This window comes from Pieris rapae, chromosome W (assembly GCF_905147795.1).
Source record: "Pieris rapae chromosome W, ilPieRapa1.1, whole genome shotgun sequence".
In the NCBI taxonomy this organism is placed as follows: Eukaryota; Metazoa; Arthropoda; class Insecta; order Lepidoptera; family Pieridae; genus Pieris; species Pieris rapae.
In genome coordinates this window covers 1,866,596-1,934,189 of record NC_059533.1, presented here as the reverse complement: position 1 = coordinate 1,934,189, position 67,594 = coordinate 1,866,596, and the positions used below count along the sequence as shown (strand labels likewise).

Genomic DNA, 67,594 nt, shown 5'->3' with positions numbered 1-67,594 from the left:
ATACAATATACTAAAATAACATCCAGCGTGTGACCGTCGCAGACCAGTCGCCACTCATGCAGTGCTCGCGTTGCCTCGGCTACGGCCACGGCCGTAAACATTGCATTGAGACTGGTGACACATGCTCCCACTGTGGTGAACTCCATCACAAAGCAGATTGCCCCAAATTTACCATTGGAGAGCCCCCGTCTTGCATAAATTGCCGTAGATCGAACGGGGAAGGCAAGCCGCACAACGCGTTTGACGAAGATTGCCCGGTGCGCAGGCGATGGGACGCGCTCGCTCGAATCCCGGTGGCATACTGCTAAGGGCGCCCCAGGCCAGAATAGCGCCATCACATGCATCCAGGCGAACTTACAGAGAGCGGCACTTGCCACCGACGAGCTGATTATTGTAGCGCGGGCAAGGAGAGTCTCTGTACTGATAGTACAGGAGCCGTATATTGGAGCAATCGGACGGATGAAGGAGTACCGAGGTACGAGGGTTTACCAATGTACGCGCGCCGTAGAGGGCCCCGTCAAGTCTGCTATTGTAGTATTGGATGATGCCATCGATGTGCTGCAATACCCGGACCTGACGACGCCGAACATCGTCATGATCGGCCTGCATACGACCACTGGTACAGTACATCTGGTATCTGTCTACTTCGAACCCGACCCGAAACCCATCAGGCCGTATCTCAATCACCTGGTGCACATCGGCGAGACCCTCCGAAACAGAATCATCATAGGGGGAGATGTAAACGCAAGGAGTCCCTGGTGGGGGGGGGTTCGAAGCGACAAGAGAGGAGAAGAGGTGGAGGCGACCTTGGACTGCATGACCGCAGAGGTGGTAAATCAGGGCGAGGTAGCCACGTTTGACACTATCAGAGGAAACACAAGGTACACTAGCTGTGTCGACATTACGGCCGTCACGCGCGATCTGCTCGGCCTTATTGAAGACTGGAGGGTAGATCACGACGTGACCGGCTCGGATCATAACGCAATCACCTTTTCTGTACATCCACAGAAAAGCAGAACTAAGAAAATCGTCGGCACAACTAGGGTATACAACACTCGTAAAGTGAACTGGACCAATTTTCGTTTGAAAATCAGCCAGTTACTTACCGAGCGTAACATAACTATCGAACACATAAACAATATACACTCCACATCAGATTTGGAAGATACAGTCACACACTACACGCAAATCATTACAGATACATGCACAACACTCATACCTAAAATCAAAAAACAAAACACTGTGGCTGCTCCGCCCTGGTGGACCGACGCGCTCAGCAACCTGAAGAAAGAGCTTGCTCGCAGAAAAAGGAGGATCCGTTGTGCGGCACCGATAAGAAGAGCCAAAGTAGTCGATGCATATCTCTCCGCAAAGCTTGAATACCAACAGGAAGTGGAGAAAGCAAAGTTGGAGAGTTGGAAGGAGTTTTGCGAAAAACAAGATAGAGAGAGTCTCTGGGACGGCATATACAGAGTGATAAGAAAAACCACCCAGAGACAAACCGACATACCGCTCTCCAAAAATAGCAAATCTCTCAGTCCCCAAGAATCAGCACAATATCTAGCGGAGACCCTCTTCCCAGAGGACACGGTAGCGGGAGAAAGTAGGGAACAGCTGGAGGTAAGAAGCAGAGCTGAAAAGGAAAACGGCACATTTCATGATGACAAAAATAAACAAACATTTACCCACACAGAACTCGCAGAAAGCGTCTCCAGCTTCAACCCCAAAAAGGCACCCGGAGAAGACGGGCTCACCGCGGACATATGCGAACAGGCGATCTCGGCGAACCCCTCTGTCTATCTGGCACTAGCAAACAAATGTCTAGCTCTCGGGCACTTCCCGACTCAATGGAAAAAAGCCACGGTCATCATATTGCGGAAGCCAGACAGAGAAAGATATGACAAACCGAAGGTATATCGGCCTATAGGGCTGCTGTCTGTTCTCGGAAAGATAACAGAAAAAATGATAGTCAAAAGGCTAAATTGGCACTTGATACCGACGATGTCGGGAAGACAGTACGGCTTCGTCCCGCAAAACGGCACGGAGGACGCACTATACACCCTGGTGAGCCACATAAGGGAAGGTCTGAAGGAGAAAAAAGTCGTCACATTGGTCTCCCTTGACATCGAAGGTGCGTTTGATAACACCTGGTGGCCGGCAATTAAAACAAGACTGGCCGAAGAAGGCTGCCCCCCAGGTGTTAGGAGGGTTATGAACAGCTATCTGAAAGATCGTAAAATCCGAGTGCTATACGGAGGAGCCGCCCACGAAAAAACCACGACCAAAGGATGCGTGCAGGGCTCCATAAGCGGACCGACACTCTGGAATCTACTAGTGGACCCCCTCCTAAAAGAGTTAGAGACCCAAAACGTCTACGTTCAGGCCTTCGCCGATGACATTGTGTTGGTCTTCACGAATGACAGCGCACTGGAAACAGAAAGAAGCGCCAAACAAGCACTAACACAAGTCCAGAGGTGGGGGCAGCGCAACAAACTCAAATTCGCGCCAAACAAAACCAAGGCAATGGTAATAACAAATCGGAAAAAGTACGACATTCCGAGACTTACCATGGCCGGCGTAGACATCGAGACTTCAAAAAGCATAAAAATTTTGGGACTCACCATGGACAACAAGCTGACCTTCAACCAGCATACAGCAGCGGTGGCAAAGAAAGCAATAAACCTGTATAAGCAGATCGCAAAAGCCGCGAGGGTCAGCTGGGGTCTAAACCCGAATATCATACGCACGATATACACAGCGGTAGTAGAACCTACAATTCTCTACGCAGCCAGCGCCTGGTCCTCCTCTACAAGTAAACTGTATATAAGAAAAAGGCTGGATACCATCCAGCGAGGCTTTGCAGTGAAAATTTGTAAAGCACATAAAACCGCGTCGCTGAACTCAGTGAGAGTGCTCTCCGGGCTGCTGCCTCTCGACCTGAGAGCGGAAGAGGAGGCAGTACTTTTTAAGATCAAAAGAGGGCATTATAATCTGGAAGCGCTGAAAGACGCGGAGATAGAGGGCAAAACACCCTACCAAAACACCCCTCACCCTTCAAAAGTCCCAAAAATTTGCTACCGAATCTTAGCAGAAGAAGAAGACGTAACAAACGGAAACGAAATCAAAATTTACACGGACGGTAGCAAAACCAACGAAGGTGTGGGTGCAGCGGTGACATTCTGGAGGAACAACCGCGAAATTTTAAAATGTAAACTAACCCTGGCCGGCTTCTGCAGTGTTTACCAAGCTGAATTGCTAGCCTTAAATAAAGCAGTGCACTTGGCGGTGCGGCGAAGGGAGGTTGGCTTCAACATATATAGCGACTCGAGATCAGCGCTTGACGCCGTATCAAGCAGTCGCTCTCTCAATCCCCTCGTCACTGAAATCCGCGAAGTGCTCGGAGACCACCCCGGAAAGGAAATCAAACTTTTCTGGGTTAAAGCCCACGCGGGCAGGGAGGGAAATGAGAGAGCCGACGAGCTGGCGAAGGAAGCGACAAAAAGCCACAAAAACAAGCCGACCTACGATCGCTGCCCGCTGTCGCACGTAAAACGCCTCATAAGGGCGGAAACACTGCAAAAGTGGGCAACAAGATATAAAAATGAACCCACGGGTAAAATAACAAAGATGTTCCTCCCGGATGCCATCGCTGCATACAAGATCATCCGAAACTTACAATTCAGCAGCCCGATGACACAAGTGCTCACGGGACACGGAGGATTTTCCGCTTACTTGCACAGATTCAAGCTGAAGGAGAGCGCAGAGTGTGTTTGTGGACATGCGGTGGAAGACGTCCCGCATATCCTTTTCGACTGCCCTGTCCACCTGTATAAATAAAATAAAATAAATAAAAATAAAAAAGCCTTTTTATTTCCTACAAATATACGCTTACTTATCTAATTAAAATTAATACCATCTACTATATATATTATATTTACTACTAGATTATATTTACTATTACATTATTTTTTTGTATTATTTGCTAGCTTGGTTAGATTTTAGTATACTTAAATAATATAATTTGTAGGAACCCCATTATTGGGTGAAGGCCTCCTCCAAAGATGCCCATTTGTCTCTGTCTTACTTTGTTTTTGTTTGGCTATTTTTAATGTTGATCTAATTAATCGGTGGTCTGACGGATAGTTTAAATTCAGGGCTTCAAAGTTATTGAGGATCATTTGGGGATCGCCACGTCCATCTCCGGCTACGGTTTTTCTTGAAGCATGTATTGATGATAGTTAAATTGTGTTCAAGTGCGTAGTCGACAAGTCTCTGTCCTCTATCGTTTCTTTCACCGTCCCCATGTTGATGCAGTATTAAGTATTCACCTTCTTTAGGAGCCCCTACCTTCGCATTAAAGTCGCCCATTAGTATAATGTCCTTATGTGTTATTTTCATAGCTTTGTCGATAGTTTTATAAAATTCCTCTATTTCTTCTTCTTTTGCGGATTCTGTGGGTACATATACCTGTATAATGGATATCTTAAATTCGTGAAGTATTAAATTTAGCGTTGCCACTCGTTCTGTTAGGCCGATGAAGCTTTCGATGTTGTTTTTAAGAGACTTCTTAATAATGAAGCCCACTCCAAATTTACCTGGTGTACTACCAATGTAGCAGAATATTAAGTTGTCATATTCCTCTATTTTATTACCAAGTCGTCTGATGTCTGAGATACCGATTACGTCATAATTGATTTTTTTTGTTGCTTCATTTAACTCCAAACAGCGTTCATGTGAAGATAGGGTCCTGACGTTGTAAGCTGCGTTTTTTAATTTGGTTGTGTTTTTGTATTGTCTGATGTATTCGTTTGGCGTTGAGTTGTTTCTGCTTGAGTGAGGATTAGTTTGGGCTTTTGTATAAAATAGTTCTTCATGCTTCCTTTGTTTTTCTTAGGTTGTTGCTTTTTAGTTTGTTGAACATCTTGGCTGCCGGGGTGAAGTGTCTCCGGGGATTCAGAGAGATTTCTTTTGTTTGACTGTTTATACAACGGTTGTTTGTTGTTCAATATAATAATTTTGTCGTACTTTATAAAGGCAGTATTGCCTGCCTTTTTTTTTTTTTGAACTTGGACTTGAAGTTCTCTACGCTTATTTAAAATTTCGATTGGGTAGTCTTCTTTTAGGTAATACTAGCTGACCTGGCAAACGTCGTCTTGCCAAACTACTACCTTTAACTCAGCGCCATCTGTTAGAATTGTATCAAATAATAAACAAATGTTAATGTTATCGTAATTTTAGTAAGGATGCCTATTTTTTTGAAAATGAAATATAGCCTATGTCACTCAGGAATGATGTAGCTTTCCAACAGTGAAAGAATTTTTCAAATCTGCCAAGTAGTTTCGGAGCCTATTCAATTCATACAAACAAACAAACAAAAAATCAAACCTTTCCTCTTTATAATATTAGTATAGATGAAGTATTTTGGAGGTAATGTTTATTTTTTTGGATTTTTAATTTGAATCCCAATGTGTTGAATGTTATTACTATAGGTCTAACTTTTTTGCCTTTTTTCCCCAGTCTTCTAACAGCTTCTATATTGTGAGTTTCGCATGGAATTTTGATGTATGTATTTATTATGTTTATGACCATTTCTTCGAGTCCATCGTATGACTTTTCGCTCTCTTCTACGCCAAACAAGATTAGATTTTTGCGTCTAAACTGTCTTTCTAGGTTGTTTATTTTTTTTGTTTGTTCTTCTAGGTTTTTCTCCAAAAGCTCGTTTTTTAGTTCTAAGTGATTAAACTTCTCGTTGAGGCTGTTGATTATTGTACATTTAATATCTTCTTTCATATCTAGCATGTCTTGTTTTTGTTGCTTTATATCTTGCTGCATGATAACTAACATATTTTTTATTTCCTCCATCGCCTGTTATGATGCACTTAGTGCCCTCTATGAAAGATGTATATATATTTTTTTATAATCTATTTGTGATATTCTTATATTAAAATTAAGTGTTCAATATTTATTGAAAAATAAATTTTTGAAAGTTATGGTACTCTTGAGTGATTTGAACTCGATTTGAACGCCACCGGCACCGCAAGCGCCGGTGGCGTTCTTTGGGTTCGAGTAAAAAGTTCAAATTGCAAGGAATTAACTATTGTAAGCCTTTACAGCCCAGGTAATTGCAGCCCTCCTTTTTCACCACATAAACTGAATAATTTAATTAAAAGCCTCCCTCAACCAATTTTCTTGGCGGGGGATTGTCACATTTATATTATTATGTCAATTTTGAATCTATGTCAATATTGAGGGGGAACTGTCATAATATAGTTTGGGGCAGCCAAACCTCTGATTGCAAGGGGCAAAGACATTTTAGATGTCATTCATAAAAACAATTTAGTCTTACTTAATGATGGTCATGTTACTACAAAGGTTACTGAAAGGTCTAAGAACAGAAAGTGGTATGTCTGGCAATCCGGATGACGCCCGGCGCCATCTTCCCGGGAGAGGTGGTGTGAAATATGCTACCGGCCATGCGGCAGTGGATCGTCAGGCGCCGCATGGAAATTCAGCTACTGATGAAACTAACATCTACAAATCGATTCGTCATCCCCATCTCATCGGAATGTGGAATGTGCGCGGTCTTAATCAATCAGGTAAACTGAGAATTGTGGAAAACGAAATGCACAGAAAGAATATTCACCTGCTAGGGCTAAGCGAAACACACTGGAAAGGACAGGGTCATTTTACAACAGACCTAGGAAGTACAGTATATTTCTCGGGCCCGGAACTCGAACATAGCAGAGGAGTGGCCTTTGTTGTGCCGCGATCGCTGAACAGGTGTGTTATAGGATATAGACCAGTTTGTGATCGTATAATTACAGTTAAAATCAACACCATACCTTGTAAGCTTAATATCGTACAGGTATACGCGCCCACATCGCAATCTACTGTAGAAGAAGTGGAGAACTTTTACGAAACGCTGAGTAAGACACTGAAAGAACTTCCAAAAAGAGAAGTTACCATCATCTTGGGGGACTTCAATGCCAAAGTTGGGATAACAACAGACGATGACCATCTTCGTCGTATTGCGGGCAGATTTGGGATCGGAGAACGTAATGATCGAGGCGAGCGTTTGCTACAGTTTTGCTGTGAAGAAAACTTTACCATCACCAATACATGCTTCAAGAAACACATCCGAAGACTGTACACCTGGGTATCCCCTGGCGACAGATGTCGAAATCAAATAGACTATATATTAATAGGGGCCCGATGGAGAAGCTCAGTGACGAACGCTACTACTTACCCGGGTGGTGACTGTGGATCCGATCATCAGCTCCTTGTGGCAACTGTGCAAGTGCGTTTTAAGAGAATATATAAACCTAAGCAGGGTCCAAATATGCAACGTCTAAACGCCGATGGATTCAGACAAGGTATTGCTCAGAAAATGATTGTGTTTCATAATGAAGAGAGAGATAGTAACAGCAAATGGGAGAGTCTCAAAAGGGTGATCGAAGAAACAGTTAGAGAAAACATGCTAGTGAAACCCGTAATGAAAGATTTCATAACACCAAAGACGGCCAAAGTCATCCTAGAGAGACGGGAACTAAAGGAAAATGGTATTCGCTCGCTAGAAGATCAGCAACGGTATGCTGATTTAAGCCGTCTGGTTCAACTTTACTGTCGGAAAGACTATGAACATCACATCAACGAAATCTGTCTCGAAATCGAACAGCACTCTTTGAAAAACGAATCCAGATATCTTTTTCAAAAAGTAAAAGAACTGACTGGTACTCGTAAGCCAAGAACGTGTACTATCGAAGGTACAGATGGGCGTCTAATTACAGATGTGGCTCAAGTGTTGGACCGCTGGAAGAACTACTGCGCGGAACTATATGACGCTGAAGGGATTAGCAAGAGCAGCTCATGGGCAACAGAAGAGCCTGATATTCTACCATCTGAAATTGAGCATGCCATCAAAGCTCTCAAGTGCAACAAATCGCCAGGTAAAGATGGTGTGACAGCCGAAATATTAAAAAACCTAGGTCACCGAGGTACAAAGGCTATAATCGAGATCTGCAACACCATCTGGCGGTCTGGAAGGTGGCCAAATGACTGGACAGAATCGGTGTTTATACCTCTGCACAAGAAAGGCTCTTCTAAAGTCTGTGGGAATTACAGAACTATAGCATTGATATCTAATGCGAGTAAGATCCTTCTCCATGTAATTAACCGACGTCTTAATTACTACCTTAGCCGACAAATACCTGAGGAGCAGGCAGGCTTCGTTAGAGGCAAAGGAACGCGGGAACAAATCCTTAACATTCGCCAAATCATTGAAAAGAGTAGGGAATTCAACACTCCCGTGATCTTATGCTTTGTTGACTATACAAAAGCCTTTGACTATGTGCAATGGGATAAACTATGGAGGGTTCTACTTGAGATGGGAGTTCCTGAACACCTCGTAGCTTTAATACAGAATTTGTACATAGAAAACCGTTCCTTCATCAGGATGGGCACTGAATACTCCAATATGTTCCAAACAAAAAAAGGTGTGAGACAGGGCTGCATTCTGTCACCCGCACTATTTAACATATATGGAGAGTACATTATTCGGAAGACAATGGAAAATTGGGAGAAGGGTTTTGCAGTAGGCGGAAAGAGAATAGCAAACCTACGATATGCTGACGACACGGTTCTTCTGGCAACATCCATGGAAGATATGGAAGAACTGTTCCAAAGACTCGAGTTAGAAAGCACAAACATAGGCCTCGCAGTGAACAGAACAAAAACTAAACTGATGTTAGTGGATCGAGCCAGTAAGCTTCCACGTGTCACTTGTAACATTCCTGGAATTAATATCGTAGACCGCTTTATATATCTTGGATCCCAGATCTCCAACGACGGCAGCTCTGTCCCCGAAATAAAAAGGCGAATCGGCATGGCTAAGGATGCCATGACACGTTTAGGCAACATCTGGAAGAAAAGAGGAATTGGCATCAAAACTAAAATAAGACTGATACGGGCTCTGGTTTTCCCTATCTTCCTGTATGGAGTAGAAACGTGGACCATCCTGGCTCGAGAACGACAAAGAATCGATGCCTTTGAGATGTGGTGCTGGCGGCGAATGCTCAGAATACCGTGGACTGCGAAGCGCACCAACACATCAATCCTGACCCAACTTCGCATACGAACTCGCTTGTCTACCGTATGCCTACAGCGAATCGTATCGTATTTCGGCCACACAATGCGCAAAGGCGATGAGAACTTGGAGAAGCTGATCGTGGTTGGTAACACAGAAGGCAAAAGATCACGTGGCCGTTCACCAACCAGATGGACCGATCAAGTGAAAGACTCATCGTCTTCAAAGCTATACAATGTGATAAGAGAAGCGCTGGACAGAAACCGGTGGAAGCAGATAGTCCGCGCTAAATGTTTCGTTGCTGACCACGACGCTCAGAAATGAGCTGCCGACTAAAGAGAGATGTTACTACAGTCGGCTCTCACATATGGAGTACTAATGTCTTGGATTTAACCATAGTCTCTCCTTCCATCAAAAATTCTACTCAGTTTTAATAATTCTTATTCTATAGATATACCTGATAGTAATCCTCTCCCTTCTTCTTGTAATTTAAAATTAGTTGATTGGGATCTAAATTCCACTAAAGTTGATTTGTTATTTCATAATTTATCCTTAAATACTCAAGATCCTACTTTAACATACAACAATCTTATTAAATGCTTAAACAGGGCTCTATCGGAATCTCTTCCTTTCTCTTCATCTGGTCATAATAATTCTCGTTTAAAACCAAACACAAAGAACAGAAAGAAATCCACTTCCATGGTGGAATTCAAATTGTTCTAAAGCTCTCACAGATAGTAAAAATGCATACTTACAATTCAAAGAAGACCCAAGTGATGAGAATTATATAAACTATAAAAAGCTTCAAGCTAAGAAGAAATACATAATTAGATCTGAAAGAAGATTAGGTTGTTACAAATTATGTGAATCCTTTAACAGAACTACACCTATTTCAATTATTTGGTCACATATGCGTAAATTTAACAAAACTTACTCACCTTCGTCTGTGTTTGATAACCATTATGATTGGATTATTCATTTCATCAAAAAATACACTCCAGATACTGTTGAGCTAGCATCCCACATTGACAATCAAGATTGGTCTTGCCCTAATCACAGATACTTTTTGGAACCATTTTCATTTGCCGAATTAATGTCAGCAATATAATATAATATCATCTAGAAGAGACACGACAGCCGGCTTAGATGGTATTCCATATAAAATGCTAAAGCATCTAAGAGTGAATTTAGGCATTTCAAGCGTACAAGTAGGTGCTGTTGCAAGACTTCAGACAACTTTCAAGAATATATTATTTTTAAACAATTACATTACACACAAAAGCCAAAAACGGAATACACATTGAAACAGAAACATAAAGCACAGTTGTAAGATTGATTGATTGATTGATTGGTAGATTAAAATATATATTAAATATGAAGGAACAAACAAAGCCGTTATTAGTAAAAGATACCCGAGTTTTTAAGAATTTTCTGGTCACATTAAATATATCAATTTGCTGGTAATTTATGTTGTAATCTGAATTTCGAATAATTGAATTTACCTTGTATTGTGTAATGAAGGGGTCTTCAAAAGTAAAAGCGATAACAATATTATATAAAATAATTATTGAAAAATATATTGATTTCTAATGTCTTTATAGACTTTTGTGTTTAATATTTTTTTTATAGAAATAGTTTAATATTTTTATAATAAAACAATTAAAGTGACTTCTTTTAATTACGTACAAGCTGTATACTTATATCTAGTATTGTTTCAGATGTTGATATTAAAATGAAATCTTGCATAAGAAAGACAATGTATATAAGTCATTAAACATGCCTGGTTGCGCCAAATTTGCATTTTTTTTTATCTTAATGGTTGCTCAATATATCCCTCCTTAATGTCCTTCCCTATGACGGCACTAGTACCGGAACGGGCTGTAGGTGACGCATAATAATGCGTCGACATTTAAAAAAAAAGGGAAATTGAGCAGCGGGTAGTATTAATTTGGTCGCCTCGCAGTTGTGTGGATTTGTTTCGGTCTCCGCACGCATCGTATAGTTTCATTTAACCTTATTAATTATTTATCTTGTTTATTGTAATAATTGTTTTGTGATATATATCGTTACATACTTTTTCGTGATAAAGCGTGTCTGTGATAAAGTTAGTGAAGAAGCTCAAATCCAGCAGCAAGAAGCCACATCCAGCCATAAGAAAGGAAGCCGAGAAGGTTGAAGGTACTGTGCCGTGTCCTTTCTTTCTTTCTCCAGTACAAGACCCAAATATTGAGCAACCGTATTAAGAAAATTACAGTCCACTTTAAATTGCAATAAATATAAATAATATAATCAACAACCAGCGCCGCCAATGCCAAAACATAAAAAATAATACCTGATGGACTGCCACAGAAGACTTGTTCCAATTCTTCAGGATAGAATATTTTGAGATTTGCCAACGGGAATACTGAGTCAAAACCTTCTTTAAATGCGTCCATCTGTTTTGTTACACCTGGAGGAAAATAAACATTATTTACTTAGTAGGAAATTTCCTGACAATTGACACAACCTCAAAGCTTCAGTTAATATACTCTTATTCAATCAAATAGATCTATAGATAAAAAATCTACCTATATATTTGTATTTTTTTATATACAAAAATAATGCAGTAATGATTAAATTTGGGGCAGCCGTCCGACACTTATTACTGTTACATAAATTATCTACATACCTTCATACAACAGCCAGTGTGTGACGAGGGCGATATAATGATGTAGGTTGTGAGCCGTGACGGGTATGTCCCGCCCGCCGCGCCTTAGCTCTGTGCATCCGTCTCCAGGAAGGATAAAATCTGGACCCAGCTCTTCGATAGGGCATCCATCTAACTCCAATGCGTTAATCTAAATTTTACAAAATACAAATAATACAAAATCCTATACCATTTATATTTCATAGTGAATAAAAAATTTATTGTAATAGCAATGATGCCACACACGTAAGTTTATCTGGCAACTTGTAAAATAAATAGTGTATTGTTAAATAATTTAAATAACAATACCATTTGGTTCCTTTGTTCCGGTGAGTAGTTGTCGTCTGTGGCGATAGCCTGTGCACGATCGGCAACGCGTCGCAGGCGACACAACGACCGCCACAGTTCAGGAGCGACGTGTCGTACGTCGCTAAGATTGAGCCACTGTTGCTCGCTTACGGCCCATCGGTACATAGATACCGATAAGGGAATGTCCACCTGCAGAGTATACGCGCATGTTAGCGTACACAGTTCTACCGTCTACGTATACGTTCACCTCTTTAGGTCTACTTTACGGAAAACAGTTATTCAACACTAAATAAGTTGCATAACTAAGGAAAAACTAGATGATTACAAGAAAAATTACAAACAATAAATGTTCTATATAACGAATAATATCGACTTAACTCTAGAGACTAGAGAGAAATGTCTTAACGACGCATGGCGCATTGAGATTTGCATATTTTGACTCACCATTCTCGAATCCATTACCGCTTTAGCCATAAACTTTCCAAGGAAGCGGAATTTAGCTTTCACTCTTGAGAGATGAGAGGCTCTTGCATTCCTGCCAATAGCTTGTGGGAACAGACCACACGGCCAAGAAACATAAGTGGCGTCAGGTGCGGGGGAAGGTATGGACGTCTCCTTCTCCAAATCAGACGGCTCCGGCTAACGGTCGTCGTCAAGATTCAATGCATCACGCACTGAAGACGCTAAACGGGTGGCGGCATCCGAAGACCTATCCGAGACCACTGTTGGCTGGCTTTTGACTATCTCCCCACCAAACGAAGTGGGCTTCTGTTTGAAGTTCTCTCTGCCGTGCCACAAATCGAGATCAGCCCGCTGCAATTCTTGCGATACGAGCGCGTAGAATTCTAATGTCGGTCCGGGACCGGTGCCGACTTCGTTTTCGTATTGGATTTCTAATAGAGCCTGAAATAGTCGTGACATTAAAGCAAAGTTTTATTGATAATAATAAAAAGTCTTTATTCATTTTAAGTACATTTTCTTTTCTAAGTGTAAGATTTGGAAACCCTTTTAAGTAACAATACCTGTGTCAGAGTGCCCAGTTCTTCCATAAACAACTTAATTACTTAAAATAATGACATATAGTATCATTTACAGAACATATCAGGTTAACTAAATTATTTATGATCTGCGTATAACAATATATTTAAAGATTGATAATATAAGAAATATTTATTATCTTGATAATATGTACAGACAAAATCTATTATAACGACATCTGCTCATATTTCCAATAATTTCCAACAAAAAAATTTCAATTGTTGTGGCTAGCGAGAGATTAAAAAAAACAATTATAAGCGTTTTAGAGTAAATAGAGTTACCTTTGAATGTCCAAACTCGTGCATAACATGCTCGGCCTGCCTCAGCACATTGTCCCTTTGCACGGTGCGCTTGCGCCGATCCAACCTCGGGGCCACTCTCTCTGCTTCACTGGAGCCACCAGCTGGAGCTCCCCTTTCTCCTCCCGCTTCTAGTAAACGCTGCAAGGCCCGGTCACGGTCGAAGGACACCACGTAGAACAGTAGGTGACGGCATTCGAATGGTAGTATGAAGGGGCTGTAAAAAATTTTTATGTTATGATGTTATCCCGATTAAAAAGAACCGTTCATCCACATAAAATGAAAGTAATAATGATAATTGCATATATATTTTTTATAAACCAAATAATTAAGGTTTGGTAGTAGCAAAAATATACACTTTAATTTCAACTAGTGTATTGGTATATGTATAATATGAATATATAACTATATGAATAAATAATTTTTAATACATACCGAATCTTTATATAAAATTAAACTTACCAGGCATATGCAATTTAGGCGGTAAGTTTCCAGTCATAATAACAAGTGGGTCTTGTAATTGTCGATTTGCCTTTGCGGCAAGCTGTGAAACAATTACAAAGAATAAATATTAATAATACTGCAAATGTTATGTGCATTAATGCAGAATTTGCGGTAATGTGAGTTTCTGAAGTAACATATAAAAGATACGCTTGGCCGGATCGGGAAATCCGTCCGTCGTGACCTTTTCATACAAAAGGATATTTTTTATATTCCTACATTAAATATGCGTATTTATTTATTATTCCTGCTAAGAGTTCTACTTCACAAAGTAATATATATATATATATATATATATATATTACTTTTTTAATTAAAAAAAGTATATATATATATATATATATATATATATACTTTTTTTAATTAAATATATATATATATTTTTTTTAATTAAATAGGAAATAAATAAAGCAAAAAGTTGTACCACAGACAAGAAATTAAAGGATTTAAAATGTATACCTTAGTATTAATAAAGTCCGAGTTGGGCACCAACGAGCGATGATCGGGCAAACAGGCAGCTCGGTATAATGTATGCCAGTGCCGAGAGAGGGCATGCAAAGCTCGGAGCAGAGCCAGGGCGGGCAAAGATGCGTCATTCATGTCTGTGCCCCATTTTGAGATCGCACCCGACCGCAGCATTACCGCTAGCGAGCTTAACTGCGCCGGTACTATGCCTTCTGTAAAATTAAACGACGCTGCTAAATATGATAATACAGACGCCACAAATAAAAACATAAAATAAAAACATAAAATGTAAAGCATGACGTATGGTTGGTGGAGTCAGTTTCCGACTCATAATTGGACGTGTGCGAACATGACGTATATGTCTCATGTTAACGTGTACACGTAACGCGTACACGTAACAACTTAGTTTGGCATATTGCACACAACTTACGATAAAGGATATTATTTTTTAATAAATATCAAATTTAATTGGTGTTTTTAATGTGAAATGAGTTAATGCGTCCAAATTTTACAAAGTAATATAAATTCTGTTAATTTTTCTACATACCAGTCCACAATAAGTCTGGTTTCCGTCGTGACGACATTTTAGTTGTTTGTCCTTTTCCTTTACGCGACGTAGAAGAGTCAGCACGTGGCTGTTCGCCTCCTTCCACGGCGCGATAATATATTGTATGTGTTTGTACCCATATACCGGCGTTAGCTGCAAAATATTATATTATGTTCTCAACTTTTTAAGAAAAAATATCCATAGCGCCAAATTAGGTATTACTAAGTGGTTGCGCCAAATTCGCATTTTTTTTATCTTAATGGTTGCTCAATATATCCTTAATGTCCTTCCCTATGACGGCACTAGTACCGGAACGGGCTGTAGGTGACGCACAATAATGCGTCGACATTTAAGAAAAAGGGAAATTGAGCAGCGGGTAGTATTAATTTGGTCGCCTCGCAGTGTGGATTTGTTTCGGTCTCCGCACGCATCGTATCGTTTCATTTAAACTTATTAATTATTTATCTTTTACTGTCTATTGTAATAATTGTTTTGGGATATATATATCGTTACATACTTTTCGGTGTCTGTGATAAAATTAGTGGAAGAAGCCAAATCCAGCAGCAAGAAGCCACATCCAGCCATAAGAAAGGAAGCCGAGAAGGTTGAAGGTACTGTGCCGTGTCCTTTCTTTCTTTCTCCAATATAAGACCCAAATATTGAGCAACCATACTTAGAAAAATACAGTCCACTTAAAATTTCATTAGATATAAATAATATACTTAGTGGCGGCGCTGGTTGTTGATTATATTATTTATATTTATTGCAATTTAAAGTGGACTGTAATTTTCTTAATACGGTTGCTCAATATTTGGGTCTTATATTGGTGAAAGAAAGAAAGGACACGGCACAGTACCTTGAACCTTCTTGGCTTCCTTTCTTATGTCTGGATGTGGCTTCTTGCTGCTGGATTTGAGCTTCTTCACTAACTTTATCACAGACACGCTTTATCACGAAAAAGTATGTAACGATATATATCACAAAACAATTATTACAATAAACAAGATAAATAATTAATAAGGTTAAATGAAACTATACGATGCGTGCGGAGACCGAAACAAAAATCCACCATGCGAGGCGACCAAATTAACACTACCCGCTGCTCAATTTCCCTTTTTTTAAATGTCGACGCATTATTATGCGTCACCTACAGCCCGTTCCGGTACTAGTGCCGTCATAGGGAAGGACATTAAGGAGGGATATATTGAGCAACCATTAAGATAAAAAAAAATGCAAATTAGGCGCAACCACTTAGCAACCAGCGCCGCCAAATTGTATTATTTATAATAAGTTATAAAATGGTTTTAAGTTTTTACTTGTTATGTGTGTTATTATTAAGTTACTGTAATAATAGGAAATAAATAAATATGTAGTAAATGGCACAAGAAAACTTTAGAACTAAACTTCATAAATAAACAAATGAAGCTTACTTATACACTTTCATAATATGGTAAGTAATAATAATCATGGCACTTTAATTCTATCTAATAAACAAAATACATATTAAATGGGTGTTAGTTTTCAAAGTCAAAAATGTCAAATAATTTATTTCAATTCAGCCAATTGAAAGGGAACTTTTGAAAATCAAAAGTTAAAAATATATTTAAAAAAAAAACTCTAATTGCCCCTTCAAAAAGGTTTCATTTGAAGCAGAGATAAGAGAATGGGCAAGACACTCCATACTTACTCTTTTTCATTCTGTTATTATAAGTCTACAGTAGTTGTTGATATATCTGTTATTATATTATATTAGATTATATTGTTTGTGTGCAGGATGGTCCCCTTTTTGGGTTAAGGCCTTACAGTAAAATCTTGTAAATCTTTATATATTGAGAAAAAAATACTCACAGCTAACTCTTGTAGTAGTACATTGATGCCATCAAGTTCTCCTAAAAATTTTCTGTTCTCGGGTGTATTCTGCAGAAGAATTGACAAAATCTCTGTTGCATATAATTTATTGGCATCGACTGGCATTTTCATCTGAAAATATTATCATAGATTATTTAGTATATCACAAACATTCAAAAGAAAGTAAACATATTTTTTCTACCTTCAATCTCTTAAGAATCCACTGAATGAAACCTTGTTTTGCATCTTCAACCCATAATTCAGGACGAAACTCAGTTATATTTTCAACTATCCCTGCAATTAACACAATACATATTAGGTATCTATAGTATATATTTTAAGTGTTTAGGGAACCTTTGCATTAAAAGTATCACAGATTAAAATTATAATATAAACTATTAATGTTTAGAATCAGAAGCCGTTTCCATATACATAATATTATATAATGATGTACATTCAATGCTTGTACATAATACATACCTAAAGTATTATGTACAGCATCTCTCTCATCTGGCACTAGTTCATCAAGACGAGCCAAATTATGTAAGAGTACAGATGAACACTCTGCATCAGCTAAAGCATTGATTAGTTCCTCTGCACCTTCCTCACTCTCATGCAATATATCAACATCCGTTAACTCCTAGAATTGTTATTACCTAATTTTATACAAATATATTCACAACAGCTATTGGGAAAACAAATAGTTGTTACACACTTGTGGCATTAAATGTAATTGAATCTAAATATTGCACAAAAATGCAGGTATACCTGTAACAAATTCACAACTTTTGTTGAAACATCGGTGTTATCATGGGATAGGAGTTCTAAGAGTGAATTTAGGCATTTCAAGCGTACAAGTAGTGGATACTGGTCACGTGCTGTTGCAAGACTTCAGACAACTTTCAAGAATATATTATTTTTAAACAATTACATTGCACACAAAAGCCAAAAACGGAATACACATTGAAACAGAAACATAAAGCACAGTTGTAAGATTGATTGATTGGTAGATTAAAATATATATTAAATATGAAGGAACAAACAAAGCCATTATTAGTAAAAGATACCCGAGTTTTTAAGAATTTTCTGGTCACATTAAATATATCAATTTGCTGGTAATTTATGTTGTAATCTGAATTTCGAATAATTGGATTTACCTTGTATTGTGTAATGAAGGGGTCTTCAAAAGTAAAAGCGATAACAATATTATATAAAATAATTATTGAAAAATATATTGATTTCTAATGTCTTTATAGACTTTTGTGTAGCTTACCTCTGTAACAACATTTTCTACAAATTTTAGAATATCTTCGCGTTCTTTGTCAGTTATAGTAGGTTCTTTGGGTAGATGATGATGGTTGGGATCTTTGCAGATCTTTCCAATTCCGAACCGACTGCTCGTCGACGTACTTTTTTTCGAACGTACACTTTCCTCATCAGAATCTCCAAGTTCATCTTCATTAGGACGCTTAGGTGTTGGGGTAGGCTATAGAAGAAATTAATATAAGTGCGTAACGAACTGATAAGACAACAACTCACAAATAAATAAACTAACCTTAAAAGACAATAGTTCGCCGACGTCCATTTTAATTGTTGTATAAAAATTATTGGCATTTCTTTGCAATGGCGTGTCAAATGTCACAATAAACGTCAGCAGTTAGCACAGATTATTAATAGCTTACGCGGCGCTTTCCTCGGAGTCTCCCTCGACATCTTCTTTTTTCTTACGCCTTTTTCTACCGCGGGACATCGCGGCAACAATCACACTTTATAAGTAAACAAAACTTTCAACAATAACAATTTGTATTATTTTAACTTTAATTTAAAAAAAAGGCGCCCTTGTTGTTCGAACTTTACCGCGCTTTTTTCCCAAATATTATATATAACAGTTGACAAATCTAGCTATTAATAATCTGTGCTAACTGCTGACGTTTATTGTGACATTTGACACGCCATTGCAAAGAAATGCCAATAATTTTTATACAACAATTAAAATGGACGTCGGCGAACTATTGTCTTTTAAGGTTAGTTTATTTATTTGTGTGTTGTTGTCTTATCATTTCGTTACTCACTTATATTAATCTCTTCAATAGCCTACCCCAGCACCTAAGCGTCCTAATGAAGATGAACTTGGAGTTTCTGATGAGGAAAGTGTACGTTCGAAAAAAAGGACGTCGAAGAGCAGTCGGTTCGGAATTGGAAAGATCTGCAAAGATCCCAACCATCATCATCTACCCAAAGAACCTGCTATAACTGACAATTTGTAGAAAATGTTGTTACAGAGGTAAGCTACACAAAAGTCTATAAAGACATTAGAAATCAATATATTTTTCAATAATTATTTTATATAATATTGTTATCGCTTTTACTTTTGAAGACCCCTTCATTACACAATACAAGGTAAATCCAATTATTCGAAATTCAGATTACAACATAAATTACCAGCAAATTGATATATTTAATGTGACCAGAAAATTCTTAAAAAACATATTTAAAAAACTCTGGTATCTTTTACTAATAATGGCTTTGTTTGTTACTTCATATTAAATATATATTTTAATCTACCAATCAATCTTACAACTGTGCTTTATGTTCTGTTTCAATGTGTATTCCGTTTTTGGCTTTTGTGTGTAATGTAATTGTTTAAAAATAATATATTCTTGAAAGTTGTCTGAAGTCTTGCAACAGCACCTGACCAGTATCCACTACTTGTACGCTTGAAATGCCTAAATTCACTCTTAGAACTCCTATCCCATGATAACACTGATGTTTAACATGTAAGACAGACTGATCTAGAAGAATTGTCTTGTAAAAAATCAATAAAATTTAATATTATTCACACATCCATATACCATACTTTCTTCTTTCCACTATGCATATACTCAATCCATGGGAGGCCATGAGGGTCTCTGTGCCAACAACTTGTCGAAAACAGCATTCCCAGGTGTAATGTGGGCGCAGTCATTCCAACCGCGGGACCAAGGAAACTTAACATATTCTGTATGTCCCTACTGATACACTGAAATAATGAATTGATTAATAAGAATTTAAATGCATTTAACATAAGTAGTGGCTATAGAAAATGTAAAGTAAACATTGATCAAGCTAAGGCAAAGCCCCTATAACGTACTATGCCAGTCAGCATTTTTTTTATAGAGCAGGGGTCAAACGCGTCCTGTTGATGTTAAGTAATACCGTCGGCGATGGCCACTATTACTATTCCAGAGGGTTCGCGCTTCGTGCTGGCTTTTGGTACACTCTTTTCTTGAAGAACCCTAAGTGGAATTGCTTAGGAAATACTTCAGTGTCTAGCTCGACCTATCCGTAGAACAGAGTCCCATCTGCAGGATTGATAGTTTTCAGTAGAGGCAAGAGAAGTTGTTGACTTGTGTAATTCTTAAACAGTGAGACTTGAGATTTTGATTTTTTGATATGATATGACAACACCCCAGCCTAGTTAAATGCTATGTAGTGTATATTTCTTATCCTCTTATTTCACGAGATAGTGAGTTTTATATAAACATAGGACGTTTTATGGCGGAAGAGCGGGTGCCCGTAGTGAACATTGTACGTTTTTTTACGGAGATGTATGAATTAAGTGACGTTCTATATTAACATGGGTATTTTTTTGTTGGAATTACCCATCCCTTATGAGTCCTATGTAAATACACATCTTAAAATTTTTAAACATAATGTTCGCCATATGATCCCATGTAACTAAATAAAAATTAAGAATATTATTAAAAATAGTTTATTAGTTATAAAATCTTAAAATAGATATGTAAACTATTAGAAGGCATCACTTTGAACATAGTCTAAAACTACAGATAGGTACATAGAATAGGAAAATTACAGGAGACACGTATGGAGAAATTTAAACTTCGCATTAGTTATATAATCAACAATATTATGTTCAAACAAACATACTTAATAACAATAAAAATTTACAATAAATAAAAATAAATAAATATAGCTAAGACTATTTTTTTGGTGCAAAAGTTAAAACTTAAATGGCATTTCGTATCACAGACACTGTCCCCTTCATTTTGAGTGTGTCCTTTCTGTAAGAAACAGTGTATTATGCATTTATTGAACTTTTGTGCTGCGTAAACGTACATTGAAAATACAAAGCGGTTACGATTTTGGCCAGCACAATTGTCTGACCAATAGCGAAACTCTTTGACCCCACGGTCAACATTAGCCTGAATAAAATCTAAGAGACAACTCCTGACCTCATTTGAGCCACGTTTTGCCACAGATTAATCCCAAATATAGCAAACGCCCTACCTTTTACCCATGCCAAAAACTGAAGTTAAATGAAAAAAACTTTCTCTTATAGTAAAGTTTGTTTATATTGCCATGAGGACGCTGCAATACATTTTAAAAATCAAACACAGCAGCAACCATGTTTCCATTTGACTCTTCAGCGTCTTTTTTATCTTGGCCTTTTAAGTTCCTTTCGATCTTCTTATTAGTCTGGTGCTGTTGAAAAGTTTCTTTTTCTTGGTCTGTTGGATTATTTTTCAATCGAAAAACGTGACATTCGTCGCACTAATCCCTTTTGGGAATATGAAAAAAAGATTGAAGTTTAAGTTTAAGTTCACGATATTGGCGTTTCTTTGTAGCTTTAGAGATGTACTAGCTGTTACCCGCGACTTCGTCTGCGTAGAACTACTACTTCGTGTAAATTTGTTTGGACTGAATAGGCTCTGAAACTATAATGAAACGATTCTAATGAAGCCGGCACATTGAATTATTGAGATTAACATAGGTAGACTTTTCCTGACCCTGATCCCTGACTTAACTTAGTTTAATACGTTTTTGTATACGACAGTTTTTGTTTTTCCTTCTTTGGACAAAACATGTAGGTTTTGTGGACTCGATACTCGTGAGCACGCCACATACAGTTCTCCCATGGGAGAAACAGTTTTTTTCTAAATGAACACCAGCTACTTTGAGTGTCTGTCCTTGAGCTCTGTTTATCGTCATAGCGAATGCTGCTTTCGGGGGAAATTGTACTCTTTTGAATTGGAATGGCATAGGTACTTATACACATGAAATAAAACAAAAAGAATTGCTAAACTAAAACTAAATGTTAAAAAAAATATACTATCCACATGGAATAAAAACAAAATGAATCGATAAAATTATATGCGAAACTACTGGAACTATTTTATTCACAAAACAACATTACTTACCTATTAATACTCAATAAAAACTATGCTGACCTTCTTAGGTACCGTAACTACTTACTAAATGTGAAAAAACTTAAAAAAACCTGCCTACTAATCTACTACAATTTTATACCTATCCTAAAAAATGAATTAAAGTATTTATTTTACCTATTAACTATAATTCTACCTACTACTAACTTATGCTAAACTAATAATAACAACCAAAACAACTAAGTAAATAACACAAAATGCTTATCCAAGAAACCCTAAACACCAATGAAAACGTAAAGAAAGCGAATACGTTGCAGCTCAAAATTGTAGATATCGCATGCGTCCGCCAACGACGTCTGCCCTCACGTGTCTGCCCGTTCGGGTAAGCATACTTTGTGATCTACACTCCTCCCACCGAATCATCCGCGTCCCCCGCACGTCTTTGCCGCCGCGCCGCGCAGCGCGCCCGCGCCCGCCAGTCCCGCCACACCACACCATGCATCGTCACACTCACACATTCATAGTGTATAGGCCGATGGGCCTGATGGACATGTCAGGCAGAAAGTATTCTAAAAGCTGGCTAGGCGTATTTGAATTATGCGATACACAACTGCACTCTGCGTTTCCACCCGTATAATTCCGGGATCGGGATCGGGATCTGGATAAAAAGTACCCTATGTCCTTTCCCAAGGTTCCATCTATCTCTATACCAAAATTCATCAAAATCGGTTCAGCGGTTTAGGCGTGAAAAGGTAACAGACAGACAGACAGACAGAGTTACTTTCGCATTTATAATATTAGTAGGGATTTCTCGGGGTCGAACCATTCAAGATACAATTTGAACATTTTGGCGATACTTGTCTCCTTATAGCTAGAGCTTTTGGCTATTCTTGCGTATTCGATACGATGCGATTCAACTGGGACATTTGTCCCAGTTGCTTAATTAAAAAAGTTGCTGAATCGCTTGCATGTGACCATATTCGGGCAAATGCCTACAATGCAAATGCGACCATGGTCACAAACACTTTGCTTCATTGCGTCATCTATAACAATCTTATGATTATTGTGGCGACTCCGCTTTTCCTCTTCTAAAATAGCACTTCCATCGTACTTCTTCCATGCATTTTTTAAGATATGAGTTTTCAACTCGTATCTCGGCAAGAATACTAATAAGCAATGTTTTGCATACTTCGATTTGTCGCAGTAAGATTCGCTAGAACCTGTGATCAGCGCCAGATAATAGTTAAAAGTATGCTTTCTATTATTAGGAGTGTCTTGACTCAGTCATCTTTTCTTCTTCATTTTATCGGAATATTTCATGATGAAATTCCACTGCTTGATATCCCAGTTGCTAAATTTTTGTTAAACATTCCAAACGCTGTTGTTGAGATATTTTATTAGGACATTTGTAACGGTATACCTACCTGACGGCCACATCGTTTTTTCGTCTACGGCTTTTCCTTTTATCGTGACATATTTCTTACCTAAATTCTTAAGGCATTTGCGTTTAAGGTCTGTCCATTCTTTTGGGCACCTCTTACGTTTATGGTAAAGAAGTTGGCAGTGACAATTCTCGAAACTAGAAGGCACTTGCAAAGAAAATGTGCTAGGTTGATTTCTGTAAGCATCTTTGGTAGACGGATCAGACACATTGATTGGGTATGAAGCTATCACAAGTAATTTCTTCTTCGGTCAGGTAATATCGTCTAGCAGAACTTCTTCCCATATATCAGCTAGTTCTTGACTGATTTTTTTTTTCACCGAAGGGCAAAGGTGAGCTCTGTTGTTTAATGTCGTTGTCATCAGCGTTCAGAGCTGTAGTATAAAAAAATACTGTATAGTATTATTATAGCTATTCATAAAACATTATTAAGAAATTAAGTTAACAAATCTTAAATAAAACATCGTTACAATATTATTATTTAACGATATTTTTAAATGAACAATGTCTTAACTGATGTCATTATCCCAGTAACAACGTCCTATCTTAATATCAAACCAAGAAATCATATTACAGATTACGTAGAAAAACGTCTTAAATTCATATGACACGCTTAAAATACCAAAAATGTTCGTATAAAATCGTCCTTATGTTTCATAAGACTTCTACTTTTTACTATTTATTATTATAGAAAAAATGAATACTCTGTGACTTATCATTATGCCAATTGCTTTTTCGCATGATTTTCGCACTACAAATGCTTTTCTATATATCCGGCAAGAAACGTCCCATATTAAAATCAATCACCCACAATGCTTTACTGAGTCAAAAATGCAATATTAAAGCAATACAGATATGATATTTGTTAATATAAGAATTTATTAGTGTGTATGTATTGCGAAATAATACAGCTGAAATTGTCAATATACCAGTAATTATACTTTTTTTCGAAAATTTGAAAATGGTGCATTGATTCCGGCCTTTCTGCATCAGTTTTTTGTAGCATGTCTAATATTTTCTTTGAACGTGACATCTTTAAAAATATGTTTTTACATGCAAAGCAGTTAATTTATATTGTACATCAAACCAAAAAAAAATCTGAGTGCATAACACAAATACACCCACTGAACAGCGGCCGGAGTGACAAGCGGACAGGGCGTCTGCGCAGCCGTCGCTTGATCACGTCGTGCGTTTTTATACGGAATTAATGTCAGATAGTACGTTATTCGATTCTATATCTCCGAAACTAAACAAGATACGAAAATTTTAAAAATGTACGTCTGTAGAGTTCGTATTCCTGATCTCGTTTAGCTATTAAACTCATTTTTGCCTCATTATCACATCGGACTCTGTTCTACGGATAGGTCGAGCTGGTTCCACATAGTGGTGGTGCGCGGCAAAAACGAACGACAAACGTCGGATGATTAAACTCGGCTATTATCAATAACACAATTTAACTCAATAATATTTTACTTTCCATATAATTTTTAATACTGTCCAATACCTACGGTGTTAGTAAAATATGAAAACAACTCAAAATTGCAGTTATGACTTAGATTTTATATAATTTTCTTTAAATATTAAAATTAGATAAACTTATTAAGAATATTGAGTTTCAAAATGATCTCTCACCTTCAAGTTCCAAGGATGTCTACTATAATGGTCGGTGGAATCATTATTTGGAAACCCATCATCCGCGGCACCCGTGTCTATGGAAGCTGCGTTTACACAGACATGCTTTGTCCTCGACAAGACAAGGTCCCAATATTCTTTTTCTATCGAATTTGTTTTCCGAGTTGTGGAAGACAAAAGTGCATTGGAAGCGACTTCGGCTACTTTTTGAAATGCGTGGAGATTCATTGATCGACCGGGAACAATGCAGTCTTCAGTCTCAGCAAGGGCATTTAATACTAAACCATCTTTTGTCGGGATTTCATCAGACGAATCATTATCTGTTGAATCACCTGGCTCCAGCATTTGCTTTTGTGCGTGCAAAGGACTTCGTGCACGGTTAAACATCCTTGATTGACTTCTTTCGCACAAATGCTCAACTTGTTCTATCAAATTTTCTTTCTCCAACGATGTCATCACTTCATCAAAAATTCAACTCCCAGTAGATATTTTTCATAAATTTGTTTAATTTTTTGACCGGGATTTTTTAAATTCTTACAACACTTTAATTGCTCAGCCACTTTGTTCTACTGTACTATTTTTGTTAACTTCTTTCGGCCACCCATTTGCTGCACTAGCTTCAATAAATGTGGTAAGTCCACTTCCAAGCCGCTTACTAATGGCGGTCGCTTGAATGGCACTTTTTGCGGTGCCAAGAGGGCTTTGAAAGCGCTTAACTTTTTGGTAGCAGCTGGCCCATATCGTTTGAACATCCGTTGGACATACTGGTTTGTAACATTAAAGTTCATGGACCCATCAAGATTACAGAGTGGTGTGAATCCATCAGGTGGTATAACTTTGCATAAGCCATATTTGGACGCTTCTGGTAAAATTTTCTCTATGTATGTGAGTGGTTCCTGGAATCAGATTAAGACACAATAATAATCTATTCAACATATTCTTGAACCACATCATTCCTATTTGGTGATCATTTTAAGCAGTAGCCGAGTGGTCTCCCTTTCCAAGTAAATACTAAACTAGTCTTTATGTTTTAGACTACTACAATAAATGTTTTGTCTGTTTATTTGACATATTAACAAATGCTAAGGTTTAATTACTGAACCCCAATTGCCTGGAGTTCTAAGTTAAATTTGTATATATATAGTTAATTATAATTAAGAAAAAAATATGCAATAGATAATTTCACAAACAATAAAAAAATACTATTGCAATTGGAAATATATATATATATATGGTACACATTAATAGATGGCTTTATAATTTTAAAAAGAAAAATAAAACATGAACTAATTTATAAGCGGGTTATTATCTACTTATTTCAGTGGATGGAATTCAATGTTGCACAAATGTTAACAATACTGTTTGCCATATCAACTAAGCCATTGAGTTCAGTCTATTTTCACAATCCTTTTTCTATTTAATACAGAAATGTACTTCATAAGATAAGGGTGATTAAATAGTTGCTTACTTAAAAAATTAACATGCACAGCTGACAAAAGCACACTTGTTACTTTTAAATCATAGCTAATTATATTATCCATAATGTAAATTTCAATACTGACTTTAAATTCATCAACCATAGGTCGAAACACGGGTGCATCCAAAATGCTCATCTTTTGTTTCTTTCGTATAGGAATTTCATCATCACTAGTTGAATCTCCAGAGTGACTTTGATAACAGGCGCAAGTCACCGCCAAATTGTCAGCAATTGCCGACATGGCTAAACCGTTTGAGAAGGAAGACATGACTGAACCGTACGAGAAGGGAAAGGTACACTGAAAGACACGCGTATCAGGAAATGATACATCGGAAGAAAAGTGAGCGTCTATATTTGTAAAGCAAAAGCCGATACACTGACATGATACAGCTTATGCTAAGTATGGACGTGTTTTTTACAAAATACGCCTTAAAGATACGACATGGACAAAATGAGCGTCCATATTTATGATACAAATAGTAGATACGATACGACTGATCGTGATACGCCAACATGCTACAAATGTGGACCCGGCTTAATATATCTTTTAAAATAGATTTTGATAATATTTATAATTAATGTGAGTAAAGTTGTACTTGTTATTGGTATTTCGACGTAATTGCACAACCAAATTTATCTTTAGATTTTTCTCACAAATTATTGAATTAATTAGTTTGAAGTAGCACATCTATAGTTTTTTTTGTACTACTTCTATTTTTTGAGATATTTACATTTATAATATTTGGACTTGTGTTGTTGCAGCAACAAGGTGTCTTCGAAGCTGTCCCGGAAATCCGAAATACATCTATCTTCGTTATGAGAACAGACATCGCGGTCTCAATAGAGTCGAACTGACGAGCCCGGGGAGCGACGTCGGAGGCCTACCTTGCCGGCTGGGGAGGGCGTGGAGTCTTCGGCGATGACGGCGCGCTTTCTCTTCAGAATGGGGCCGCAGGGACTGCTGTCGACGACGGGCAACACGCGCCCCAGCCTCTTGAGATTCCTCATCGTCGACCTCGTCGACGCAGAGGCGAGAGATTCGTACGATCGAAACTGTCGGTTTCATCATATCTATAGCCCGAGATTCCTTTGAGCCACTTTTTTTAAACGACTTTGAGCCGCTCTCCTTTGCGTTTTTCGGTGTGGCGACCTCTCTCTTGTTTCCACGGGGCGCGTCCTCGGTGTCGAGCGGCGGGTCTTGATCTGTGAGACCGGAAGTTCCGTCTTCCAATTTTAAATTGTCGTCGGAGCTCTTTCGCGACGGATCAGAATTCCGTATCATATCCGCGGAATTGGTGTTGAGGTTATAGACCAGTGCCGAAGCCTTCAAAAATAGTAAAAAATGAAAAAAAATTACAGTAGGATGAAACCCATTAGAAATGCAGGGAAATATGATCAAAATGAAAGGAAAAATAAATTACGGTCGATCCGAGTTCGGGAAGTGGGGGGGGGGTGAGTTTTAAGGGGGAAAAATGGTTTATCTTGATTTCCGGCGAAACTACCAGTCCTATGGAAAAAAGTTAAATAGCAAAGTTGTAGGTCATAAAAAGATCTACAACTTTGGTATTTACAATTTTTTAATAAATATTTTTTAGAAAATTTTCGAATTTGAGGTTTTTTCAATTTTTTGCATTTTCTAATAATATTTCCTATAGTAATGTATATATTTTTTTACACCATCCGAAAGTAGATATTTCAACGAACAAAAAGCCCCCAAACTTTTTGAAAAAAGCTGAAATTTTGACGTCAGAATTTTCGATTGAAAATTAGGGTGTTTTTTTGATATTAAGTTAAAATGAGGCGAAAAAATAAATATTTTTAATCAAATAAATTACAGTATATTTGGGACATAATAAGGTAAGTTTTCACCAAATTTCGTAGAAAAAAAGAACTTTTTAAAAAAGATATAAATAAAAATTTGAGGTTTGAGGTTATGTGAAAAAATTGTAAATACCAAAGTTGTAGATCTTTTTATGACCTACAACTTTGCCATTTAACTTTTTTCCATAGGACTGGTAGTTTCGCCGGAAATCAAGATAAACCATTTTTCCCCCTTAAAACTCCCCCCCCCCCCCACTTCCCGAACTCGGATCGACCGTAATTTATTTTTCCTTTCATTTTGATCATATTCCCCTGCATTTCTAATGGGTTTCATCCTACTGTAATTTTTTTTGGTTTCAAAAATTATCGACACTGGTCTATTAGAACTTCTTGTGAATCCAAAAACTTCGAATTGATATATTTATTTGGCGGCTTTCTTTTACGCGAGGGCCGTTCGGCCGCAATCGGCAGAGGCGACTTCGAATTGGCGACGTTGTTGTTCGAGCAGATTTGCTCTTTCGTCAAAGAGGCCACCGACGCGGCCAAGTCGAGCGCGTTCTCAGAGTTGGGTTTCGCCACGGTGGGCACCATGGGCGACAACTTTTCACAGACCACCACCAGTTGGCTGACGCCGTCTTTTCTCAAACAGGATTTCTCCGCCTTAATTTCTTTACGTTACGAGTCACTCGATCTTTGAGAGAAGTATTCGTTACGAGAGTTGGATTCTGATCTTCGGGGTCACTTTAGCGATGTCCGAATTGTTAGGCGCGGCCGACTCTGAATCATTGGTTTTTACCACTTCGGGAACGGCCGTGTCGGTCCGCGTGATGTTGTCGTGTCGTATGTCGTTTCGATGGTATCGGTTTTCCACGTCCTCAGTTTGATGTTCTCTTGCGACTGAGACAAATCTTGATACAGCGCAGGAATATCTTCTCGCTTTTTTTGAAACTTTTCCTTCTGATGTTCCGTTAATTTTTTCGGATTAAATTTCCAATTACTTTCGATCCGGACGACGTAACGCTGGTACCGCCTCGACCCACGCACCCCTGCTAGTGCGTAATTGTAGGTGTTGTCTTGAAATGAAACTGCGCCTTGTTCTTGTTTCTTGCTTCGCCGATTGTTCGTGGATCACAGCTCTGTCACGGGATAGAGGAAAGAGCCCGAGTCTCTACGCGCGTCTGCACCGTGTCAAGTCTGGACCGAGACTGCCCCGAGACTCCCCCGCGCCGAGCTTAAGTACTACACAAGTATACCGCGACGAGAGCTACGCTTACATACATTTGCGCCGGTATACCGCGTCGAGAGCTGTGACCCTTTTATTCGGCGAAGTATTCTATTTATTTATTTAATATATTTACATTCATAACTGAACCATATTTCTCACTTAATTCTGTATACATATTTTGTCTAACCTATAACTCTTAACACTCGCACTTAATTTCTATTTATAGAGTTACAATTTTCAAACCTAACTTATAATATATTTCTGGGTCAATCAACTTTTATTTGTCCTGTAAGTACTATGTTTTGTCCCTGACCAATAATCGCAGTTCTAAAGAAAATTAAGTGGTTTTTTGGCATATGTCGCATTTATCTTATTATTAAGCAAACATACGAGGAAATTTTTTTAAATAAATCACTATTAAACTGGAATTTTAATGGTTGTCCAGGTGACAAAATATCTGGATGTAGCGTTTTTTTATTTGTCCCCCAGTAGCTATTTACAATGAAACATTACTTTATACAGTCGCTCGCTCGACGCGAACCGGAACGCACCTAACGGCATTGCGCGCGCGCACATTATTCATCATCATGGTTAAATGTTTTAAGTGCGCGAAGACAGTTACCAAAAAAAGCCCAGGAGTGCAGTGTGGAAAGTGTAGTAAATGGATACATGGCGCTTGTGCATCCATAACTACGGAACACCTAAGCGCGCTCGTGGCTACTGACTCAGTAGACTGGAAATGTCGCAATTGTGCGGGTGGTGTCAAACCTAAACGTCTATCCTGCATCCTACCTGATGCCGATGAAGAGGATAATACGGATAACGAATCCGTATCTAATTTGGCGCAAAACAAAGTTACACAAAAGATTCTTCACGATATACGGCGAGAGGTCAGAGAAATAATTACGTCGGAGCTGCAATCTACCCTACAATTCTACTCGGATAAAATTGACGAGTATGAGGAAAAAATTGCATTGTACGAATCCAGCATCAAAATTGTTGAAGACCAATGCCAAGACCTGAAAAATTGTTTAAAAAATTCAATGCTCAAACATGAGACCTTGGAACAAAGAATCAATACTATGGAGCAATTACAAATGTCAAACCAAATTGAAATATGCGGAATCAAAGAAGCGGCAGATGAGGATCCCGTGGACATATCCAGTAAAATCTGCTCCAAGCTGCAACAAAATCCTAAAGTAATAATTAAAGCTTATAGGAAGACGGGAAGAAAAAACCGGGCCGCTACCACCGACAAAGAACCCTCCCCCCCTATAGTGGTTGTCATGCAAGATGGAAGCCGAGATAAGTGGCTGGAGGCTGCACGGACAATCCAGCTCAACAGTACAGACCTAAGAAGAGAGGATACATCCAAGATCTTCATACGGGAAGCCCTAACTCCCAACTCAGCATTTCTATTATGGAAAGCTAAAAAAGAGCTAAAGGAGACTAATATGTATAGATTTATCTGGTTTAAAAATGGCCAAATATTAGCAAAAAAGGAAGAAAAGGAAAAAACTAATGTAATTCGATCGCTCAACGACATTGAAAGGTTAAAAGAGAAATCGGTAAAGTAAGTAAGAGTACAATTCTACAACTACCGTATCAATAACATGCATTGATTTATGTACTAAAAATGGCTGAATATATCATCAAATCTATTCATGAATTAAATAACACGTCATGGAATGAGTTTATTCAAGATATAAAATTAACTCGAGACAAAGAACAATTAATTGCATTAAGTGTAAACATCAGATCCCTTATCAAAAACTTCGCACAACTAGAATTAATAGTGACGAGCAGTAGCAGCACCGTACACGTCGTCGTGATCACAGAGGCGAATATCACAGATAAATCCAAAACATTATTTCAACTTCAAGACTATGAAATGTACTCCGAACTGCGCCATGCCAAAAAGGGAGGCGGCATCCTAGTGTATGTGCATAAAAGCGTGTCATTTACGAGTGTATTTTTGGTGAAATTAAGACGTGTTATAATTATAAGACTGGTTTGTGTGCTATTTATAGACCTCCAAACAGGAACAAAAACATTTTTATTAAGGAAATTAAAAGAATGATATCAAAATACCCTGAAAAATATAACTTTGTAATATTAGGCGACATTAACATAGATATCAAGATGTCAAACCCACACGTACAACAATATTTAAACCTGATGTATGAATCAGGCTTAGAGTGCGGCATTAGTCAGTACACTCGGGTAGAAACCAAAGGTAACATAATTACAAGGTCGTGTATAGATCATATCTTCTTACGTAATGTAAATAGTAGTAACACAAAAACATCCGTTATCCAAAATGCACTGGCTGATCATTACATTACCGGTTTATCTATTGTGAATAACAACCACCGCACACAACCACAAAACACTTATAAATTAATAACTCAACAAGACAATAAAAAAAATACAACACGAACTATATAACATAGACTGGACCGCAGGCTTAGCCCACACAAACCCAATTGATATTCTAAACTTCATTATAAGGAAATTTACAAATGTATACAATAATTGCAAAAAAGTAGTTTACGTGTTTTGCCCTACTCACCTAACTACATAATACCCAACTTTAAAAATTCATACGGTCAACGGACCTGGGAGTACATGCTTCCTAGCATCTTAAATAATATACCGAACCAAACCTTGAATAGTTTACTAAATAATATAAACAAAAGTAAATTTATACTCAAATCCCACTATTTGTCCCGTTATGCTTAAAAATATACAGATAAGAATAGATCATAACTGTGTAAAAAACTCGATAAAAAATTGTAGCCTAAGTGTTATTCTGTTGTACAAGCTATATCATTGCAAGGATCCATTAAAATTCATTAAGACTGACTTGATATTGTGTAACAAAATGAACGTAATAATATTATCATTAAAGTTGTATAGACATATTTCCGGCACTTTGTTTGTATCTAGAAATGTTGGCGTATGACTGTACTTTATGCTATAAAATAAGATACTATGTAAGTGTTAAATTAATTATGTAATCAAACAGTCGATTAGCAGCGACCACACCATGCCGCACTTAAATCTGTTGGTTTCAGCGCATGGTTATTTGCATGTACCCTCATGTATTTTTTTATCACATGTATTGAATAAATAAAAAAAAAAAATACAAAAAAATATTATATGGCAATTAATTACGCTTGTACATAATTATTCATTACAATGTTCACTAAGATACTAGCATATAGACTTTTGTTTGTTTCATAATTTTACCGAATTTTTTGCATGTTCGTTTTGGTCCCTATTATATTTTATTATTCCGACTTCCACCGGACAACGGTAAAAAAGTTCCGAAACCGAAACATAAATGGAGTGATCAGTGCCTTGACAATAAGTCAGTCGATTTGGTGACAACACAACCGCCATTTTGATTTCATCATTGCCGCGGTGTCAGTCGGTCGCGCGCGTTTTGAAAAAGTGCGTGGCTTTTTTGTGTGTCTACCGGACAACCAGCACAAAAACGTCAGTATTTGATATATCATAGTAAATAAAAGTGAAATATATTCTATTTTATCTATATTTTTCACTGTGCGTAAGACCTAATTCAAAATATCATTATTTATTATCAGAAAGCGCAAAGACTGATAAATGTCACTCGGACAACCAGTCACTTGGACAACCAAAACCGTTGTCCGTGTTGCCCATAGGACAATTAATTATAGAATCAGCATAGAGCAATACTTTTCCTTTCAATAATTAGTCCTACTACTAGCAGTAGGCCTCTGACATGATTGTGTAACGACTGCCATTTAATTAATTATAGCAACCGGTCATAGCAACCGGGACCAACCGCTTAACATGGCCTCCGAAGCACGGAACCATCTTTGTGATGAACAATCAGGTGGTTTAGCTTGCTATGTCCTAACCAAACTGGGCACAATCTTGTGAATGAAAGTGATAAATTGACAAATATTAACTTTACGGGTTCTTTTCCCGAGAATCGAACCAGGGAACTCCGGACCCTAAGGCGAACGCTCAAATCATCACCACCAATCAAACTAATCAATCATCAAAGCACCACGGAGGCAGTTAGCTTACTTACTTAATACATTTTTGCTATATCTAATAGTTCTATATTCTAAATTATTTTTGTTATTATTTTTAGATAATGGGTTTGACGGAAAAATGTGGATTTCGGAGTCAAATTTACTATTTTATTTAAATAAATCGTTCTGCTCTATGTGAATTCTTAAAATATAAATAATTATCTAAAGAAAAAATGTTAAAATATAAAAAAAAATCAAATAAAATTAAAAAAATAAAATTTATCATTGATGTACACTTAAAAGTTGATTGACCCTTCTATTTATGAGTCGCCAACACTCTTGATCACTCTGTCTTCGTGTGAAATCAAGGAAGAAAATATAAGTTTCACGGGACTCGACAGCACCGACGTCCGACCTGCCAAATGGGTCGCGACCCGTTTCATTCCTTCCTCGATGATGACGTTCAATTTCGAGTATTCGTTTATGTTTATTAGATTATGAATACTTTTCAAGAGACATTCCACACGACGAAGCGAATCGGTATCGTGAAATGACAACGAAATAATGAAACGATTGAAAGTGTTTTACGAATTGAGAACGAGCGCAGGACACAAAATGCAGTCGTACCAATTCTTAAAAGGCTAGCAACGCACTCGGAAGCTGTTCTATAAAAAAAAACTCACTTCAGCCTTGAGGGTCGCAAGAATCTTCGGCGTCACCTTCAAAGTAGTGTTCGCGACGAGCAGCAACTTTTTGATTTCGACGACGTCTTTGTGAAGCACGAACGCGTCGATGAGCGACATCAAGCAGTCGAGCAGTAGCCAATAGATCGTGGGACTGATGAGTTCGTCGTTCATCTGCTTCGACAGAATTTCCAGGGTCAAATGCTCCGGTTTCCGAATGCTCGCTCCTGAAAATGTCAATCTAAAGATCAATTTAAATTTCTAAAAGGTATGTACGTTTGAATAGAACAGACCGACGAACCTCTCTCGTTTAAATACTGCTTAATCAAGGAGACGAAGCTCGTCAGCCTCAGCGGCGTGGTCGCCGATCGGTTGCTCGACAAGAACAACAACAGTTTGTCGTTGACCGAGTGAGTTATCTTCGTGTTCGATTCGTTTTTTACGTTTTCCTCGTCGAGAAGGTCATAAAAAGTAATCCAAGTCGCCGAATATTTTTCTATCTGTCAAAAATAATAAGAAAAATTAAGAATTGTAACGCGATACATCGTCGCAGCGTCGTCTCTCGTTCGAAACTCACGTTTGAGATAATGTTTTGCTTGATCGGCCACATCACGAGGGCGACGATCCATTGAGAGTTTGAAAAATATTTATATTTCATCGTGGATTCCACGTAACAAGTCCACAAGAGCACTCCCGATTCCAAACTCGGAAGCGTTTAAACACACTCCGTACACGAGTCAAACCAGTTTTCAACGGCGTTCTGAAGTTCCTTGTCATTTTCAAAGCTGAAACGCTGAAACCGTTTATAATAAAAAGTACTAACGTTCCCGTGAGGTACATTAAGACACTTTTGATGATCAAATGCTGCTGTATCTTTTGTTTTCTAGCTTTCTCTTTTTCTTTTAAATGCTCTTCATGCTTTTATTTATCTGTCTGGGTAACTTGCTTGTTATTTTCATAAATGTGACATTGTTCACAAACACCTTTTTTGGGTTTATGAAAACCTATATTGATATTTGTATTAACTGATATATTTCGATACTGTCTCACGGTAGTCGCTTTAGAAGACTTCCCAAGAACATAGTTTTGCAAACCGATATTTTTGTAGTCTCAATATTATCTCCTTGACTGCTTGGAAGAAACTTATGAAAGGAGCATATTAACTTAAGTTGCATGCGCCCTGGCTGTCATTCATTGTATACTGAGCCAAAATAAACTTGTATCAATGCGTCCCTTCTCACGCCCCGCGAACACTGATACAACGTTATTTGGATCAGTATACAATGTACGATTTTAACAGATGTTGAAATTGATTTAGTATACGTGAAATTAATTATCTCGGTAACTATAGTTCTTTATATAAAAAAAACCAAATACCTAAATTTGTTAGTTGACTCAGTATACTTAGGAGGTATCGATTTATAGTAAAAATTTAAGGCCCAATTAGTAACAAAAATTAGGTTAAACGAGTAGGTACGGTTCAATAAAACAGTTGATTGAAAAATTCTATTGTAATAATATAATCAACTTTGTTTAAATATTATTGTTAATTATCGTTATATTAAAAATAAAGTCATTTAAAAATGTCTGCAAACGTATTTGTTGAATGTTTAGGTCTTCTTTGGGTCAAATATTCATTTTATTACAGAAGAAGCCAAACGATAAATAGCTATTAAAAACTTATTTACTAAACGAAGAGTTTGAACGATTGTATTTATTGATTCGTTTCCAAGGTTTGACTGCATTGAATATTTCTTATATGTTAAAACTTCAAATTTTATTGTTAAATTATAGAAACCATATAAAAATCTTTGAAAATTTACACGTTTATTAAAATAGAATTTTATTTATTAATTAGGATCGATTGTTATTGAAATATACGTAGTGTGTTATTAATTTGCAAAATGTCTTGACTCGCGTTGAATTATAGAATAAAAATATTGTAAATATTTCATAATTTTATTTTTGTTGGTTGTAAATTGTTCGACAACACTGTAAATAAAATTCATTAAATGATCTAAATGTATGAAGGTGTTTTATTACCAATTATCCATTTTGAAATTCGAACGTCAGTGGTAACTGAAATAAACTATACTTTAATTCACGCGCATCAGTTTTAAATTATACCCGAAAACTTGATGAAATTAATTATGCATCCCACATAAAAGACAGGTATTCACTGGCTCACAGCGTTTCATAATATAAAGTTAGTTATATGAAGAGCTTAAATTTAGTTCGAGAATACTGAGAATAGACTGAACCGCAGGATTCCTTTGAGTTTAAAGAGTTAAAATAAACCTTTATAAACAAAAACGTGTTATATTTAATAATGTCCAACTCTCCTTACCCATAACATCTGAAAAAAAAAGAACCATTTACGTAAATGTTAAAAACTTATAGTATTTAAGATATGCCATATGACCAGTTGTAACAGTTTAAACTATTTACAAATTATTTAAGTTTGAAAGTAACATGGAAATTTTTAAGTCATAAAGAGATTGCCGATAAAATCACCACGCTGGAGATTCTTGCTGTCTATCTTTCTCATTTTATCTTTTAGAGCCTTCCGAGGAGCCTCCCATAGCGAAGGTAAGTAAGACCATATAATAATAATTGGGAATTTAAAATATGCCTGGCAGTCTACGTTTACTTTTACTCAGCAGAACAAAAAAATTACATGGTACGGTACGTGTATCTATACCTTGTACGTACGGCATTCCAACTATCCTAATTGACGTCGATCTGATCCTGAATGATGCTGATGTTTTTAACATGTATACATTTTTAGAGATTGCTAGTAAATTCAACGTTTTTTTTTATAGAACAGGGGGCAGGAGGCTCACCTGATGTTAAGTGATACCGCCGCCCATGGACACTCAATGCCAGAGGGCTCGCGAGTGCGTTGCCGGCCTTTTAAGAATGGGTACGCTCTTTTCTTGAAGGACCCTATGTAAACATTTACTTTACGCTTCAATATGAAATAGAAGTCTAGTAAAATGCCTATAAATAATCTCTCGTTTACTATGCTGCAATCGGACAAAGCAACAGTTCTCTAAATTGGTAGGCTTTTTGTATTTCGACATGAAAATTACTAATGTTAAGGAAACGAGGGCGCAGGAGGCGCCGTGCATATAAAGTGCTTACCTCGGTCAAATGAAATACATTTTTAAAACAACGTACTCGAAAGCTAATTAAAAAGTAACGGTCGAACGAGATTAAAAATTAAAACTGAAACGAGGATGTTCTGAGAGTTTCATTACATTTAAAATTCGATTTTCAGTTGTGACACTGCTTGTTAGGCTATTTCTTTTCTTACTCCGAATATCTTGTATGTATTTGTAATTGTCATCATTATTTTGATTACTAGCCGTATCTGGTATACCTACTCGTATGCGTAAAGTAGAAAAGTGTTGAAATGTATTTTTTATAATAAAATAACTAATTAATTACCTGTAAACAGCAATTTAATCCCCAGCGGTCAAAGAGAATTTGGCATAAGGATATATTAGTAAATGATTTAGTTACATTAGAGATCACGAATATTTTATGAAAATATTACTAGCTGTATAAACAATCAGGCAAAATAGTTTTATTAGGAATGTAAAAACGCGCGAAACGTATTCCTTCTTTTGTTCTTGTTAGATTTAAGATAATACGAGAACGTAATGTCTGCCTTAGAAAGTAAAACCGTAATAAATTAGTGTAATAACATTAATTAGTTTATTTTTTCATAGAATTCATTATAATGGAAGCGTCAGCGGGTGCGATTAAAACCAAGTGACGTATTTTGAATCCCTCGCTCTACTATGGATTCAAAAAAGTCTTTCACCTGAAACTTCTTGTATTGAACAAACATTGTTTAAAAGTCTTTGTATGTTGTAAGTTTAGTTAGTCAAGAATATGATTTTCTGTATTAAATTAATTTTATTTAAACGAAATCACTATGTATTAAACTTTAAAGTAGGGCAAATGGAAAATATATATGGTAGAGTCGAGTAGTTTAAGTATCCATTTTGAAGGATCGATACACGATTTAAATAACTTTGCTTGACTAAACAAAAATCCGAATATAGCCATCTTTGACACTTTGAGTTCATTTAATGACAAAAATTGATATAGAACATGATTTTAAAATTTACACGATCTATTTTATCGCAAGCCAAGTAATCCATTGCAGAAAAAATCTAATACAATTAGTACATCATAAGGAAACTGTTTCGTCTTAGATTCCAAAATTGACAACATGTGTCTGATAAACTGATCATCTACTTGTCTATGATATAAAATAATGATAACAGGTGCAAGATATAGTGCCACTGAATAATTTGTATTATTTAAAGGAAGTAACAATTTGTAGTCTTATAGATAACTTTTATAGATAAATAAATACAACTGTTTATTTCCGTATGGGTCAACAATGATAAATATGGATAATGAATGATTATTTTAATATTTATTTGAAGGTTTAATATTTTCAATTTATAATACTATAATGATAGCTCTTTGATCTCTGCCTTAGTTATTTTGTACTCTTCGATTAGAGTAAGCGACTCTTATTGATGCAAAATGACTTAGTGGTAGGTGCAAGTTTACATAGAAGACCTTATGTACCCGATCAAGAGTGACGCGGACGCTAGTTCTGCGTAGCAACCTATTAATTACAGTAGTGATATTTTTATAGAATTGGGGGTAAACGGACTAGAGGTCTGATTGTAAGTGATCCGCCGCCCATGGACTTAATCAAATCCAGAGGGCTCGTAAGTGCATTGCTTTTCAGCCGGCCCGGGCAACAATCCGTGTTACATCTATATATGGTATTTTTGTTAGTGACATGTTTGACAATCTTGCCGCAGATTTTTTCCACCGTTCTGCGCTCAAGTCGGATAGCCCATCTCGGGATACCCTCAAGACATACTCGAGCTCCTAAAGTTACTCGTTAGAGATTTTTTCAGGCCAGTAGATGCTCAGAATACCGCGAAGACAGCAGTTGACGAAGGCTTAAATAAATTTACGTAAATCTTATTAGAATATTAAAAAATCTTTCCATAGCCCCATTTCATAAATTATTCCTTTATTAATGGAAAATTTTACAGCTTAGTACTCTTCAGGAATACAATTATTATAATAGATCATTCTGAGTTCGGCCGACATAGTTCTAATCTCCTTAATAATCATCTTAACATCAGTCCCAGGTAGTGTCGCTAGTATATGTAGAACTTATAATGACTTATACAAATTAGTATTGTTCGCCCCTCTTCAGAAATTCGCGGATATAAATTTTGTTGAATATTCATCTCACTACTGCTTCATTCCGACGGAAATCTTATTCCCGTTGTTATATTTTGTAATTCAATTTGCTTTCCTCAGCCTAATGGACATGATTATAATCCATTTATATTTGTGACGATGAGTTTTCAATTTGAGAATTTATAATTTATCATCTACCATTTAGACCAGTGCCGAAGCCTTCAAAAATAGTAAAAAACGAAAAAAAATTACAGTAGAATGAAACCCATTAGAAATGCAGGGGAATATGATCAAAATGAAAGGAAAAATAAATTACGGTCGATCCGAGTTCGGGAAGTGGGAGGGGGGTGACTTTTAAGGGGGAAAAATTGTTTATCTTGATTTCCGGCGAAACTACCAGTCCTATGGAAAAAAGTTAAATGGCAAAGTTGTAGGTCATAAAAAGATCTACAACTTTGGTATTTACAATTTTTTCACATAACCTCAAAATTTAGGTGAAAAATTCAAAAAACCAAGTTTTTAGTTTTTTATTTATATCTTTTTTAAAAAGTTTTTTTTTTCTACGAAATTTGGTGAAAACTTACCTTATTATGTCCCAAATATACTGTAATTTATTTGATTAAAAATATTTATTTTTTCGCCTCATTTTAACTTAATATCAAAAAAGCACCCTAATTTTCAATCGAAAATTCTGACGTCAAAATTTCAGCTTTTTTCAAAAAGTTTGGGGGCTTTTTGTTCGTTGAAATATCTACTTTCTGATGGTGTAAAAAAAATATACATTACTATAGGAAATATTATTAGAAAATGCAAAAAATTGAAAAAACCTCAAATTCGCAAATGTTCTTTTAATTATGTACAATTTTGAGGTATTTATTAAAATTTACACTTTAATTACTCAAAAAACGTAAGATTTCATGCTTCATTGATAAACGAAAAAATTGCAAATTAAAATATACTTCTATAATTAACAAACAAATAAGTTAATAAAGTGAATATTTAATAAGACATATACAATATTTTGAAAAAGTTGTAGAATCTTCTGTAAATAATATTTGTAGATGCCTATTTATTGCTGTTTTAAGATAATTTATATACCTGAGTGACCTTCGGTGAATTTTAGCCCAGTGTAAGTTATTTCATTGAGAAGTGGGGATGGACCTAGGAGGGTCTGGGCCTTACTGCTACCTGCTATTTCGTAGCAGCTGTAAAAACCGTTAGCCAGTATTCGAGATACAGAGTAGTGTACAACATCGTTTTTAAAAATACACCTGCAGGCTGAGTTACTCTAAGTGATTTGTGAGAAATTTACTTTATTCAAAGAAAAATTCAAAATTCACCGAAGGTCACTCAGGTATATAAATTATCTTAAAACAGCAATAAATAGGCATCTATAAATATTATTTACAGAAGATTCTACAACTTTTTCAAAATATTGTATATGTCTTATTAAATATTCACTTTATTAACTTATTTGTTTGTTAATTATAGAAGTATATTTTAATTTGCAATTTTTTCGTTTATCAATGAAGCATGAAATCTTACGTTTTTTGAGTAATTAAAGTGTAAATTTTAATAAATACCTCAAAATTGTACATAATTAAAAGAACATTTGCGAATTTGAGGTTTTTTCAATTTTTTGCATTTTCTAATAATATTTCCTATAGTAATGTATATTTTTTTTACACCATCAGAAAGTAGATATTTCAACGAACAAAAAGCCCCCAAACTTTTTGAAAAAAGCTGAAATTTTGACGTCAGAATTTTCGATTGAAAATTAGGGTGCTTTTTTGATATTAAGTTAAAATGAGGCGAAAAAATAAATATTTTTAATCAAATAAATTACAGTATATTTGGGACATAATAAGGTAAGTTTTCACCAAATTTCGTAGAAAAAAAAAACTTTTTAAAAAAGATATAAATAAAAAACTAAAAACTTGGTTTTTTTGAATTTTTCACCTAAATTTTGAGGTTATGTGAAAAAATTGTAAATACCAAAGTTGTAGATCTTTTTATGACCTACAACTTTGCCATTTAACTTTTTTCCATAGGACTGGTAGTTTCGCCGGAAATCAAGATAAACAATTTTTCCCCCTTAAAAGTCACCCCCCTCCCACTTCCCGAACTCGGATCGACCGTAATTTATTTTTCCTTTCATTTTGATCATATTCCCCTGCATTTCTAATGGGTTTCATCCTACTGTAATTTTTTTTGGTTTCAAAAATTATCGACACTGGTCTAATTGTGTTTATTTGACATCTAACAAAATAGCAGATTAAGGGCCTGTTTCACAATGTCCGGATAAGTTCCAAATAAGCTATTTATAACTTATTGGTAGGATAAATAGTATTTTTGCGTTTCACGACTGTCAGATAGCGCTATACGTCATGAAATTCGAAGTATCTTATTTGGAACTTTTATCTTTCGAATAATTAATGTGTTGCATAGCTATTTGGCACTTTATCCATACATTGTGAAACAGGCCCTAACAATATCATGCTGTTGATAGGCTTTGATTTTTCTAAAAGGACGTGATGCAATTTTACAGAAATTGGTTAAATAAAGTTAAATTAGATAAAGTATAACAAAAGGCTTTTATTATCCTAGACATGAATAATACATTTACCTTATTCCAACTAAGATTTTTATTCTGTAATTGTTTTTATTTCTTGTTATTATATATCTTTGTTATTAATGGCTTCGGATCTCTCCGAATCAATCGTGGTAGTGACAAGAAAAAGATGCGCGTAACGTAATAATGTGACGCGTAAACGAAACATGTGACGCGTAACCGAAAAAAGTGACGGTAAATTTTTATTTTCTTCATTAATAGACGATTCGTAGTTACCGGCAGTATGTTGCCCCTCTACTGCATGAAATTTATTGCGTCACCAATATCTCGAATAATTTATAAGGAAGGTTCAGTAATATAATGTTGCAAGATTACGGTCACTCATTTAAAGCCAAGGTGGTGAAAAATAAATTAGTTATTATATGTACATTTACATACCTATGTACTCCCACCGCGGAACACGTAGTTCCGCGGGGTCCAGCCTTGTCGTGGCGGGAGGGCTCAGTACCGGCAGCACGGGGCTTATACCTGAACGTGCTGCTGGAAAGCAAATGGGACCACCACGACGTAATTAGCCGCTCCCGACAGGTTCTCATTAGAAGAACCATGTGAGATGCGGCCGGATAGATGGCGCTTTAGGTGCCTGGGCACTTTAGCGATCTGTGTTTTGTCTTGTTCGTGTCTCAACGTGCTTCCAGCACTTCAACAGACTGATTTGCGGAGTGTTGTGTGCGTGCTCACTTATTGTATCCCGCTTCCCTTATCCGGGAGCGGCGTTTACTTGTGTTGGTGTTATGTGTGTTTCCTACTCCCTTAAAGGGGATTGGGGAGAGTGGTGTTTCACGTCCGTCTGTATAAATGTTCTTGTGTTGCTTCGGTACATGCGAGGCCAAGGTGGAGGACAAGCGGTTATTCATTCCGTGCGTCCTATGCGCGGCTGTCTCTTTCTCGGCCTACATTGGTCCGCCGTACCCGCGCTATCTCTAATTCTTATTACTACAACGTGTACTATTCATGTATACTTTGTCCGTATACAGGTCACCTGAATCCCAAGTTTCGGTTCCCGGCGATGGGATGCATGATGGGGCTTAAACCCGGTCACTAGGGCACCAGGGAGGGGAGCTACCCCTCCTTAAATTAAAAGCACCACAAAGCATGGAAAGTAACGGAAAAGATAATAATACCCCAGGAGGGTCAAATCCCTCCCATGACCAAGAGGTCATGGCATCCGGTCCGCATCGTATTCTGGGGGCGGACCACGACCATGCGACAGAACCCAAAAACTCACGACCTGGCAATAATACGGAAATACTGATCAAGCTTACGGATCGTAGCGGGCCGTTGGAGGGGTGCTCAGGCGCCTCTAAAACGCCCTCTACACAAGGAGAGATCGCAAAAAGGGAGAACAATGAGACCGTCCAGCGCACTCGATGTCAATCACCGGTGCAAAGTGCAACCTGGTCCTACGCGATGGCTGACGATATGGGCTCAGACTCAACCGGCTCCATGTTGAGCATAAGCTCGACACACACTCAACAGCGTCCTCGAGGCTTAGGTGAGGCCCCTTGCACCCCAGGGGAGAAGTCGCGCTTTTGGCGTCCCCGAAAGAGAACGAGACAGGACGACGAGGAGAGTAGCTGCAGCGACACCCCTACTCTTTCGCGTGAACGCACGAAACCGGGGTACCAAAGAGCCCGAAGAGTGGAGAGAGAAAGTGAAGCCGAGGCGGAACTCGCGGTTCTTAACGAGAAACCCACCGAGACGGGTACGGTCGGAAACGCCAGAAAACGCATCGAAGAAAACCTGGCTGCCGTAGATAAAGTGGCCAGGTGTTCTATGAACCTAAAAGGTACCTTTGTCGCCGCTCTCAAAAAGGCAGTTGCAGCAATCAGAAAGGATGCTGACAGTCTGGCGGAGAAAACGCTTTCGGATGAAACTCGAGCTTTGCAGCTAGAAAATGAACGCCTCCGTGCACAACTTAATTTACTACAAGGCGAGATGCGCGAGTTGAGGCTGATCTTGAAGGGGGCCCCGAAGGACCACCCAACTGTCAATGTAGAAGAAATGGAGGCTCGTATCCTCCGCCAGGTAGGTGAGCATATTAATGCTCAACTAAAGGATCTCGGCTCAATACCTAACCTGGAGCCGCCACTCCTTCCCCTTCCAACTGTAGATAGTAAAAAAAGCAAAAAAGGGAAGCCCCCTCTCAAATCACCGAGGTCAAGGGATCCCCTCACTTCCTCAGCAGCACCGAAGACAAAGCGGAAGAAGGCAACCGTGCAGACGCAAGCTACTAGAAAGGAAGAGCAAAACAGCTTGGCAAAAGTGCCGAGAAAGGAAATGTTTGGAGGAAATACCCCTGCCTCCTCTCCTGCAAGTGCCATTGTATTACCACCCACTCGACCCTCTTTGGCTACCAACAATGAAGAAGGTTGGACGATGGTTACCAAAAAAAGGCGAAAACCGGCAACGGTAACACAAAAAAATGTGACAGCTTCAAAGTCTGAAAAGCCCCCGGCCAGGTCGCTGCCCAAGCTTAAAGTACCTCGCACCGCTGCAATTGTGCTGACTCTGCCTAAAGACGCCGAAGCTAAGGGTGTAACCTATGCCGCTGCCCTTAAAGAAGCGCGCGCTCAAATATATCTGAAGGAGGCTGGCATTGAGGGTGTTAAGTTTCGCCGAGCGGCAACCGGAGCCACTATAATTCAGATCCCTGGAGCTGGTAGCGGGGAAAAGGCTGACATTCTTGCCAAGCGCCTCAAAACAGTACTGAGTGACAGTGGAGTCAAGATTAGTCGGCCCATCCGATGCGCCGATGTCCGAATCTCTGGCCTGGACGACTCTATCACAGCGGACGAACTGCGCGAAGCGATTGCGGCAAAAGGAGAGTGCCTGGCTGATCAAATTAGGATCAGCAACATACGGCAGGACAGATCGGGTCTTGGTGCAGCCTGGGTTAACTGCCCGATAACGGCCACTAAGAAACTCTTAGCGGGGAGATTCCTCGTCGGCTGGGTGGCGGCAAATATTAGTGTTGCAAAGCCAAGAGAGCTACGGTGCTATCGATGCCTACAAGTCGGGCACGTAGCTAGCCGCTGCATGTCCGACACTGATCGTAGCCAACTATGTTTTCGCTGCGGTCAAGCAGACCATAGAGCAGCCTCCTGCAGTGCAAAACCCAAGTGCCTACTCTGCGACGAGGCCGGTAGGAAAGCGGATCACAGGCTAGGGGGAAATAGTTGCACGGCTCCCAGTGTGAAATTTTCCAGACGCCACCCTTCACTTAAAAAGAAGTCGCCCGCAAAGTCTCCGCGTAACAATGCGCGCATGGAGGTTATTTAAACCGCAGTAAATTATCATGGCCTTACGGATTCTCCAGAGCAACTTAAACCATTGCGCTGCTGCGCAAGACCTACTGTATCAGAGTCTGGCGCAGTGGAACATCAACATTGGCATTATTTCCGAGCCTTACTCAATACCCGAAAAAACGAACTGCATTGGCGACCTCGACGGTCTGGCCGCAATTATCGTTACTCCGGCAGACAGCTCGCCCTACATTGGCCCAGTCCGAAAAGGCCACGGCTATGTGGCAGCAAAGTTGGGTAGCGACATGTGTATCGTGAGCACTTACTTCTCCCCCAATCGCTCCCTAGCTGAATTTGAGGCCTTCCTAAACGAACTGGAAACCCTGGTGCAATGGAGTCACCCGAGACATTTAGTCATCGCTGGGGATCTGAACGCGAAGTCCGCGGCCTGGGGTTCGCCGGTGACCAGGCCACGGGGAAATGCGTTGATGGATTGGGCAGCAGCGCACTGTATGGTAGTGGCTAACAAAGGCTCTGATGCTACGTGTGTTCGAGCAAATGGTGAGTCGATTGTGGATGTCACGTTCACGAGCACCCAACTCTCATGCTGTATCCAGGACTGGGAGGTCCTGACGGAGGTTGAGACGCTTTCGGACCACCGGTATATCCGTTTCTGCATCCTCCCTCCGTCGGCAAATCCTGTTCCGGTTTCGACAGAACTGGGCCCAAAATGGGCACTTAAGAGTCTGAACAAGGAGCAGGCGGAGTTGGCAACGATTGTGCAGGCCTGGTGCCCCAGCCCAGCCTCCGTAGAGCCTGAAAAAGAAGCAGAGTGGTTTCGTGGCGCACTGACGAACATCGCGGATGCTGCGATGCGAAGAAGCCGCCCTGGACCTCACCGGACCAGTGTATTCTGGTGGTCGGCAGAACTCGCCCAGTTGCGGTTTGCTTGTGTTGCAGCTCGCCGAGGCTACACGAGGACTCGCAGAAGGCGACCCATTCCCGCAGTAGAGGAACGGCAAGCATATAGCGCATACCGAGCTGCAAAACTGGCGCTGCGAACAGGTATCGCCGAAGCAAAAAAGAAAGCATGGCAAGAACTGCTGGACACTCTCGAGCGGGATCCATGGGGGCGCCCGTACCAAATAGTTACAAACAAGCTACGCTCGCGAGCCCCACCCCTCACGACACACATGGAGCCGGATCTGCTCAGTACAGTGGTGACAGAACTCTTTCCTAAACGTGACGCCTCGAGCACCCCACATGATACGACTTTGGACCACGGAGAAATAGTGTCTGAAGTGTCTCCTTCGGAGCTTAAGACGGCAATAGCACGCATGTCCTCTAAGAAGACCGCACCCGGCCCCGATGGCATGCACGGACGAGTGTTGGCTCTGGCCCTCGACGCTGGTCTTGACATGCGCTTTCGAAACCTCCTCACGGAATGTCTTAAAAGGGGCCTTTTTCCGTCGACATGGAAGACAGGTCTGTTAGTTCTTCTAAAAAAGGGTGGAAAACCTCCGGAGTCACCATCGGCGTATCGTCCTATAGTTCTTCTAGATGAAGCCGGTAAGCTTTTCGAGCGTATCATTGCCGGCCGAATTTATAACCATTTGGAAACTATAGGACCGAACATACATGAGGCTCAATTCGGTTTCCGAAAAAACAGGTCAACGATCGATGCAATTGCGCAACTGCGAGGAGTGTGCGAGGAGCAGGTGTCACGGGGCAGAGTAGTTCTAGCGGTGTCGTTAGACATTGCGAACGCCTTCAATTCCTTGCCCTGGGACTGTATCCTGGATGGCCTGCGCCACCACGGCTTACCGGCCCATATAAGAAGATGTGTAGCATCGTACCTTAACGGCCGTCGTGTCATCTTCCCGAAACAAAATAGCATAGGGAGCCACCTCATCAAGTGCGGCGTTCCACAAGGTTCGGTTCTTGGCCCCCTCCTTTGGAACATAGGTTACGATAGAGTGCTGCGAGGGGAACTGGTTCCGGGAGTGTCAACGATATGCTATGCAGACGACACCCTCGTGGTCGCTATTGGACAAGATTTTAAGGAGGCGCGCCTTCGAGCGACAGCTGGAGTAGCTCGGGTGGTTTCTGAAATCAAAAAGATCGGCCTCGAGGTCGCCCTTCAGAAATCAGAAGCTATATGCTTCTACGGACACAGAAAAGCTCCACCCCAAGGCGCAGACATAATTGTCAGTGGAGTAGTCATCCGGGTTGGTACCACGCTTAAATACCTAGGGCTGATTCTCGACCCACGGTGGACTTTCAGACCACATTTCGCAGCACTTGCCCCTAAGCTCACCGCCACCGCAAACATGCTCTCGCGCATAATGCCGAACCTCGGCGGGCCGAATGGGGGGTGTCGCCACCTTTACGCAAATGCGATCCGGGCGAAAGCACTCTACGGGTGCCCAATATGGGCCGACAAACTTACCAGGCACAATCGCACGATTCTCAGGCAGTCGCAGCGAGTGATCGCAGCCAGGGTTGCGAGGGCGTACCGCACTGTGTCCTATGACGCAGTGTGTGTCATAGCCGGTACCGCACCCTGGCATCTCGACGCGGTTGCTTTTAGCGAAGTATATTGGCGGAGAGCCGAAACCAGGGAAAGAGGAAGCAACCCCACACTGGAAGAAATAAACGCTTGGCGAGCCCTGGAAGCCCAAGAAATGCTAGCAGAGTGGGAAAAGGAGCTGGCGGGAGCGACTGCCGGTAAATATACTATAGAAGCCCTCAGACCCCTGCTCCAACACTGGGTAAGGAGGCGCTGGGGCCAGCTCAGCTATCGTCTTGTGCAGATCCTGTCCGGACACGGATGTTTCGGTAGTTATCTGCACAGAGTAGTAGGGTGTGAGGAGGCACCAACCTGCCACCACTGTGTCGGAGACAGCCCGGATGACGCCCAGCATACGCTGAGAGACTGCCCAGCATGGGACGTGGAAAGGGGACCGTTGCTGGATGCACTCCAGGGCGAGGACGCAACACTTCCAAATGTATTGAAGGTTTTAGTGAGCGCGAGAAATGACGGCCCGTGGAAAATATTTTATAATTTCTGCGAGGCGGTCATGAAAATAAAAGAAGAGTCGGAAAGGACCAGGGAGCTTTGTCCCGATGCCCATCCGCGACGGCGAAGAAAACCGCAGGCCCGTCGCATAAACGCGCGACGCGCTCACCAAATTCTCGCCGCCTAAAAAGTGCCTAAGCGGGGAGCAGGGGTCCATGCGTCTAAAAGAAGGGATGATGACCCATCCCTGCAAGTACTGGACCCGATCTCCCCTAGCTATTTGTAAATGCGTATGGCCCGGTCTGTGAAAGATGCTTGCTGTGTCAAGCATCCTCACAAATCAACAATGGGCGGGAAGAGGCGGACGCAACCGCCGCATCGCGTGTTGGGAAGCGGATAAGGCTCTGCTGTTACCGCATCCCGCATAAGGCGATTGTTGGTGGCACCTTGGGGTTTTAGTGGGTATGCACAATGGCGAGTCCCACATAATCCTTCTGCACCAAGCAGTCGCGCCGCGGAAGGGTATGCGCAAAGCATTTCCCCAAGTAAAAAAAAAAAAAAAAAAAAAAAAAAAAACATACCTATGTACTTGTCTATTTCTATTCAAAACTTACACGGATTTAGTTATGAATTATTGGCAAACCAAACGAAGATATAATAAATATTTGACTTATAGATATAAGTGTAATCTGCGTGTTTATTAGACACACGTGTATCCTCAAAGACTCACTTTCATCATCCAATGTCAACATCAAAATCAACACGGACAAAATACCATTTATTGTCCCGAAAATATACCTATTCCGCCCAGATATAAACTGAACACCAATTTGAATTTAAAAATAAGGCATTTATAAACGCATAACGGACCAAATTGGCGTCTAAGTATGGAAACTGAATTCATATTACATTAGTTATTTATATAAAATCGATTCAAAGAGTAAAGAGCAAAACTCTGACGTCATACCAACACGATGACCATAATAAATGAGCAGAGGTTCATTACTGTATATACTTTTGGACTCATCTTAAATAATATTACTGACCCGGAGGGTGACGTCATAGAGGTAATTTCGGTTGTTATTGGCAAGGATCACAAACTCTTATGTAATTGCGGTCGTAGACGACCTAATTATTCGGAAAACATGTATGACTGTATTTATTTATCAATAAGTTATATAAAGGCCGCAATGTATTTAAAAACAGCTGCCTAATTTGACTGTTGGTAAAACTATAATTTAATATTGTGGACTAAAAATGAACAATTTGTGTTCAATCGTCACATAAATTTGTGTATTCTATATTGCGTTCATTAAATAAATGAAATATAAAAGAAAAATATAAAGTGTTTTCTACATCATATAGAAAATGATTGTAAATGAAAATATCTTTTATGATCGTTTGAAGGGACCTCTGCACGAGCTACAATTTTAATGAAATAAATGACATGTTAATGCAGCAGATGTCTGAAAAATGTATTTCTCGGCAATATTTCTGCAACAGTAAATGGCTTATTATTTTGTCTTTACACGGTCTACAAACATGGCTTGGCTAGAACCTATGGCTGCAATGGCGGACGAACTCATACGCGTTGCAGCAGTTTATATTGTTTTGAGTAAAGTCAAAAAAAATGTCCTCATTTCAGTAGGCGTGATACATTAGACATTTAAACGCTTAAAAATTACACAAAGAAAAGTTAACATTAGAAAAGCTATACCTGTTGTTACAAGATTAGCTATAATTCTACGAATTTTAGAACATTGAAAAAGGGATGCACTTAGGACAATGATACCATTCGTTGTCAAATCCGGGACATAAGCATACGCGTCTGTGCAGTTGTTTGTTATATCCACTGTTATTGATGCAAGGCCTAGAATAGAGTTCATGTTATTTATTTATTAAATAAATCAATCTCAAAAAAAAATTACAATTGAAACGAATCACTGATGGCGGCTACAAAATATTTTCAAAAAAGTTACGTATCTCTTTAAAAACTATATAATATAACTACATACATAATAGCGTATTGATAATAGAGTGAGTTATTTACTACAGTTATAAAGGCCACATCAACAAAAATTATCAAGTCATTTTTAATACAATACAATTAATAAATATTATTACAAATACCGGCAAACTCCCCCCATATCTCCCCCCGTGATACCCGAATATCGCTTCTGCGAATCAAATGCCATCTGTTCAAGATGTTTGCCGGTATCTGTAGTTTGTTACACACCTGTTGGAGTGCTTGCTGAAGGGATATCTGATTCCTTGAAGGTATATCTAAAGGTATACCTGGTCCGTCTTCAGGTCGTATACAACTATGGCTGGCGGCTGCAACTGTCGACGATTAACTGAAAGTGTAAAATGCCTAAGCGGTTTTAAAATAGGAGGATATTGATTCTACTCTCTCGGAAAGTAATATCCAGATTTTTTATATCCGGAAAGTAATATCATTACTTTATACCATGTCCAGCTTTAACTCGAAGTAGCGTAAATATATTTTTCAAATAAAACGAATTTTCTGTTAAATATAGAAAACAAAGAGTCGGCAAAGCATTGTTAAAAATATATTTAGGAAGCTCCCAAATATCTTATAAGATTCGTAATAAGCTACTGAAGTGTTTGTAACAGAGTCATATATCATACAATAATTGAAAAAAAAGCAATGTTGATTGTTGAAGCGTCTTCGGTTGCTCATATAAACAGTGCAACATTATATGTTTAATTTGTAATTAGATAAAAAAAGGTTTCTTGAGAATAAAAGAATGCCAACATTCATCTCTGGGTGCAATTGTAATACCAATATTTTGCTCTTTTCATTAGTTTCATTATTTTTTCAATTTCAAAGATATGTAGAGAGTTAAGAGAATATGGAAGGTATAATCTGAAATGCCAGATCGTGGAATTGATTTCACCAAGACATTAAGCAGCAGAAAAGGCTTAGGGAACTAAAGGTTCATGTATTTTTAATACAAAAGAATCATTTATGACCAGTTCTATTTGAATTGGTTGGTATGAAGTAGCTCCTATGATCACGTTGTATATTTTCTTTTCACCAATTGCTATTTTCTTAACTGCCAAAATAATGGTATTTCTAAGACCTATGTTTATGTATTGCAATGCTGTATATATTTAGTGGTTGGTACGAATGTTTGCTATTGTTTTGTGACAAACTATAGTCACGTATTCTTGCTCAATATTCAGTATGTTTAAGATTTTATTTAATTCTGCTAAAAGTCACTGCCGTACTCTGTAAATATTTCAATATTAAAACAATGAATAAAAATAAATTTATTCGAGGTTTGAGTTTTTTTATAGAACAGGGGCAAACGGGCTGGAGGCTCACCCGATATTAAGTGATACCGCCGCCCATGAACACTCTCAATGCCCGAGGCTCCCGAGTGCGTTGCCGTCCTTTTAAGAATTGGTACGCCCTTTTCTTGAAGGACCCTGAATCGAATTGGTTCGGAAATACTTCAGTGGGCAGCTGGTTCCTCAAAGTGGTGGTGCGCGGCAAAAACTGCCTGGAAAAACGCGCAGTTGTGGAACGGCGGACGTCGAGGTGACACGGGTGGAATTTCGTATTCTGCCTCGACGCCCGATGATGAAACTCAATTTAATTTAATGAGTTAATATTGTTTATCCATCTATCATATTTCCTCTGTGACTTACATGTTGTGAGTCTCGCTCTTCTATTCTTAACTAACAAACTTGATTTACGTAGTAAGCAAAACAGATTTACCACCTCTTAAATTTTATTGTTTAAAATAATATTACTAAAAAAGACAGAATGTTCTATTTTCCATTAAGGTACCCATTAGTTGTGTATACCACCACATGCCTGCTTATTTCATAATTTAAGAATGAACGCATTAAAAACTTACTTTATTCAAATTAAACGATAAGAACTAGCAACAGAACATCGTAACGAACCCGGCAAGATCCAACAAAGTTTGTCTATATGTCGGGCAAAAAAGATGACATCGATAAATGAATAGTCATTAAATCCTTCAAAATTATTATAATGTCAATATTTATTAAATGAAATTAAATCCTTCAGAATTAATGTCAATACTCACACATGCTTCTATTTTAGCTAGAATTATCGTGCCATTATAAACTTAACAACGTTTTAAAAGAAAAAGTTGGTTTGGGTTCATTTTGAGTGGCCCTCGCTACCGTGATGAGTGGAACGGACGAAGACTTATTGGTTACTTGCTACGTCCCTATAGATACAAACCATTGGCTATATGCTTGCATCAATATTATTCTGTCCATTTATTTATTTTATTTTATTTATTAACACTTATTTACATTACAATATAAAAATTGAACATAGTTAAATGAAAAGAAGACCAACTGGCGGCCTTATCGCTTTCGAGCGATCTCTTCCAGGCAACCACTGTGAGTGAAGAAAAAAAATGTATTACATAGGGTAGGCAAGAAGTGCAAAAATGCATATTACATATTATTATATATTACATTAAGAAGAAACTAAACAGGAACAAAAAAAATTACTAAACTGATACTGGATCCCAGAAAAACAAATTATATAGCTTATACTAAGTATATGTATTAACAAACAAACAAAGTAAACAATACTTTAAAGGGCAAATCATATGTTTATACTTATAATAGTGAAATCAATGTATGTAAACCTTTTTGCTGAACAGGAAACAGGATCTTTGAATAGGAAAAAGCATATTTTAGTATTTTAGAGCTTAATTAGCAAGATTATTCGCTTTTTTGCTTAACATACCTATTAACTGAAAACATACCTTATATAAATGAATTATGTTTTGTTTATAAGAATGAACATATAAAACAGCATTTATACTTTCTAAGTTCCAGGAAAATTCCATCGTACGTGAAATCTTTATGTTATATTTATAAGTAAGTATTTCTAAATTAATATACTATACTAGCTGCCTCGGTGAACTTCGTTTCTCTTTAATGTGATTTTACTTAGCTTATCTTTTAGTTCATAACAACATAGAATACTGCTATACCCCAGAGACTGTTAGGTTTTCCGGAATAAAAGGTTTAAATAACTAATCAACAAAGAAAAAAGGTATTGATCGTAGAGAGGTGAAAATTAAGGGTTTTATTTATGTATTTTTGTATATTGTGTAAAAACCAAAACCAGAAGCATTGCCTAAAAAAAATTGGGTTGTACCACCCTTAACATTTAGGGGTATGAAAAATTCCGTGTCCCATTCTAACCTAACCATATAGGTAAGGTTATGCACACAACATTTCATGTTCTCTATCGTTTCGGTAGAGCCATTGTGGAGAAGTTTCATTACAAAACCGTGAAACGAGAATTTTATATATTGTATTAAGTAGCATATATATATTCAGAAATTAATCACTGGGATATAAAACCGAAAGACACCTTAATTAAAAATGTTTATTGACAATTATTGAATTAATAAACGTAGATAAGAAACGAAACAAAACCATTTAATATTTAAAACAGTAAAATTTTGATTTTAAATTAGAAATTAATGAGTCTCCTAATCAGCAATTGGTAATCAGCAAAGCAATTAATACGAGCTGACCTAGTCTGCCTGCTGAAATGTTATTGGCAGTTGAGGTCGGACGGTTCCGTCGCCTCTTCCTTGTTCAAGTGACACTTATCTCATCAATCTACAACATGTCCCGCGTTCAACGGTCTGTTGCTGCAATTTTAAGTTTAACTTTTTCATGTAATTACAGTATTGTGGTCTTAGAACTATACGGAAGTACTTCGTTACACACACATATATATTGTGAAAGCCGTTGGTCAAATGATTTTTTTTTTACAAAGCCACCTCCGTCAGAGTAACGTTGTTGACTAATTAAACCATCCTCTATGGCATCTCAGACGTTCACTGTTTTTTTTTGGTTATGGGCTACTTCATTCTCAACAATATTATAATTATAAAGTTGACCTAACTTTAGATTATTGTATCAAAAACTTATTAGTAAAAAAGACAGAATTTTCTACTTTCCATTAAGGTACACGGCCAGAGCTTATACATAGTAACTTGTTTCATCATTTAAGATTGAACGCATTAAAAACACACTTCTTTAATTCGAACTTAACAATAAGTACAAGGGTCGTTTTCAAATTTGGGGCCAAAAAGTGATGATTTCACTATAATTATTTTTTTAAAATTTTCCATATTTTTTGTTCTTAGGTGTGTTCAGAATAAAAAATACTTCATACCAATCAATTCAAACACTCATTTATTCCCATAATACGCAATATTCACCAATTTAAGTGACACAAATGAGTCACATAATTTGACTAATGATATTTTTAGATATACTGTTGAGAAACTGACGATTATTTAAAATATGTTTATAAAACATTATAGATTTAACAAAATGATCAATCAACAATATTTTCTTAACTATTATCACTCTCGCTATCAAAAAAAAACCTACATGCTTCTAATTCCTCTAAAATTATATATCTTAGAGACACAATAATTAAATAAGACATATTAATTCGGTAACGTGTACCTACTAATAAATGGTTTTAATTTCAGTCTTTATGATTAATTGAATTACTATTTTAGGAACTTTGACAACAATTACTAAATAATTAAAAACTCAACGATCAAATTAACAAAAACAAAAAAATATTAATCAGACATAGAATCGTCCTCATCTTTGGATTTTCTAATAAATTTAAGACTAATAACAAAAAACTTTGTTTTTGTTTTCTATTTTGCATTTTTAATGTTTTTATTCTTTTTTATCAGTATTAGCTCTGTATTACTTGGATTCGACTTCTTTTCTTTTTCTGCGTCTTTTAACGGATCTGCACTAATGTTGCCTTGCACATCTTCACTATCTACTTCTCTAACCGTAACAGTTTCAATGATTTTCCATTTTCTTCTTTGAATGCGTTGATCCCGCACTCACTCGACTAAATTAAAAGCATTAACGAATGGACTCATTTCGTTAATGCTTTTAATTTGTTCACTTTCTTTTCTTTTCAAGTAGTTCTGTCGCTTTTTTCCTGTTCAGTGGCGTATAACTCAGGATTATTCTTAATTCTGTTATATTTCTCTCTTCTGGCTACTCTTCGTCTTTCTAACTCTTCCTCGCTCTGTTGTTTCTTTGGTTTGGCCATTGTTAATAATCGATAGTTTCCCTATAAAGTAAAATAACATACTTTTATAATGTTTATCATTCGTGCGAATAGCAAATAGTTTCGATCGCGAAATTATATTATTATCTTAATATATATAAATCTCCTGTCAAGGTGTTGGTCCGCGATGGACTCCTAAACTACTTAACCAATTTTAAATTAAATTGGCACAACGTGAGCAGTCTGGTCCAACTTAAGAGATATGATAGCTTAGATCTTTAATTATAGTCGCAATTTTATTTTATTGCAAATTATTTGTCTATAATTAATTGAGTCACAATTATCGGTTAACTCCAAAAGATTCTAACGGATGTCGATACATTTCAACTTGATTGAGTAAGTAATCAATAGATGGCACTGCTATGGTAAACCGACAAACGTGTCATATAAGCTTCAATTCAATATCATGATTACCACGTGTTATTGAGGCTTAAGTATAAATTCAAATTTATTTTGTGAAACGAAGGACAAACGAAGTTTGCCGGGGCAGCTAGTTTATTATATAATATTTTTCACGTCAAGTCGGAAACAAGACGCTAATTATTTATCGCTTACAAGTAGAAAATATATATAAATGTTCGGTATATTTCCTTGATTTCGAATCTTGATTATATCATGAGATAACATTATTGCTATTAATAACTCGCAGGCGATATAAATTCTTGTTTTCTACTAAGGGTAATTAAAATTTTGGTTAATAAAAGTTTCTGCACGTGTCTTCAATGTCTTAATTTTATATAAATAGATCTCCTATACATCGAATCAAACTAAGTGGTGTATGTAAATACTAAATAAAACAATAATCTAAACTGTTCAGTGAAAAATAAATGAGCAGCGAAATAAATTTGAAAATATATTATTTTTGAAGTGAAACTTCTAAAATTTTTAAGGTTGAAATGGGATAATAATTATATAGCGTCACGAAGATGTGCAGCGTTTTTGTTGAAGAAAAGGGAGAGAGCGAATGAGACCGATTGAGAGAGAGTGAGAAAGGGTTAACGTAAGCATGAAGCAAATAGCCATGGAGCAAGAGTAGGAGTAAGCAAAATAAAGAGAGAAATAGAGTGAACGTGGAACATCACGCACAGTGGAGCAAGAGATGGGAGAGAAAGATTGAGAGAGAGAGTAAGGGAGATCGAGAAAAAATACACGCTTCAACAATATTGGTTGATGTATTACATATCAGAACTTTAGAAGGCAATTCTGTCGCACAACGTCTGTGCTTACTTCACGCAGATTTTATTATCTATACTAATATTATAAAGAGGAAAGGTTTGATTTTTTGTTTGTTTGTATGAATTGAATAGGCTCCGAAACTACTTGGCAGATTTGAAAAATTCTTTCACTGTTGGAAAGCTACATCATTCCTGAGTGACATAGGCTATATTTCATTTTCAAAAAAAATAGGCATCCTTACTAAAATTACGATAACATTAACATTTGTTTATTATTTGATACAATTCTAACAGATGGCGCTGAGTTAAAGGTAGTTTAGTTTAGGTCCGTGTCGTGGTACCAACGTTTCACATAAGTTCTCCTACGGTTTCCCTTGATTAATTTACTACTATGTAATATAACAAAAACCTTAGCCACAGCAACGCTTGGCCGAGTCTGCTAGTTTATTTATACAATCATTAGCATGTATACAGTGTGTAAACAGTGTAAATATAGATATACAAATACATGGAGTGATCATATACTGGTACATGATCATCCATTGGGGTTTTTTCCTTAGTAATATAGTAAGTAGTAATAAAAGATGCAGTGGGAGCGTACATTTTTATGCAATTCCAAAGATTCTAGCCGATTAGAAAGACCAAGGCGGTCAACAGGTAATGGGCGGGCCATATCTTCGCTTTATAGAGTTAGTAAAGTACTGAAAAAAAATATTTTTTTTAAACAAGTGGCAACTGGTGGCAACCCCTGATAGACACTGCCAAGGAGATCGCGAGTGCGTTGCCGGAGTTTTAAGAATTAGTACGTTTCTTTATTCGTGGGCAACCGGTATCCCATGTTGGGGTGATGAAGGTGAGGTGAAAACCTGGTCACCTGCCTAATTCTACATTCAACGTGTTGCTTTAATTATGTATAAATAACATATAACATAGTATGATAACTGCGTTATATTGAATATATTTTAGCTATTTATTGGCATGTGCAAATGTTTATATTATCAAAAGCATCTGAAGACAGCATTTGAATGATATTGAACAGTATATCGACATATTATTTAACCTGCTCTGGCATTACGAAGCGAGTTCTGTATATATACTAATATTATAAATAGGTAGTGTGTGAGTTTCTTTTTTTTATGAAATAGCAGGCAAATGGACAAGAAGCTCATCTGTATTAAGTGATACCGCCGCCTATAGACATTAGGTCACAAGTGTGTTGCCAGCCTTTTTAGAATTTGTACGCTCTTTACTTGAAGGACCACAGGAATAATGTATGTATTTGTATAATAAATAAATAAATTAATAAAATATTTTATTTCAATTGTACAAGTAACAAAAACTATATTATCATGTGTTTTTGAGTTTTTATCGCAATTATTTAAGCCTAAAACTGAATTTTCTAGATAATAGTATACATTGTTTTATCAAGACATTCAAAGATTTTAAATTACCCCGCTTATAAAGGTTAAATTTTAAATACTGCCAATACTAATATCTCATCAGTACTATAATCTAAAAGTACAGGTAAAGGTAACAAAATTAACTTAACGCATCATTTAATACGGTAATCAATAAATCAGACTCCCTGACACTCCCAATTAATCAACCCATTTCCATTAGTACCGGTAGTAGTAGGGATTCACGGGTTCTGCCTCACTCGCTGCCTCAGTCAACCTAACCCCCCGTGCCGGGGACTGCCTCACTCGCTGCCTCAGTCAACCTCCCCCCCCCCCCCCGTGTGTTTCTGGCTCAGCGGCAGTCCCCGCCTACAAAAAAATAAAAAAAAAAAAGTTTGGTCTCTTTCCCCACTAAACAGACCGTGCTGAGTCGATAGCACTCACTCCCGAAGCGATATTTCTCTCTGTTTCAAAGTTAGGTTTTGCTATACGTTGCAAATTAATCGATTTACTAATCACCTCATAATAAGAATGTAACGTCTCGTCCAAATCCTCATTTACTAATCACCGAGTCAGTTTCGTATCCATAATTAGCAAATTACCATGCGCATTTACCTGCAAATGCACCAGGACAGATGGGAAAAGGATTTACTGAACATTAAAAATATGATTTCCGTGTTTTATGTGTTTATTTGCATTATGTTACAATACAACTTTACTAGTGTCATGTCATTTCTTGGTGAGTCATACGAAAAATTTCTGAGGTAATCTTCCAAGCTGAAACCCCAGAACTTGTAGTACAAATATACTACACAATACTCCCCACAAAAGGCAGAATAGATGTCCTGAACGCTAGCTGTATTATAGCTCCATACCCGACAATTTCTTCTTAAAAAATCCGCTATTACTCTAATAGGCTTACGTCCAAATGAATCAAAATATTCTCCAACTTTTTCGTGGTTGATATGAATAGCTACCCAATGAGATCCTGGTTGTGAGTCAGGATCGAGATTGCATATAATAAATGTGGGTAAGTGTACGTGCATTGGTAGGCGATTCGAGGGGTACACGCTATACTGGATGCTGGGATGTATTTTATGGAGACTCATTTGCAGGTTTAATGTATTCATTTTTATTCCAACGCGTTTGACCTTCTACTCTTATATATTGCACTAAATACAATTCCAATTCCTATCAATCATCCACCTCAACTAACATCTCGTTGTATTGTCATCCCAATATATGTGATATCTTATATGCATTTATTTAGAAAAGTAGGGAAACTATTAATGAGAAACCATATTTTTATTTATTATATTTCATTCCGTTTATTATTCTCAATTTAATCATAAGTACATAAAAGTCATTTCTTAACTACTATAATCCACACATACATTTCTGTTCTTATCTATTTCTATAATGTTTGAAAACTCTGCATAAACTACACAGTTAATTGTTTCAGTCAATGCGTTCTCGAATCTTACTTCCATTCTCATACTACCATGACGAATGAGATTCCAGTGAATATTAGAGTTAGCTGATAAGTCGGGGGTTAAATCAAAGGCTAGTAAACAGTATCCATCTGAGTATTGCTCCCTCGATATCCCATTACCTTCGTTAAGAAAATGTATACCGGTACCTGAGTACAGTGTGTGGTATGCGCTGGCAAATACATCGTTTGGGAATGATGGTTGTAATGATTTTGATGGTATTTGTTGACCGTCTATATATAAACTAAAGGAGCAAATACCGAAGTTTTCAAAGTTGAATGGGTTTTTATTATAACTACCATTGAAGGCGGTATTATTAACAAAACCAATGATACATCTCTTAGGAACCTGTCCTAAAAATATATTGTCCAGTGTCTTACCCTGCACACCAGATGGTATGGTCAGGACTTTCACTTCGCCTCTTGTTATAGGATATTTAGCTGTAGTAGTGGCAAGAACCTTTTGATGGGCTATTAGTATTGATGGATTAATTTTTGCTCTGCGTATTATTAAAGTTGCATCTGTGATACAGACTTTGTATTCTAAAATTATTACTAAGGCGAAGGGTGTTAACAAATGTGTCACAAAAAAATTAACGTTAGACAATTATAAGTCATGTTTATTTAATAAATTTAATATTCAATTTTGTAAAATGTATCGATTTAAATCGTTAAAACATACAATTTTCACCCAAGAAATTAATAAAACATGTTTATCTTTTAATGATACCAAACGACACATTCTACCAAATAATATAGATACGATACCACTGGGCCATTATAAACTCGTTAGCAATTCCAAGTAAAAAAAATAAAAGAAAAATGTGAACTAAATTATTAATAATATGTTTATGAAATTTAGTTGTAGATAATTTCATTACTCATTATTATTTATTTATGTGTTTTATAATATTTTGTAAGATAATGTTTTCATATTATTATTTTATTTAGATATTACCTTATTTATATTTTAGAGTAACTTTAATGTATAAATAAAATCTTTTAAAGAAAAATATTCAGTTTTATTTGAATACCCAAAGAAGAAAGAAGTATAAAAAAATGATTCATTTTATTCATCCTTTTGCTGCAATCATAGCAGGTCCAACAGGATGTGGAAAATCAAACTTTGTAGCACAATTCATTAAACATAGGGGTAGTGCATGTAATGAGTCTTTTTCTGAAATAACATGGTGTTATGATGAAATGCAGCCACTATATAATATACCTGGAGTGAATTATCATCAAGGGTTGCCTGATTTGCATATGTTCGATGGTAAAAATCCTCATTTGATAATAATAGATGATTTAATGAGAGAATCTGACGGTAGAGTTGTTGATATATTTACAAAAGGAAGTCACCATAGAAATTTAAGTGTTTTTTATATAACACAAAACTTATTTCATCAAGGAAGAGGACAACGTGACATTTCCCTTAATTCAAGTTACATCATTTATTTCAAAAATCCCCGTGATAAAACACAAATTAAATTTCTAGCCAGACAGGTTTCGCCTGAGAACACTAAATTTATCGAAGAATCATATGCAGATGCTACAAAAGTTGCTCACGGATATTTGATGATTGATTTAAAACAAAATACTGATGATACACACCGGATAAAATCAAACATTTTTGAAAACACTCACTATTGTACAATATATATCACCATGAAAGCATATAAATATCTTTGTAATCAACGATTTTGAGTCAGTTTTAAACTATCTATCATCGAGTAACAACACATAAAGATTTATTGTCAGCTCTACACACATTAAAACCAAGACATCGGAAGGTATTACTGAAAACCTGCAATAATCAAGAAATAAACTGTCTTTGTGAGTGTATTTATAACGTTTTGAAAGGAAAAGTACCATTGAAAGGAGCAGAGAAGTCTAAACTTAAAAACCTAAAAAATACCTTACGTAAGCTAGTAAGCAGAGGAAAAAGTTTTGAATATAGAAAAAATATATTAATTCAAAAAGGAGGTTCCTTTCTTCCAATAATATTAGGTACTGTTCTAAGTAGTCTTATAAGTTGTTTTACTAATAAACCACTATGAATACTAAAAAAATGCTGATTATTGAACACGATTTTGTTGATAAAATAACACATCAACAAAATGAAAATAAAGTTACACCACGAAGTCGATTAGACAGTGAAATGGAAAAAATAATGTCAAGCAAATTAGGAGATCGTGAGAAATGGGCCCTTTACCAACAAATTTTACAAAGATACCTTCATTTTTCTATGGTAGAACGTCAACCTCAAGAAATAATATTTACTGAAAAAACAGTAAATAATAAAACTTATGAAGATGGTAAAATTAATTTCACTGATAACGAAAATGAAAATGAAAATGAAAAAGTGGTAGGTGGTGAACAACCGTCGTTGGGTAAAGACGTCTCGTTTCAGTTGTCAACACAGGACATATTAAATTTGATTCCGAAAACTTATATAAAGAAAGGAGAATTATTGATGGAATCCATTCAAAACCATAGTGATAAATTACAATGGAATAAATATGGTACAGTGGTAATTAGTGGAAAAGAAATTCCTGGAAGTAATATTATTGATTTAGTAAATGATGCATTAAGACCCTCAAAGAAAGCAGATCCCATCGGTTGGGAAACATTCTCAAAATTTTTAAATGATATAAATATACCACTGACATACATTGGTAATCTCAAAAGACTTAAATATATTGGCAATCTTAAAAAACATCACACACTACCGATCCAAGAATCAAGCATCGATTACACTTCTCCGACTCAATCAAATCATAACAGTAAAATAAAAAACAAAATTGATTGGGATAAATGGACCCCATATTAAAGCTTCATCAAATATATTATGATATTTCACATTCTGCCGGTTACAGTAATGTGAATACATTAACAAAAGCGATGAATGGAAAACTTTCTAAAACAGATGTAGAGACGTGGTTGCAGTCTCAAGAAACATATACGTTACATAAGCCAGTTCGAAAAAGATTTCTGCGAAATAAGTACATTTTATCAAATTTTAATGAGTTGTGGCAAGCTGACTTGAGTGATTTAAGAACTTACGAACAGGATAATGATGGATATAAGTATATTTTATGTGTCATTGATGTTTTTAGCAAATATGCGTATGTTAGAGCAATAAAAAAGAATGATTCTGTTACAATAAAACAGTGTTTTACTAGCATTTTTGATGAAGCTAAAACTGTTCCTAGACATATACAATCAGATAAAGGTACAGAATTTGTATCTAAAGATGTCCAAAGTTATTTAAAAAATAAAAATATAAATTATTATACTACAAATAATCCGGATATTAAAGCAAGTATAGTAGAAAGATTTCAGAGAACTTTAAAAATGAAAATGTGGCGTTATTTTACATATAAAAATACACATCGCTATATAGATATCTTACAAGATTTAGTTAGTTCATATAATCACAGTGTGCATTCTAGTATAAAAATGAGACCATGTGATGTTAATAACCAAAACATTATGAAAGTTTGGAGGAATCTATATTTTGATGGAATTTCATGTAACTCAAATTTGAAAAAGTTACCCAAGTTTAAAGTCGGTGACCATGTAAGAATTACTAAACAAAAACATACATTTCAAAAAGGTTATGAAAGTAATTGGAGTGATGAAATATTTATTATAACTTCAGTTATAGATCGCTCACCATGTGTTGTATACACTTTGATGGATTTGGAAAATGAATCTATAACAGGCACATTTTATGAGAAAGAATTACAAAAAGTTACATTTTCCCCCACTTCTGATTATAAAATTGATAAAATCTTAAGGTATCGTAACTCTGGACTCAGAAAAGAAGCATTAGTCAAGTGGAAAGGGTACCCAAACAAATTTAATTCTTGGGTATTATTATCTTCTATCAAAACTTTACAATGAAGGAAAGTTTTTATTTAACTTTACTCAGCAATAGTTCCACACAATATTTTCCGGGAAATATGACTTCAAATTTTTCTACAAAACTACCTAAGCCCATTACATTAGAAGGAGAATGGATGGTAGGTATAGTTGAGTTCCAATATCCCTCTACTATGTTCTCCGTGCAAGAGCATGAAAATATTATGTACATAAGTAAAAAAACTACCATCAATAACGAAGAGACCACACTAATGTATAAGAACCATATACCGGCCACCAACTATGATAATATACAAAATATTCTTATAGCTTTAAATTCGAAAGAGAAAGTTAGTTTTCGCCAGGACACCGTGTCAAAGTTTGTCTCTGTTGCAGTAAAGGATCCATCAATAATTTCATTATCTCTATCACCTAATTTGAGTTTTCAACTTGGGTTTGAGCCAGATACCAATCTAGTAAATCAAAATATCAGTAAACGCCCTGCTAATCTACATTTAGGGTTACCATCACAATTATTTGTGTATTGTGATATTATAGAACCACAAATTGTTGGTGATGTCATGACACCCCTGTTGAGAATTATACCCTTAGATCCTGCTAAATACATATATGGTTCAAATAAAATGCATATATTTTCACCACCACATTATTTACCTGTTATGAGAAGAGAATTTGATGTTATTGAGGTAGATATAAGAACAACCACGGGAAATGCGGTACCATTTCAATACGGTACATCGTGTGTGAAACTTCATTTTAAAAAAATATAATCTTTATATCTTTTTTGAAATGTATACACCTCAAGATACTATTATATGTCCTTATGAACATTATTATTCGCAACAAGCTGGATCTGGTATTAATGTAATCTACAAAGGAGCCTTACATCAACGTGGTCATGGTATCGGCAGTTTTCTTGGGGGGTTATTTCGAAGTGTGCTACCTTTACTCACTAGTGGTGCTAAGGTGATTGGAAAAGAAGCACTTAACAGTGGTTTTGGGCTTTTGTCAGATGTTGTAGCTAGTCGCCCCATTAAAGAATCAATTAAAAATCGTTTGAAAAGTGCTAGTTCTAACCTTAAACACAAAGTTGATACCAAAATTGATGAACTTATGACTGGATCGGGTGTAAATAAAAGACGAAAATATAGAAATGAGCTCATTCGAGTTTCACCTCTTAAGAAGAAAGACGCTTTAAGGAAAACAAGGAACAAAAATATTAATATTTCCAAAGATATATTTTCAAACTAATCATAATGTCATTTATTCATAATCATTCATGTGAGTGTGTTAAATCTGAATTGGACCTATTTGCTCTTCCTTCCACACAAACAAGTATCGAATATGGGCACTGGATACACTACAAACCAATTTCTTCATTAAGCGATGATGGACCCATCGAATTCCAAGTACCTGGTACAGGAGACGACTACATAGACCTTTCGCATACACTACTCCATCTCAAGGCTCAAATTAAAAATCAAGACGGTTCTGTAGTTAATGCAGCTAATGTAGTGGCACCAGTCAATAATTGGTTACATTCTTTATTTAACCAATTGGATGTTTACCTAAACCAAAAACTTGTGTCACCCCCAAATAATACTTATGCATATCGTGCTTTCATAGAAACTCTATTAAATTATTCATCATCTGCCAAAAAATCACATTTGACATGTGGTTTATGGTACGAGGATACAGCTGGTAAAATGAATGAAACTAATGAGGCAAATAAGGGCTTTTACAAAAGACAACAACTTTCAAAGGATGGTAAGGATGTCGAAATGATTGGGCATTTACATGGGGATATATTCAATCAAGATAAATTCCTCATTAACGGGGTCGAATTATCTATAAAATTAGTGAGATCGAGAGAAACATTTAACCTCATGTCACAGAATGCAGATAATAAGTACAAAGTCTGTATCACAGATGCAACTTTAATAATACGCAGAGCAAAAATTAATCCATCAATACTAATAGCCCATCAAAAGGTTCTTGCCACTACTACAGCTAAATATCCTATAACAAGAGGCGAAGTGAAAGTCCTGACCATACCATCTGGTGTGCAAGGTAAGACACTGGACAATATATTTTTAGGACAGGTTCCTAAGAGATGTATCATTGGTTTTGTTAATAATACCGCCTTCAATGGTAGTTATAATAAAAACCCATTCAACTTTGAAAGCTTCGGTATTTGCTCCTTTAGTTTATATATAGACGGTCAACAAATACCATCAAAATCATTACAACCATCATTCCCAAACGATGTATTTGCCAGCGCATACCACACACTGTACTCAGGTACCGGTATACATTTTCTTAACGAAGGTAATGGGATATCGAGGGAGCAATACTCAGATGGATACTGTTTACTAGCCTTTGATTTAACCCCCGACTTATCAGCTAACTCTAATATTCACTGGAATCTCATTCGTCATGGTAGTGTGAGAATGGAAGTAAGATTCGAGAACGCATTGACTGAAACAATTAACTGTGTAGTTTATGCAGAGTTTTCAAACATTATAGAAATAGATAAGAACAGAAATGTATGTGTGGATTATAGTAGTTAAGAAATGACTTTTATGTACTTATGATTAAATTGAGAATAATAAACGAAATGAAATATAATAAATAAAAATATGGTTTCTCATTAATAGTTTCCCTACTTTTCTAAATAAATGCATATAAGATATCACATATATTGGGATGACAATACAACGAGATGTTAGTTGAGGTGGATGATTGATAGGAATTGGAATTGTATTTAGTGCAATATATAAGAGTAGAAGGTCAAACGCGTTGGAATAAAAATGAATACATTAAACCTGCAAATGAGTCTCCATAAAATACATCCCAGCATCCAGTATAGCGTGTACCCCTCGAATCGCCTACCAATGCACGTACACTTACCCACATTTATTATATGCAATCTCGATCCTGACTCACAACCAGGATCTCATTGGGTAGCTATTCATATCAACCACGAAAAAGTTGGAGAATATTTTGATTCATTTGGACGTAAGCCTATTAGAGTAATAGCGGATTTTTTAAGAAGAAATTGTCGGGTATGGAGCTATAATACAGCTAGCGTTCAGGACATCTATTCTGCCTTTTGTGGGGAGTATTGTGTAGTATATTTGTACTACAAGTTCTGGGGTTTCAGCTTGGAAGATTACCTCAGAAATTTTTCGTATGACTCACCAAGAAATGACATGACACTAGTAAAGTTGTATTGTAACATAATGCAAATAAACACATAAAACACGGAAATCATATTTTTAATGTTCAGTAAATCCTTTTCCCATCTGTCCTGGTGCATTTGCAGGTAAATGCGCATGGTAATTTGCTAATTATGGATACGAAACTGACTCGGTGATTAGTAAATGAGGATTTGGACGAGACGTTACATTCTTATTATGAGGTGATTAGTAAATCGATTAATTTGCAACGTATAGCAAAACCTAACTTTGAAACAGAGAGAAATATCGCTTCGGGAGTGAGTGCTATCGACTCAGCACGGTCTGTTTAGTGGGGAAAGAGACCAAACTTTTTTTTTTTTTTTTTTTTTTAGGCGGGGACTGCCGCTGAGCCAGAAACACACGGGGGGGGGGGTTAGGTTGACTGAGGCAGCGAGTGAGGCAGTCCCCGGCACGGGGGGTTAGGTTGACTGAGGCAGCGAGTGAGGCAGAACCCGTGAATCCCTACTACTACCGGTGTAACCTATACACCATTCACTTTACTAAATATAATTACCTATTATTTATAAGCCAGCAAAATAACTTACGCACAAGTACGCAACTCCAATATACTTTTTATGAACTTTGCAGTTGCTTGCTTATCTCTTCTGCTACAAACGGATTTTTCTTTTAAACTTTATTTTACGATGAAGAACATCTTGTCTTGTTCTAACATTATTTTCAAGGGTAGGCTGTGGTATATAATATGTGGTCAAAGGCTGTGAAGTTTTTGCCTCCTTTGCCTCTACAATTGCCATATCCAAGATTTTACAATCCAATAATTTCGTTGACATTGCATGTAAAATAATGTTGGCTTTGATTTTAGATACTGTACTATACAATAAATAGTATCTAAAATAAACCAACTAGAAGGCAAG

The 67,594-nt window shown here is 37.2% G+C and overlaps 1 protein-coding gene, 2 long non-coding RNA genes and 1 pseudogene across 3 annotated transcripts; 1 reads left to right on the top strand and 3 right to left on the bottom strand.

Moving 5' to 3' along the window:
* Positions 1-9,642: 9,642 nt before the first annotated feature.
* Positions 9,643-15,512, bottom strand: LOC123690439 (annotated as a pseudogene).
* Positions 15,513-16,718: 1,206 nt separating this feature from the next.
* LOC123690438 (beta-catenin-like protein 1) lies at positions 16,719-18,423 on the bottom strand. The gene is made up of 5 exons (XM_045633869.1): positions 18,331-18,423; positions 18,049-18,261; positions 17,256-17,415; positions 16,978-17,069; positions 16,719-16,907 (listed from the first exon to the last, which is right to left on the bottom strand). Exons 1-5 carry the CDS (start codon positions 18,358-18,360, stop codon positions 16,719-16,721), a joined length of 684 nt encoding a protein of 227 aa, XP_045489825.1. The 5' UTR covers positions 18,361-18,423.
* Positions 18,424-18,679: 256 nt separating this feature from the next.
* LOC123690519 lies at positions 18,680-27,019 on the top strand. The gene is made up of 3 exons (XR_006751133.1): positions 18,680-18,799; positions 18,869-19,059; positions 26,647-27,019. It is a non-coding gene; the product is annotated as an uncharacterized LOC123690519 (long non-coding RNA).
* A 5,935-nt stretch (positions 27,020-32,954) lies between these two features.
* On the bottom strand, positions 32,955-34,936 carry LOC123690514. Its single transcript, XR_006751131.1, has 2 exons — positions 34,822-34,936; positions 32,955-34,744 (listed from the first exon to the last, which is right to left on the bottom strand). It is a non-coding gene; the product is annotated as an uncharacterized LOC123690514 (long non-coding RNA).
* Between the last annotated feature and the right edge of the window lie 32,658 nt (positions 34,937-67,594).

What these genes read in the sequence shown, in the direction of transcription:
- LOC123690438 (XM_045633869.1), bottom strand. Translation starts at nt 18,360, where the DNA reads ATGGACGTCGGCGAACTATTGTCTTTTAAG. An exon ending in GCGAACTATTGTCTTTTAAG is followed by an intron (nt 18,262 to 18,330) that starts GTTAGTTTATTT and finishes TTTCTTCTATAG; the next exon opens with CCTACCCCAACACCTAAGCG. An exon ending in TGCTGTACATAATACTTTAG is followed by an intron (nt 17,070 to 17,255) that starts GTATGTATTATG and finishes TGTTAATTGCAG; the next exon opens with GGATAGTTGAAAATATAACT.